The sequence below is a fragment of the Hesperophylax consimilis genome, chromosome 2, assembly GCF_061612785.1.
Source record: "Hesperophylax consimilis isolate HC1 chromosome 2, BYU_Hcon_1.0, whole genome shotgun sequence".
Taxonomy (NCBI): domain Eukaryota; kingdom Metazoa; phylum Arthropoda; class Insecta; order Trichoptera; family Limnephilidae; genus Hesperophylax; species Hesperophylax consimilis.
Genome location: NC_142837.1, coordinates 38,554,823 through 38,626,911, shown reverse-complemented (window position 1 = coordinate 38,626,911; position 72,089 = coordinate 38,554,823). Strand labels below are relative to the sequence as shown.

Genomic DNA, 72,089 nt, shown 5'->3' with positions numbered 1-72,089 from the left:
GAGCGCAGGACAATACAATGTATTGTGTCACGGAGATTTCTGGAATAACAATCTATTATTTAAATTTGAGGTAAGACTTATCGACAGACCACTTTCAATATAGTTGTGAACGATGAATACTTGAAGCTAGTGGATAAGTTTGTGTATTTGGAAAGTATGCTTCAATTTTAAAATCTTTAAAATGAACAGTTTTATGATAGAATCTTGATCGAACAGTATTATACAAATTATATTTTGGTTTATTTCTATTGTCTAGTATTGTCTGGTAGCGGATTTGATTAATATAATTTTATCGGATTTCTAGCTTGATATACAACAATTAACTTTGATTCCAACACCAATGTTAATTTCTTAAAAGATGATTAGATAATGATATTATTAGAAGTACGTTACGTGAGTGATAGGTACTTATGGTTTGAAAAGAAGCAAGAAAGTTTATGTTTCATCTGGTAAAATAAGTTAACAATTAGGTCATGTAATATTTGAAACATACGTTTATGTTGTTAATTTGTTTGGCCTATTGAATAAAAGTGAAATAGGAAAATGAATTAATCAAACTCAATTGACAAAAGTTGCTATAATAATTTAAATTTACGGTGCGGTGTTCTGGCTCATATGATTTTGGACAGTTTCATATGTATAAATTTGCAATAGGTATTCTCAATATTTCGTTTCTAAATCTTGTAAAAAATCTTGTAAAAAAATATTTTTTTACCATTATTAAAACTGAAATGTTTAATTAGAGTAAATATAAATGTATTTTCAATGTAAAGCCACTAAATATTACTCAAAAATTGATCCTTAAAGTTAGGTACAAAAAAATTCCGTTATCGATCTAACCTACTTTATAAGGAATGTAACGTTATGAAATGTCCATACAAATTGAAAATATCTCCCGAGTAAAAATAAATGCCGCCGGCGGTAATTGAACCATCACTTTCTGAATTCAGGTCAGGTGCTCTGGACCACTGAGCAACGTCGGCTTATTTCCAACACGCCAAATAATTCAATATCTACTAGTACTTCAATCAACAATTACTAAAATATAATATTTTCACCTGTAAAAAACCAACTTTAATTTGTAGGAAAGACTTTGTTAGTGCTAAATTTCCCACTAGATGGCGTCAAGACATATGATATCTACATTTTTTGGTGAAATATTTTGATTTCTCAAATATTATTATTTTTTTAATGAAAAACTAATGTTTATAAAGCAAGGTTTTTTTATGCATAGCACAATGGATATTGCTTATAATAATTTGTTATCTTTTGTGCTATGCATAAAAAACATTGTCTTATAAAAATTAGTTTATCATTAAACAAATATAAAGCTGTATATAAATCAAATAGTCACTCGATTTTTAAATAAATATCAAATTTGCAGAAAGAATACAACAAACCCCTGCAACTAGAATTGGCTCTACATTGAACTTTGTAGCGGTACATACTAAAACATCTTTTGGTTAAAGAAACTATTTATATAAGGCACCACTTATGTTTACTTTCTTCCATACCATATTTATTTATTTATTTAAGGAGAAAACACTAACTAATTTTGTAAAACAATAACTTGAGAATTCGCCAACATCCCAACTAGACTGGTAGATAACAATTTTAAATATTTTTTTACATGTAAATGAGGAAAAGTATAAAAGAAAATTATTTTGTATACAGATAATGCTCAGTGTCAAATAAAAGTGTACAAATATTTTTTATACAAGTTTAGAGATAAATCATAAAAAAGTACTTAAAGATTATAGTGAATGAAGTAAGTACACATTTTCTTTTTTTTTATATGAAAACAGACTTCAATTTCCTACTAAAAGTACTATATGTATCAAAAAATATGTCGGATTCCTTCAGGTTTTGGTTTTTACTATACAATTCGCACATTCTTCTGATTAGATCCCTGACACCAGCAATTGTGCGCGTCCGGCTAATATGGAATAAGTCTTTAAGCCTCGTCGTTCTGGATGGTATTTTAAAGTTTATTAGATTGAGTAAGTCAGGACAGTCGATAAAGTTGTTACAGATTTTGTACAAGGTCATTAGGTCAAGTTAAGTTCGCCAGTTAGTAAGAGTGGAGACGTTACATTTCGATTAAGTCTACCAATTCCTTAGTTAAATTTACAAAGTTTATTGTTGTTTGTATTGACTGATACAAATATATTGTCTTAATATTTTTTCATCCCCGTCCTTTTTTAAATAATAAGATTTTATTTAAGTCCCATTTGCTAAAAACTGAATGTCACCCCATCTGTCTTTATTATCCACTTGTTTCTTCTCGGAAATAATGATTAATAATTAGGTATAGTTCAAATATTTTTACAATATACTGTCAAATTACCTATCTGGTAACCCATCTAATACATATTTTTCTTTCTTTCATGGATTCTTTCTTAATCCTCCAACTTGCTAAAGCTTATAACAATACCCTTTTATGCACCTAACTAACTAGTACTGGGGCTCATTTGCCTTATTACTATTACCATTTGATGGTTGTATTTACTTGACTGATTTTACGTTACATTAATGTGTATATCGTGTTTGTATGTAGTATTACTTTATGTAAATTGTAATAATTGTTAACTTTGATACAGGCTTAGACCTAGTGAGGTTGATTTTTTTGAGAAACAACATGATTTGTGTAGAGTGAGATGCAATAAATAAATTTATATAATCACTACAACTAACAATTCAAAACGTTTTTATAAAATCTAAATCTTTAGAGATTCTACAATAATCACAAATCTCGCTATATTATGCGATTCTAGAATACATGTACGATCATTGAAGAGATAAACAGATAATTGTGAACTTTTGGTTGTGTAAGGACAAATTTCTATAACGTTAGGAAAAATTTATAATCTTTTTTTAAATATCGAAATTATTTCTTCAAAGATAATCAATTTTACTGACCCAATAGTAGAAAAGGTCTTATATTATTGGCGATATAGTTTTATTTCAAATCGGTATTGATTTCACTTCTAGGGAATACCCGTTCATTGCGTCCGACAAATATATGAATAATAGCATAACTAAAAACAAAAAAGATAAATATCAAATGCTAATACTAAGATTAAGATAAGCGAATACAAAAAAAAAATCTACGTTTTATAAATTTTAAATTAAATATCCCTGTCGAAGACTTAAAATACAATTTCTTATTAAATACTCTAAAAATACATACATTAGAAGATAGACGTAAAATAAACGATTTAACGTTCTTATTCAAAATACTTCAAAATTCTACAGCAGCACACATAAGCGTAACTACATTGCCCACTCTCCGATACAACGACTTCACACCATGGGAAATCATTACTTGGGTGATGTTGACATATTCAATACCAACTTGGCAAGTTTTGTGGATCATTTAAAACATTTATTTCAACAATACTCCTAAAAACATCATGTAAACCAACAAATAGCTGTAATTTTCTGTTTTTGTTTCTTGTGTTTATTTGTTGTTATGTAACTTGTTACATTACCTAGCTTTTATCAAATGTAATTTTATTCTTATTTTTTATGTTTGAAAGTATTTGTCAAATTAAAATTATACTACCAACCATGTAAAAGCCCTCTGGGCGTTAAATAAATGAATAAATAAATAAATAAATAAATAAATAAATAAATAAATAAATAAATAAATAAATAAATAAATAATTGTGTCCTCGACTGTGGCTAAAACGAGCATAAGTATTTATTTAGTATGCTCAACGGCATTTGAGATACTTGTATGTATACTATTATCTTTTTTTTTGCGCATTTGCACAGTGCGATCTTGTCGATATAGCTGACATGCACAATCTTATTTTCGATTATAGTTTGCATAATTTTCGTTTGTTATAATACAAACACAAATAACGATAATAATAATAAAACAAAACGAATACACACATTATTTCTGTAACATACATACATCATTATTATCTGTTGATGAAATAAGAGACCTTGGTATAACCTTTGACACTAAATTAACATTCATTAAACATATTAATAATATAACCAGTAAAGCAATGCAAATGTTAGGATTTGTCTTACGGATTTCAAAGGATTTTAAAAATTTAAAAACTGTCAAATTACTTTACACTTCACTTGTTAGAAGCCAACTAGAATTTAACACCACCATTTGGAGTCCTTACTACAGTGTACATGAGAATTCCCTTGAGCGAGTCCAACATAAATTTTTATGTTATATTAATTTTAAATTGGGAATATTCATCGAAAACATTAATTACCCCTCTCTGTTACAATTATTGGGACTCGGTACATTAAAAAAGAAGAATTTGTTTTGACCTATTTTATTTATTTAAAATCGTTATCAACCTGTTGAACTCCCCTGAACTTCTTTCGTTAAAATGTTTCCATGTACCTAGTCGATCAGTTCGTTTCAAATACCCTATCATTGCAACAATACGGGATCTAACGCTGAACTCATTTCCATAATGAATCGCCTACATGTACTTGGAAATAAATATGTTTTGGATGAACCTTTCAACATTGCTAGTTAACCTCATACAAACACTGCTTAATTAAAACTGTATGTCAGCGCTTCTCAGATTGACTATAATCAAATACAGTTTTAAAGTATTAATTTATCCGGGATTTATAATATGTTGTATTGTATTTATAATAACCTACTCATTGTACTTTTTTATGTTGAAACTACTATTTCTATTGTTCTCTTTTATGTATTTTCTATTTATATTTTTTTTATCTATGTATATTCTGTATTCATATGTAAAACAATTGTTATTATTTTGTAAAAGCCTCTATAATCGGCGTTAATAAATAAATCATTGATGTTGTAGCTATTTATTTTATTTTAATAACTAACTTTTATTTTAATACCTAAAATATGGACACTGGAAAAAATCCCAGAGGAATGGCAAATAAACATAATATGCCCAATTCACAAGAAAGGTGACAAATTAAAATGCGAAAATCATAGAGGCATATCACTTCTATGCACAGCATATAAAATCTACACCATGATACTGAAACAAAGAATTGATAAATATGCAGAAAACCTACTGGGAGAGTATCAGGCAGGCTTCCGCACCGGTAGATCCACAACAAACCAACTGTTCACCGTCAGACAGATCTTGGCAAAGTGCTGGGAATTCGACATAGACATACACCAACTATTCATTGATTTCAAGCAAGCATATGATAGCATAGATCGGGAGTGTCTATATGACATACTACTACAATTCCAGATTCCACCTAAATTGGTTAGGCTCATAAAAGCCACAATGTCAGACTCAAGATTTCAGGTCAAAATAGACGGAAAATTGTCGGGAGAATTTACAGTATCACAGGGACTTAAACAGGGGGACAGTCTGGCTTCCACTCTCTTCAACATTGTGCTCGAACATGTAATACGAAAAACACTAATAGACACTGGCTCCAATATTTGTTTCAAGAGCAGTCAAGTTGTCGGATATGCGGATGACATCAACATTGTCTGAAGATCAATTTCAGCCATTAAATAGGTCTTCAACCCTTTAGAAACAGCGGCGCGGGAAGTGGGACTGCGAGTTGATGTTGACAAAACAAAAATGATGGTACAGAGCAGGAACCCCTCACACAGAAGAAGAAGTAGTGCACTATTAAAAGACAACTACTCATACAAAGTGGTCGATCAATTCACCTACCTGGGCTCCAGCCTGACAGAGAACAATGAGGATCCAGCAGAAATCAGAAGGAGAATCACAGCAGCCAACAAAACATACTTCTCTTTGCCGCCAGTGTTTAAGTCACGTAGTGTCCACAGAAAAACCAAAATAACCATATATAAGACCATTGTAAGAACTGTATTGGCATATGGATGTGAGGCGCTGACACTGACGGTAAAAATGGCTGAAATGCTGGATACTTTTGAAAGAAAGGTGCTGAGAAGAATATGTGGACCCGTGAAAGAGGGCGAACAGTGGCGCATCCGGCACAATATAGAATTGTACGATATATATAAGGCCCCTAGCATCTCTGCACACATGAGACTCCTCAGGCTGAGATGGGCTGGCCATGTACAGAGAATGCCGGATACACTCGTCCCAAAAAGAATTCTGACTGGTCACCCAGGTGGAAAGAGAAAAGTGGGAAGACCCAGACTGAGGTGGGAAGATGAGGTAAGAGGGGATGCAGCACTGCTTCTCCAGGTGACAACTGGAAGTCAGCCGCTGAGGACAGGAGGAGTTGGAGGCGACTGTTGCAGGAGGCCAAAGCTCGATATGGGCTGTAGCGCCATCGAAGAAGTTGTAGCTATTTAGGGATAGGCTTTGATATTTTTTCCCCATTAATTCCAGACAGGAGGCACGGGGGAAAATAATTTCCCTGAGAGCTTATGTCATCTTTGGGAATGTGCTGTTGCTGTGTGGAGGGTCTTTTTGAGGAAAGAAAGGAGTGAACATTTGTTTTGAATATAACCATGTTGTAGGAGAAAAGAAACACGTAGGCTAATAGGAAGACACCCATGTTGTAGGAGGGAGAAAATAATTGCCGAGGTCGGCAAATCGTTCCAAGACGAGCTGTTGAACTCACGAACGAGTCATGTATAAATATTTATTTATATAATAATAACCGTGTATAAATGTTTGGCATGTTTCCCGACGATGCACCGTTGCCAAAGGGATCAATGACGCAAGTTCCTCAGGGCATCTTCCATTAAAAACAATTGAGAGATTAAACTGTTCTACCCAAATTAATAATCATGATTATTGTTTCCAGGGTGACGAACCTGTAGACGTGAGGCTATTAGATTGGCAGGTCGGCCGCCACTGTTCCCCAATAACAGACATAGCCTACCTGATCTTCGCCGGTACCGACTACGAAACCAGGAAGGACAACTTCAAATACTTGATGGACTACTACCACCAATGCCTAGGCCAGAAACTCAGCTACATGAACTGTGATGTGAAGGACGCCTACCCTAAAGAAATATTTGAAGAGCACCTGAAGAAACTGTTACCCTACGGGCTATTGATGTCCTTCCTGCTTCTTCCGGTGGTAATCGGAGAGGCTGAGGATGTTGCAGATATGGATGCTTTACTGCAGAAGGAGACGATCGAACTAGAAGACATCCAATTCGTCAACAAAGAATCAGCCAATCGTTTAACCATCCGCATGACGGGGGTCTGCCAAACATTCATTGATATGGGACTGATTTGATTGAAGCAGCCATTCTCGTATTTTTTAAACTGGTAATTCTCATAGTTTCTTATCACCGAAGAGATTATCAGGTAGAAATGTGTAGGGGCGTTTTTGTATGCTCATTTTTCAAAATTTGTTTCTGATGAAATTGTTCACACATCGTCAGTTAAGACAATATAACCAAACATAGACAATATAATTTTGCCTCGGAGCCATCTCGGAGCCATTCGTCAGCCCAAAATATTATTGTAAACATAAAGTTCATTTTTGTTTGAAATGTCAAAACTTATTTTTTTATTTCATACAATACAGATAACACAGAAACAAGAGATACAAATATAAATGCATATGGACAAGACATAGAATTTCATACAATTTCATGTAGTAAAAAAACAGATGTAACAGATGATATGACCTGGTAAGACATTACGCTCTGAAATAGATATATTTATCACATTTAACCAAAGTTCGTTTGGAAATCAGTTTAATCGCGTCAAGAGATTTTTTTTTACTTATAATTGCATTATATCGCGATTGTCCAGAATTATGGTAATAAATATCCAAAGATTATCAATGTATTCGCAAACTATGTATCCGCAGACTTCCACAAAGCTTCTGGCGCAAAAGTATTGAGGGGTCGAATGAAGTTTCGTCAATTCCGCTTCAATATATATTGTCAATGATGTAAGTATTTTGGGATCTTTTTGAGGAGGTATGAAATGAAAGATGTCGTGAAGGTCACAGGGTGTATTTGAGTCAGGTTGCCGTATATGAGATGACTTGAGGACCGATGGTGAAGACTCCGGATGCAGGCGGTGAAATGCTAGTCAAACGCGGGTCAGTGAGTCGACGCCGCTGCTGGGACTGGACTCGTTGACTGTCAGGAACTGGTGAAGAGCGTGGGTCTTCCAGGTGCTCCAGTGCTGAACAGGGAAGCTGAAAGGTGCGGTGGACCTGATCGGCAGTTGTGCGGGTTGGTCCATAGACCGGCGAGGATGCCGCGTGGAAGTAGCGCTGGTCAGATGTGCTGGAACCAGTGCGCTGTGATCCGGTGTAGCGCTGGCCAGGAAAAATGGGGGCAGGGCGCTGTAATCCCGTTGAATATTGTTGGATGAACCGTGCAGAGCCGGGTGTATGTATCGGAGGTCCGAGGTGTGGAGGCGCGCAAATCACTCGCTAGATTTTGGATTCTTGGCTGACTGACTGACTGACTGCTCGCTGCGTCAGGCTTATTTATATAGCCCAGCCGATAATAAAATATAATCGGGGATAATAAAATATAATAATAAATAATCGGGGAAAACGACCACCACAAACAGATAAGAGCTCTGTCACGGCTTCAACCTAGGATCCTCGCCAGTGAGGATAGAACGCTAAAAATAACTAAGGCTGAAATTGATGTTATAATTAAGGGTTTGGGTCTGAAGAAGGCACCAGGGCACGATCGTCTTAATGGTATAATAGCGAAGAACGTCTGGATCCATGCCAAGGAAGAGTTGTTCCAGGTTATGGAAACATGTCTGCGTAGAGGAGTTTTCCCTACGGAATGGAAGAGAGGTGTGCTCAAGATTATCCCAAAGGGAAACGACAAACTCAGGACGGACGTGAAGGCCTACCGTCCAATCACCCTTTTGCCTGTTTTCAGAAAAATTTTGGAAACACTAATAAATAACAGGTTGCAGCAATATCTTTCACCAGCATGTGAGCGACAATTTGGCTTCGTCTCTGGGAAATCTACCGAGCACGCCATTATGTATGCGCTTAAATGGGTGAATCATTGGAATCTTCTTAGATATAACTGGTGCCTTCGATCACGCGTGGTGGCCGATGTTGATCACCAAAATTAAAAATAGAGGCTGCCCACCATACCTTTTTAAAATCAACTGCGATTACTTAAATGATCGCACAATAGAGATCGTTTATGGTGATCAGAAAATAGTGCGTAAGGTTGATAAGGGATGCCCACAAGGCTCCATATTGGGATCTAAATATTGGAATATAAATTTTGATGACTCCTCCAGGTTACCCTTTCCTGAAGGATGTACATCGGTCGACTACGCTGATGATAAGTTGTATTTGGTCTCGGGGGACAGCAGAAGGGAAGTGGAAAGAAAGGCTGAAGAAGGTTTGCGAGCAATCCTCAGTTGGGGTGAGAGGAACAAGTTGAACTTTGCCCCCCAAAAGACCGTGGGACTCTTGATGAAAGGCACCCTCAGTAGAGGAAGAAATCCTTTCATCAGAATGGGAGCCTCCACTATTCAATTTGGAGACTCTGTCAAATATCTTGGTGTAACACTAGATCGATCGTCTTCCTTTTTAACTCATTTTAAAGAGGTCTCCAGCAAGGCCCAGGCCCTCTTCTTGAAACTGAGAAGAATCTCTACAGCTGAGTGGGGGTTGCGATCCCCAGCGCTGCGACTACTTTATAGGGGTACATACTTAATGGTAAAATGGTAATCAGTATTAATCATACGCTCGTAACGGCAGCCCGCACGGTACTGTCTTCGCGCTCTCGTTACACCGCAACGTAATACTTTCATGACGGTAGAAGAGTTGTTGAATACGCTAAAAAATGAAGTTCAAAAAATACAAACCGTTAAAGACTCAAAAACCAAAACTAATATCGAAAAAATTATTGTTGATCTTGACAATGAAGTGAAATCTGAAATATTAAAAATGCAACAACAAATAATTCAACTACAAGACAAACTTATCGAAAAAAACGACCAACTGGTGGGAAACTTTGAAAAAATAATGAAAAGCGCATCAACACCATCCTATGCACAGGTATTATCAACAACCAAAGTCACTCCTCGAGAAGAAGAGAGATTCTCAATCATCATTTCGTCGACCAAAAATAATGCTAAAGCAGAAGAAATTGAAAAGATAATAAAAAAAGAAATAAATTTAAGCAACATAAAGATAGGAATAAATGGTTTGAGAAAAACAAAAGAAGAAAAAATAATAATATCATGCCCAAAAAAGGAATATGCAAATACCTTAACCGCCGAAATAAAAAAACTGAATACCGATTTGGTGGTAAATGAAATTCAAAAGAAAAGACCAAAAATAATAATAAAAGGATTAAAATCCAATCTTACTGAAGACGAAATAGTTTGCGGAATAATTACCCAGAACGAAGGAATTGAAGATGTTTACAAGGAAAGTGAAGACAACAAAATCACACTTATAACGGAGATAAAAAACACAAACATAAACGAAAAGCAGCGCCAGTTCACTAGCTACATCATGGAAACTAGTGGCAAAATGCGAAAAAGTCTCCTTGCACTCGGTAAACTAAATATACAGTTTCAACGAGTAAAAATTGAAGATTGCGATCCACTGACTCAATGTTTTCATTGCTGTATGTTCATGCATACGGCTAAAAGACGCCTACACCGAATCAGCCCTCCAATTTGCCCACACTGCATGGGCGATCACATCCTTTCAAAATGTCCGGGAAGAGAAAAAACAGTACCAGCATGTGTAAACTGCACCAGACAAAATTCTAAATATGGAGACAAAAACACCACGGACCACGCAGCCAACAGTATTAGGTGCAACTATAGAAACAAAATGCTGAAAATTGCGAGGGATCGCATCGATTACGACTAATGATGCATATTATTAATTACAAGTGTAACGAAAACCTAAATAATATGCACAATATTTCAAAAAAATATTACGAAAAGCCCGCCCGCAAAGTGTTAACACGCAGTGATAATGTACAAGCCAACACATATAATATTATAATTGCAAATGTGAAGTGTATTCCCAGCGCCAACATTATTGTTAATTTTATTACTACCTCAAAATGAACGACTTTATAATAAACGCAATAGATAATTCATATAAAATAGACGAAAGGATTTTTGACACGGTAAATAATACAAACGATTTTATAGATATAAAACCTACAGCCAGCCTAATAATAATACACATGAACGTTAGATCTTTGGAAAAAAATTTCGAAGAATTTCTAATAACTATTAAACAATTAAATAGACTTGACTGTATAATATTATCAGAAACGCATTCATCGAGTGAAATTAATTATAATATACCGGGTTACTCGTACTATGCAACAAAATATAAAATTAACAGAAATAGCGGCGTCGCCATATTTGTATCAAATATTTACGCTGTCACCAGTGTAAATGAAATAATGGTGAATAATGTCAATTTATTAAACTTGGAGATAAATTTTATGAATTATTCATTTAATATCATTGCTATTTATCGGACACACTCTTCTGCTATAACCACACACATAGAAGAATTAAAAAAAATATTACAACATCATAGAAACAAAAAAACAATACTCATCGGAGATATTAACTTAAATATCGCTAATGACTACTCCTCTAACGATAAAGATAACTATTTAAATATGTTAGCAGAATTAAATTACATTTCATGTATAAATTCATACACCAGAAACATTATCGGACAACGACCATCTTGTATCGATCACATATTCACAAACACCAAAGATATACAAAATATATCATCTGCGGTAATTAAAACATCTGTAACGGATCATTTTGCATGTATATTTAAATATGACTACAAACATCAAAACCTCTCATTACCAACCACAACGGCCGTTAATAATACTGATAAATACAACTATAGTATTAATATAAATTCTCTCACTAAAATATTAAGTAACGAAAAAGAATGGCAAGAAATATATCAATGTAATGATGTAGAAGAATGCTGCAAAATATTTGATAAAAAACTGAGTTTTCACATAAATGCTTGTAGAAATATTAAATCTAACAAAACATCTTCAAAACTAAAGCCAATCAAACCATGGATAACTCACGGATTAATCATCTCAATTAGACACAAAGAAACACTCTACAAACAATATACAAAACAACCGGAAAATACAACATTACAAAAACATTTCAAAGCTTATAAAAAAAAACTTACATATCTAATAAAAAACACAAAGGATGACTACTACAAACAAAAACTTGAATTATCTAGAAATGACAGTAAAAGGATTTGGTCCATCATAAATGAAATTGTCGATAAAAAACATTTAAAAAATAAAACAATCAACAATGTAAATCATAATGATTCAAAAATCTGCTGTAAAGATAAACCTCTAGAAGCCGCAAATGTATTTAACAATTTTTTTGCTAATGTAGGAAAAAACCTCGCTAAAAAAATCCAACAAGGCCTTACCCCAAATGACCCAAATACTACAGTAAATAATGAGCATAAATTTGAATTATTTCAACCAACAACACCAGAAGAAATTGAACAAATTATTACAGGTATGAAAGGAGGTTCTGCCCCTGGTTTTGATGGGGTCACAATACAAACACTGAAATGTATAAAATCACAAGTGTCAAAACCATTAACTCATATAATCAATACAAGTTTTCAAAGCGGAGTTTTTCCATCCATGTACAAACAATCTGTAATTATACCAATATTTAAAACCGGCAATCCGGAAGAACCAACCAATTACCGCCCTATTTCTTTACTATCAAACATTGCAAAAATATTTGAAAAAATTGCCAAAAAAATAATAACTCAGTTCATAAAGATTAATAATATAATTCATGAAAATCAGTTTGGATTCATGGAAAACAAAAGCACAAAAGACGCCATTGCTAAATTATCTAGTACCATACAAGACGCTTTAGACAAATCATTAAAATGTGTTGGTATTTTTGTTGATCTCCAAAAAGCCTTCGACAGCATATCTCATGTCAAACTAATACAAAAATTAAAGATCGTAGGTTTTAATGACACAGCATTAAGTTGGCTAAAAAGTTATCTTCACCAAAGAACACAAGTTGTAAAAATTAATCACGCATCTAGTCTACCACTCACAAGTGATTTTGGGATACCACAAGGTACTGTTTTGGGTCCTTTACTTTTTATCATGTACGTAAACGATATTTTCAAACAAAACCTCAGTGGAACAGTTATATCTTACGCAGATGATACAATTATCATAATTAAGGGTAATGACTGGAAAATTGTAAATGAAAATGCAAATAATGACATCCAAATCCTAAAAAACTGGTTCGATACAAATCTACTTACAATTAACGCAAAAAAAACAGTTTATATACCATTCACAATAAATAAATTCAAAACTAACCCCAACATTCATATAATAATACACAACAAAAAATGTAACAAAGATGTTTGTAATAAATCATGTACCATACTAAACCAAAAAACTGAAATAAAATACCTCGGTGTAATTGTAGACCAACATATGAAATGGAACAGACACATATGTGAACTTGTTAAACGCATTAGAAAATGTATCTATATATTCATTAGATTAAGAAATGTTCTCAAGATAAACAACCTGAAAAAAGTCTATTACGCACTAGTCCAATCATTACTTCAGTATGGAATCATTGGGTGGGGAGGTGCATATGAAAAATTTTTAAGCTCTGTTAAAGTGGTACAAAAACTAATTATCAAAGTAATTTTGAAAAAAAAACCAACTTTCTCTTCAGCATCATTGTTCAAAATTTTCGAAGTACCAAAAATTGAAGACCTCTATAAAAAAGATGCAATATTACAAATATATAAAGAAACTGTAGTAAAAAAACTTAAATTTAACTCATCCTTAAGGCATAATTTTAACATCCAAATTCCTCTATTTTCAACACAACAAATGCACAATAACTACATTTACAAAGGCATAAGATATTTTAATAGTCTTCCCGAAGAAGTGAAAAAAATACCAGATTTTATTTTATTCAAAAAGAAGGTCAAATTTATCTTTAAAAAAATTAATATCACCTATCAAATGTTATAACTTCAATTCATGTTACAACCAAAATTATCGTCACAATCCTCTTTTAAGTTTATATTTATTGTACTGTAATAATGTTAATTACTGATATAAACATGAAATAATTGTCAAATAACTCCTACGCCAAGCTCAACAACATATGTTTTACACTATTACTACCTAATTTTATGTACAATGTAACAATGTTATAAGTTAAACAATAAAAAATAAAAAAATAAAAAAATACGTGGCGCAAGTCTCGTATGCTGCCTCTGTGTGGGAGCACCGTTTGGGGAATTCGCTTATACTCTCGGCTCTCAAGAGGGGTCAGCGAACCCCCTTGCTGGCGCTCTCCGGTGCTTATAGAACCGTTGCTTCAGACGCTTTGCCCGTGTTGGCCGGTATTTTTCCAATCGATCTAGAAATTAGGGAGGTTCTAACGAAGAAAAAGTTGACCAGGGGACTCCCCGCTACCCATCTCGGCGTAACTCTTACGCCAGGCGGTGTCGGGACTCTTCCTGGACTGCTTAGACAAATGAGTGATTTGTCACTCAACGAGTGGCAATCTCGCTGGGATAGGTCGAATATGGGAAGATGGATTTTCTCCTTCTTCCCATCAGTTAAAATCAGAATGGAAGGAGCCCACATTAAATTGGATCATCACATGACCCAAATTTTGTCAGGACATGGTGAGTTCAGGGGGAGACTACATAGACTCTCCCTGTCCCCACAACCAAACTGCGCGTGTGGTAGTTCTGATCAAACCGCTGAGCACATTTTGTGGCACTGTGAGATTATTATGGATGCAAGAGATGAATTATTGGCCGGTTTGGAAGTAACAACGAGACCGGTTTGGAACTCCGATCTCGTCTCGAACAAAGTGAATTTCGAGTGTCTGAGGAAGTATACAAAGATCTGGGTTGAGAGATGGTCTGATCTTAGAGTCGAGTACTAGACTAAAATCGATAGCTTTAACGCCAAGTGTTGCTCCTGGACACAATGGACTACGAGACAATTGTTTTCGTGTACATATTTATTACTGTTTTTTTTTCTTTCTGTTTATTTACTGTATTAATTAGCACTCTACAAATTTTCTGTTCCTGATTATACTTAATTTTTATTATTTGCATCTAATGTTTACTTTCTATCTCTTATTGCAGGTTATTTTGGATATTTCGTTACAGGCTGATTCTGCTTATAATTTTTTTAAGATTTTCTTTTATTTTTATACACTGCTTTGTATCTTGTTCTTTCTTTTCTTCTATAGAGTGACCTGCTTGCTGTTAGTAGCACTGAACTTATATTTTTCTTGTGTCAGTCCGGCGTACCCCAACTCTGGGGTGACAGAAGACTTCTTCCGTGCATATCAAACTTCAAGATCAAATCACGATGAGGGATCTGTGTCATCGTCTGCTCGCAGCGCCTCCCCTGAGGTCAGGAACTGGACTGAGGATGGGCCGAACGTGGATTGGCGACCTTCCGCCCTGCCTCCAGGTATTCCGATGCTTTCTCCTCATGGTCTTCGGGATATTCCCAACCCCAACTCACACTTCTCGTCGAGGCACAACCGGTTTCCTGGCTTAGGGGCGCGGAACCTGATTCTCGTGAAGCCAATCCAACGCCCAGCTTTCTCTCCCTAGGTCTGCCTGTTAGTGGGTATCGACACCCCCTTCACCACAGAAAGAGGCGCATACTTTACCATTTTTCTTTTTTGTTCTTTTTGCAGGTGGCTGTGTATTATTTTAATTCTTCTCTACCTATTGTTGACATTTTGTAAATGTGTTTTTATTATATTAACCAAGTAGAATAGAACTTACTAAAATTATTAATACACTGCACTTGCATACTGCGAATAACATCGTATGCATGGACATTTTGGAGGTTTTGTTTTGAAATTTTAAATGTAGACTCGTTTTTTCAAAAAAATTTGCGTCCTTGCGAGAGCTCTGAAGGGGTACCATCAGTACCTAAAACAGGGCGGGGAAGTGGTGGGCCTCCTCCAAAAGCCCAGCCGATAGCATCAATAGCTGTGCGAGATCGCGGATAAAATGGAGACAACTCGCTCAGTCTGGGTGCTACTGGAATACGATATTGTCCTTGCCTGCTACGTGGCGAATGTCCGTGGTAAACTGGCTAATAAAGTCTAGATGTCGGAACTGCTTTGAGGAGCATTTGTCAGCCTTCTGATGAAAGGCAAAAGTGATTGGCTTGTGGTCCGTGAATATTGTGAACTTCCTTTTTCCCACGAGGAAATCGTTGAGTGGTGCTTGTGTCTCTGCGGCTCTGGGGAGGAACCTCCTTTAAAAGTTGAGAGCTCCCAGAAAGCGCGCGAGATCCTTCACAGTTTCAGGCCGACTGTAGTTTCTGATGGCATCGACTTTCTCTGGCAGGGGTGTAGTGCCCTCACCAGACACCCCAGATACTCTAAGAATTTGACCTCAGGCAAACCGAAATGGCATTTGCTAGCGTTGATAACCACCCCATACTCTTGCAGGCGTTGGAACAAGGCTCTGAGGTGGTTCATGTGTTCCTCTTCTGATGATGAGGAAATGAGGATGTCGTCGATGTAGGCGTAACAAAAGTCCAATCCTCTGGTGATCTCATCGATGAAGCGTTGGAACGTCTGAGCTGCGTTACGGAGGCTGAAGGACATGACCGGAAACTCAAAGAATCATAACGGCGTGGATATGGCTGTCTTCGGAATGTTGCCAGGAGCTAAGGAATCTGGTTGTAAGCCCGTACCAGGTCTATGGTGGAGAGTATTATATATACACATTACTTGTTTTGTAATCACTCTATTGTATCAATCTATTGTAAAAGCCATTTTATGGCGTTTAAATAAATATCTTGGTATACCTCAGTGACTGGGTGAAGTCTTGAATGTGGCGTACTGGGTACCGGTCAGGGATGGTCCTGGCGTTCAACCCGCGGTAATCACCGCATGGTCGCCATTGGATGCCCAACAGCTTTCAGAAGGTCGGGCAATTCCTAATCGGACCATGGTCTTAAACTCCTTCTTGGCCCGTTTGAGCTTGACAGGGGCGAGGCGGCGGGGACGTTCTGAAACTGGAGGACCTGGAGTAGTTTTAATGTGATGAAGGTTAGTATGGCGAACTTTCTTCATGGCGCCGTCAGGGCGCGTAAGGTCCGGATATTGTTGAAACAGTTCGTGGTAGGGGGATGTCCCTGTGACAGTCTTAATGGAAGCGGTCATGTTGTTGCTACTCCTGCCTGTAGTTGTTAGGTTCGTCACCTGATCCAGCAATCGCCTGTTATGGACATCTACCAGGAGCTCGAATCTTGTCAAGAAGTCCGCTCCTATGATGGGCCTGGAGAGGTCAGCAATGACGAAACTCCGAGTAAAATCACGACGTAGGCCTAGGTTCAGTTTGAGCGTCAGGCTGCCATACGTCGCGACGGTGCTTCCATTTCCGGCCGCCAGTTCGTAAGACTGCTTGGTTGGACTGCCTTGGACTAAGCGTTGTGGAAAAACACAAAGGTCCGCGCCGGTGTCCACAAGAAACTGGGTACGTGTTACCCGGTCAGTTACGAAAAGGCGACATCCTTGCACCAGGCTGCTGGTGCTGGTCACCATCAGTGTGAGCGGGGCGTTTCCCTGCTCAAATTTGCTGGGTTTGGTGCAGGAGTGCGCCTTGGTACCGAACGTAAGGTGTTACCAGCGTTTGTCTTCCGTTTGCCGACCCCTGGAACGACTACGCGAGCGATGGTTTCGCCGACAAGGACTGGTACTCCTGGGAGCACTTAGTTGATAACTCCCGTCGTAGGGTGGTTAGTTCTTCTTGGAGCTGCAGCACCATTTTCTCCATTATGTTAAGAAAACAACCTTCGTAACTCATTGTTGATGTCGTATCGCCGGACGGGAGAGACATTTCAAATAACCGTAGTACACGATAACACGTTAATAAATTAAAAACTCACGTCGTAGGTCACCATTATGGTTATCTTGTGTACTAAATGAAAGTCTCGGTTGATTTCAATCGGCACGTTTATTTTAAAATGAACAAATCACATTTTTTTATTATTATTACACTTATTTACGACACAATTAATTTAAAATAGATTTAAGTTTATTTTTATTGTTCTATATTATAATAAGATTCACTAATTGATTTTTTAAACTTAATTTAAAGAAACTTCCAATCATCTCGGTAGACATTCCTTGATTGATCACATTTAGCCTAAGGATTTGAACAGTGGGGTGCTTCGTTTTCATATGCCTAGAAAGGTTTCCCCAGTCGAACTAGAACTTACAATAATTAACTGTGAACAGTAAAGTAAGAGCATTTGGGTTTATTATTTGTGGTCATTTTAAATTAAAGCTATAATAAAGTACGTCTTTATGTTTTCCGGGTGCAAGCGTGATTTAACGATTACCGTACGATTGAAGTTTGACGTTTCGTACCAAAAACCTAACAAACAAAAGATTTCTCGATTTCATTTTTTCATTCTTACAAAAGGGTATTCCAATAATATTGGGAACCCTTTTTGAATTTGATCATAAATATACGATATAAAGATCGATTTTCCTAGGCAAAAATTTTGTCTTTGAAATATACCAAATACACCAAATACCATTTTTTGCGATTTCTCAAAGTTGTGAAAATACATGCGACCATAGACAATATAATTGCACTCAGCCTACTTAATTTGTTCAATAGCCCAAAGTAGCAAAAATGTCGGAATGTTTCCTCACAATAACAAGGTCCTATCTGACAAAGCGCTGTCCTGAGAAATGAGCTTTAAAGCATTTATCTTTACAGCTCATTTTTCCGGAGGGAATTTTGTCAGACGCAACCTGTTACACTGAGATGAAAAATCGTAAAAACCTAAAAATATTTTAAACACAACTTTTATAAAAAAAAATCAAATCTCATGGTTTCATGTTTAAATACTTTTAATTTCACCAAAACATCAAAATAACACATTGTATAATAAACGATCCAATTTGATTTCGGTCGCAATGTACAATTACAATAAATTTCACTAGCGAAAGTTGAACATACTTAGGATGCTATAGAACACAGGTCGATTTCAATAACTGTACTATTGTATAATATCGACGACTACACGTATTTATTCTTTTATCGCGAAGTACTTTAGATACAAAGATACAATCAATATTAACCCTCCTGTGAACTAATGAGATCGTATCTTTCAGACAAAACAGTGTCTTCTATAGTTTGTCAGTAAGAATTTGGATTTAGCACGTGGCGCACCGCTGTTACGAGGTCGGATTTTTACCCAGTGGGGGGGAGAAAGGCTCGTTCGCGAACCGGTTCAATCGAGCCGGTTCACTGAAGCGGATCTTTCAAGTGAACGGGACCTAGTGAACCGGCTCCCTCAACTGAGCCGCTTTGCCCATCTCCAAACAACATAAATAAACCAATCACGCAAACAATCTGAATCTGTCAGAAGGACGCTACAATGGCGTCACGGCGTTTCGGGGGGAAATGGAGCGTAGCCTCTCTTTCTGTTACTCGGTTCTTATGCTGGAGAGAGTGAGAGACCAAATCACGACGGCTTTTCATTGGATAGTTTTATGAAGACATCATCAAAAAACAAAAAAAAATATCTGAGTTATACCCCCGTGCGCAGCCCTGAGTTGATTGATTTTCCTCAGGCTTGCTTTATGAAGTTAATGTAAAAAAAATAGATTCCCAAATTCAAGTCGCTGTTTGTGGGTGATTTTTAAATACACGTATTTGAATTTAGATTTTGTTTCTTTATTAAGTTAATGAATTAATGATGTGGAAATTAACACCTTTCCCGATCGAGCTATAACTCGGCAGATTGAGTCGTTGTCGATGACAATCCATTCTATCAACTTTGCTGGCGCTCAAGCACACAAATGCTTGCACACACGCATTTTTCTGAAATTGGATGAAATCATCCATATATATTATAAAAGTAAGTGTACAATGTCCATGCATATTCACATTTCACGTAAAATTACTGATGTTTTATAAAAATCGGTTATATTATTATTTCATTTACAAACAAGTTCTACAGGGTAATTATTATTAGGCGTGACAGCTGTTTCGCCTTCCGAAGGCATTATCAAACTGTAGTGACGCCACTTACAGACGATTTATTTATAATACTTATATATAGTTATTATTTTCAAATTTCAATAAGTACCTTGAGGTTAGGTTTAATCCGCAACCCTGATGTGGATGTTGTAGACCATAGATATATTACTCACGTAGATTGGTTGGTGATGAAACGCAGGTTCAGTCGTACAGAAATTTATATTACTTCTATATAGTTTTTATTTTCAAATTTCAATAAGTACCTTTAGGTTAGTTTACCTCGAGTACATTGAAATTTCAATTTTATTTTACGAAATGAATAAATGCAAATCTTGAAAGCGAAAATCGCGCAGCGGTACGGCTCATAACCGGGTTTCCAAAATATTCGCACATTTCAGAACACCTTCGTAACCTTCACTGGCTCAAGTGCCCTGAAAGAATCCAGTACAAATTGTGCTGGATGTTGTTTAAATCCATCAATGAAATGGCCCCACCCTACATCTCTGAACTATGCGTCCCGGAAAACACTGGTCTGAGGAAGTCAACTCTTAGATCAGCAACATCATCAGCTGTAGACAGACTGATAGAACCTAAGCGCAAGCCAAATACTAAGTTTGGTGATCGCGCTTTCGGAGTATCTGGGCCGAAGGATTGGAATAAACTGGAACTAAGACCCATAACAAGTCCAACAGAATTTAGGTAAACTAAAAACTTACCTTTTTAAGCTGAGAGAAAGTCTAGTTATATCCAATTTTCTAATTATGTTGTGATGAATCAAATTTCATCACAAATAAATTTGAGATATAAACTGAGAGCGTCCCGCAGTGTGCGCCCAAAGACAAGTGTTGACAGACGGGGGTTTTAAAGAAAGAAGGAGAAGTGCGGGGTAGGGCGACAGGTCCTACGAGCTCAGGAACGAGGGCAGTCAAGATCGAGGCGGGAGAGAGAGGAGACCGAGACAGGAGTGGTGGTGAAGTACGCGCTCCCCGCCCAGCGGTGTGATGCTGGGCGGCGGATGAAGAAGTTACTGTCGAGTTAGAGAAAGTGATTTTCAAGTATTATCCTCCGCCCGGCGACGTAATGTTGGGCGGGAGGCGAAGAAAGTGCGGTGATTAGACGCGGCCGGGAGGGCCTGAGCTGCAGAACTGCAGAAGCTGCCACCTAGGACTTCGGCCTTACTAAGGCCATCGAACAAAATCAACTCAGTGACAACAGTGTAGCTACAGTGAACAATGACAATGCGAATAGTGAAGAAGTGATCCGAACCATATGACAACTAGTTAAGTTATAGATGTAAGTAGATCTAAGTATAATTTAGATTAAGTATTAACACTTGACAAACCCTATTAAAATCGAGACTTATAATTATTAGATGTTCTTAATTAAATTCACCTCCCTAGTCCCCACCCAAGCGACACGAATTGGCGAGAAGGTAGAACATACGAATTGGTAAGTATAAGAACAGCAATATATTTAAGTATTATTCTGAGCTAGCTGTGGACAATGTGTAAACTTCAATTGTCACAATGTCCTAAATCCTGTATCTAAATTTCGCTAATAAACAATTAGATAATTTTAATTATGTGTTAATCTCAAGTGGCCTACCAGGTAAGTATTGTACTGTATATTATCTCCATAAATAGTTAGTAATAACATAGATCACTGTAGATATGTATTATAAATTTGTACAGCGCCCTTCGGGTGATTTTGCACAAAAACGGCGCTATACAAGTCATCCAATTATTATTATTAAAGGAAACGATAGAAAAAAGTTTCAATTTATCTAAAGCATAGTTTTTGGTATCATAATGTAAGCCAATTCGTTAAAAAGATTAATCGAAATGGTGATTTAGCATTAAATGTTCAATTACAATATGAATATAAGTACTAAATATTATTACTAATTATAAATATACATAATATTGTTACTACTTATAAGATATTTAGATTATTATTACTGACAACACTAATTGGCATGCTAATAAATAACAACTATTGATTGATAGTGATGATTGGTATAAAGTATTTCTACTTATGAGCCATAAACATGGCTGAGCCATAGACAGTGTATGTCTTAATACATTTACATGTTTTATGTTACTTGGAAACATGTTGAACATGTTGGGCACGTTATTGGGTTCGTTGTCCGTATTTATTGCTATATTTTGGAAAAAGCGTGCTTCATTCTTTGTAAATGTCGTTCCTATATCGTTATGTCAGGGATGACAAAAGCAGCGTTTAACTATTTGATTTATAATATAATATTTGTATTTTGCAGATCAATATTAATTGTTGATGACAGTGATTTTTCGAATAATTTGAAAGGAAAATATTTTTTATACAGGGTGTTTGGAGGTAACATATTATATTATAGTACGCTAACTTCTGATGGTGATTTTACATGAGAGAAGAAGTAAAAAATCACACTAAAAATGATGTAATGGGAACATCAATTGGTTCTAACGTATTAAAAATATCATAGATTTTAAATTTGTAGGTATGTTCTGGTTAAGGAGGGTGTTTTGTAAATACAGTTTTATTTATAAATAATAAACTAGAAATCTATTTACATTTGACGCCCATTAGGTCTTTTACAAACATTTAATATGTACAAATTATAATAATGTTATGAAAAAAATTATATATAAAGATGCAAAAGTCGGTCATTTTGAATACATGTAGGATAACGAAAGATTTTTCAAATATTTATGTTGAGGGATCAGTAGGATTTATAGGCCCTGTTAGGAGAACCCTCTGATATGAAAATATCTGGAGTCGGTCAATTATTTTCCCATTTGATCTCTGGTGAGTTGACGTGTTGTTCTTGTATTGTTTTGTATTTATTTTGCTTATATAATGCACTTGCATAATGTTGATTGACTAGATGATCATTTGTGGAAATGTGTGTGGAAGGGTTTAGTTTTTCCTATGGGGAAGATTTTACCCGGACATAAAATCGGAAGTTTATTATTGAGATATGTTGTTATTCTTCTGAGCCTTCTTGTAATTATATTCCTTCCAGTTGAACTCATCTACGATATCTGCGAAATTATTGTAAACTGCATGCAATAGAGTATCTAAATGACTCTGTCCTAATATTTTTGTTCCAATTAAAAAGAATTTTCAATCGAGTAGGTACTTCAATTTCGTATTTTGAAAGTTATTTATCTCAGTGAATCAGGGCTATCTATAATTTAATTCTTTTTTTATAAATAAAAGTAAAGACGGAAACAAGTCATCAAATTAGTTTTAATAAATTTAATTATTTCATCAAGTGGTTGTAATTTATACATTCCACTTGAGACACTGAAACATAAAAAATAAAATCATATTAGATTTAAAAATCTTTCACAGTTCTTGCAAAGCTCTCCAAAACATCAGCACAAGGTAAAGGAAAAATCAAACAAAACAGGAAACCCTGATCATCAACGATGAAAAACAAATAACCCAAAGAAATGTGATATACTATACTATACTATACCGATTTGAAAAAAGACTGTCGTCGCCATTTCGGCATAAAATGTGTTTTTTCTACCGTTATTTCACCAAAAGCAAACAAAAATTTAGTTAACAAACTAACTTTCTATATCATGATCTATTTGGTGATAAGAAACTAAAGAGTATTAACAGTTTAAAAGCTGTTTCAAAAATACGAGAATTATTGCTTTAATCAAATCAGTCCCATGTCAATGAATGTTTGGCAGACCCCCGTTATGCGGATGTTGAAACGTCTGGCTGATTCCTTGTTGACCAATTGAATGTCTTCCAGTTCGATACACTCTTTCTGCAGAAGAGCATCCAAACCTGTAAAATCCTCAACCTCTCCGAGTACCGCCTGAAGAAGCATAAAGGATATAAATAGCCCGTAGGTTAACAGTTTCTTCAGGTGCTCTTCAAATATTTCTTTGGGGTAGGCGTCCTTCACATCACAGTCCATGTAGCTGAGTTTCTGGCCTAGGCATTGGTGGTAGTAGTCCATCAAGTAGTTGAAGTGGTCCTTCCTGGTTTCGTAGTCGGTGCTGGTAAAGATCAGGTAGGCTATGTCTGTTATCGGGGAACATTGGCGGCTCATCTGCCAGTCTAATAGCCTCACGTCGACAGGCTCGTCACCCTGAAAACAAAAGTAATATTTATTAATTGGGGTAAGACAGTTGAATCTCTTGTTCCGACTGACTGTTTTTAATGGAAGTTGAGGAATTAGCGTCAGTGATACCTTCGGCACCGGTGCATAGCTGGGAAAGACGCCAAACGTTTATACACGGATGACATTTATCTTAGTTGAGAACAAGTTGTTTCTACGACTCAATTAATACCGGCCTATTTGAGAATTACATGTGTATGGACGGATAGGGGGACTGTGTTTCTTAGGTTTTATTTTTATTTTCAAGGTTGTTTTTGTTGTTATTTATTTATTTAATAATAATGTATACTGTTCAATTAGCATACACACGAAATTTTACAGGTACACCAAAGAAAAAAGGAATGTTCATATTATTTATTTATTTATTTTTATTTCACGCCTATTAAGGCTTTTGCATACATATATATAAAAAATATTTACGAAATTATACATGAAAATAGTGCAGGAAACGACTATTAAAACAATTGCAGAAAAATAAATATAAAGTCAAAATATCACTCAACTTGATCTACACAGAATGCAGGCACAACATATAAAAAATCCAAAATATTTTTTTCTATTTCAGTTGACAAAATTATTATATGTTAGTCAAATAAAATTGAATACCTTTATTAAAATATTCCACTACTCGATGAAAAAAAAAACTTTAATAGGGTATGCTTATATATTGAAATTGATGTACTAAATATATCAACAACATCTGAGTATTTGTTTCCTAGCTGTTGAATCCGTCGCATAGGAGTATGATATTGGGACGTTGACATAGAATTGCTACAATAATATGGTAGGTACTGTCTTGAAACCGACCTGCTTGGAGTATGAAAGGAGATTACATATTATCTATTAAAGTAAGATGTTAAATTTTGAAAAGTAATATTATTTTCATACCATAATAAAGTGTTACCGTTGGACGATGCGCAGATTTGTTGCATTTTCAAAGGTGAAGTTGTATTATACAACAAATATTTCAAATCATATAATAATTCAGTATAAACAATCAATAAATTATCTATCGTATGTATGTATAAGAATTTTGTTTTTATTTCAAATAAAATTACTAATAAATAAATCCGAGGACGCGTTTTGTGACGAAAATCCCTCAATTTGACTATTTATTTATGACCTTACAAATTGGTATAGTTGAGATTTTTTTACAAAAATAATTTACTATGATATTATGGAAACATTAAAAATAATTTATGACCAAGAAATTTATTCTTAAAGTATATAATAGTAATTAATTTCGATTCGCGTTTATTGTTTGTTCGTTGTTTCTGATTACCTCGACGCAAGCCGAAATTTTATCACTCCCCGCTGCGACAGGGTGGCGAGCGGACGTCTATTCCACGCCAGTCTACTTGACAACATTTTAACGAAATTCTTCGTTTAAAAATGAGGAGAAAAATACTATCGGACAAAAGTTTTATAAGAAAACAAAAATTTCGTCATCAAAAACGTACATGGGAGAAATATTTGCAGAAAAAAAAGGGTTAGTCATATTTAATTATCCTTGTACATTGTACGTACTTTATATGCTACAGGGTCGTTCAAACGAATCAGTCAGAATACGCATATATTTTTTATAACATTTAGCGATAATTTTGTGTTGTTTAATTTTCAGGGAAAATAATCACCTACCGACGAATGATTGTGATTCTGAAGCAAATATTGTCTCTAAAATTCCGTCGGTATGTGTAATTTACATTAATACTATTATTATTTTATTATGTAAATAGGTAATACCTACAATATATTGTGAATCATGGATATTATGGTGACCGAAACCGTCAATATCGGGGTATTTATAAACTAGCAATTATTCCCGGCGTTACGCGAGTTACACGCACAAAACCATACCCTTGTATACATGGTGTCGGGAAACGCGTAGTATATTACTGTGACCGATTCAACTCTAATTACCGCGGTAATTATAAACAAGCATTTACTACCCGGTGTTGCGCGATTTACGCGCATGCAACATTACCACGTGTACACGGTGTCGGGAAACTCGTGGTGAAATTACGGCGACTGAAACCGTGAATATCGCGGTAATTATAAAATATCAATAATTCCCGGCATTGCGCGAGTTACACGCACAAAACCATACCCTTGTATACCAGCGCCCTTGAGGTGATTTCAGCGCCCTTGAGGTGATTTTGCACAAAAACGGCGCTATACAAGTCATCCAATTATTATTATTATTATTATTATGGTGTCGGGAAATGCATGGTATATTACAGTGACCGATTCAACTGTAATTACCGCGATAATCATAAACCATAATTTACTACCCGGCGTTGCGCGAGCAACACGTATGCAACAGTACCTTGTACACACGGTGTCGGGTAACTCGTGGTAAAATGTTTCCAGTCATTGATTCAACGTTGGGATAAGTATATCTCTAGTCAAGCACAGTACTTCGAAGGAGATTAATTCCATTTCCATGTAAACTTATTTGTAATAAAATTTTCTTAGTTACACATTAAGCTGTACAATTTCTGTTTCGAAATCTTCCTCATATAAATATATTTAACTGGCTAAAAAAGAGCAGGAAATGTCGCATTTTAGTCTATGCGTATATGATTCCCGTCAAAATAACGGTTTTGATTCGTGATGTGCGATTCAAATCATGTTTTTGTTAATAATTTCTATTCTATTGTCCAATTCCCTATTACATTGGTATAATTCAACATATTTAGTATTTTTAGTGTTACTTTTTGTCAGTTTCATAATGTCATATTGTGAATTGAGCTTCTTGTTTTAGAAGAAAAAAAACGAGGTTATTTTGATATACTTACTTTAAGTATTAGAAATAAAACTTACTGGTAATACCTATCTTACAAACGGATAAATATGTAAGACGAGAGATTTTTTACAATCAAACTTAATGTTAATCACTTTTCTAAAACCTATGTAAAATAAAATTTTAAAAAAAACAAGTGAATAAAAATATTTGAAAAATTTAAAAAAAATGTTTATTCAAATACCTACTTATTTTGTACCTACTATGTCAACGCACTGCATTTGTATTTATTTATGTTTACGCACTCCGACGTATAATTTACAAATATGTATGTAACTACTTATTAGGAAGAAAGCTACAACCGAAAATTCAAACACAATAATTGTTATTTCTTCGGAATCATGCTGTAGGTTTCGACCGCCGCGCGGAGTTACGGCTGGCAGTGGAATGAATATGGTATTTCTGTCTCGTTCTAAAAAACGTCCGATCGCGAGACTGTCTTTTGACGAAATTCGAATTCTCGGTCGCTGGTTAATACGCCTTAACTAATGTGAAATATGTCCAACATTGGCGTTAATAACTTCTTGAACTCATTTAGAAATGGAATCAACGAGTTTTTTCAATTGTTGCCTTACAAATTTGCTCAGACAATTTCAGGAATTTCAAGGACAAGAATTGCAATCCAAGTAGGTGATATTGCTATAATTGAAAAAATAAAGATTCGTCTTTGATTTGTGGTAAGGTGCGTTACCTTATTAGAAAACTGCCAACCTTACAACTTACAACTACTACATATATAGCTACTATCAGAGATGTGCAAAATGGGTACCCAAAACCATTTGAAATGCAAAATGGAAATGGGTCAAAACTTTTCCATTTGAAAATGCAAAATGCAAAATGGTTTTTAGAAAAGCATTTCAAATGCAAAATGCAAAATACCTATTTTCAAAATGCATTGAAAATGCAAAATGGTTTCTCAGGTCAAACAATTAAAAAAATTGTAGAATTTTTAAACAATTTTGTCATTTAATAATGGACATCAATGTAGAACAAACATATTACATGATGGTAAATTCAAAAACACCACGACTACAGATTATGAAACCTTAAAAAATTTGCGCGGGAATAATGTTGCCAACGTAAAAACATAGAAACTGCTATCTAACATTTTAAATTACAGCGTCATGGCCCCATGTTCAGTATTTGAATCAGTATTTTTTGTAATGGTATCACTCAATTGCCAGGGCTCCTACCAGGGAGCAACTTGACAAATGTAAATTATCTGTCATAACGAGGTTGAGGAACGACTGATATTTGAGGCTTATGAAAAAAAGATGAGTGGAGTTAGTAGGAAGAATGTTGTAAAAAAGCATTTAAAATGGAAAATGCATTGAGAAAAGCATTTAAAATGCAAAATGCAAAATGGTTTTTAGAAAAGCATTTAAAATGCAAAATGGAAAATACCCATTTTGCATTTTGCATTTCCATTTGAAATGGATTTATTTGAAATAAAGCACATCTCTGGCTACTACATATATAGCTATACTTACAACTACTTCTTAAACTATTACGACTACTTCGTAAGTTCAACAGCTGATCTATCTTCCAAAAGATTTTTATATCGTGACACGTGTCACCACAATCTACATATCTATTGATACTATTGTAGTGCCCTTCGTGGCATCCGGACGCGTCCTTGCATCCTCCAACCGCTTTGTGTTTTTTTGTTGTTTATTCAAGGGAAATGAGGCAATATCCCTTTGAAATTATTATTAAAATCAGTCAATCAACATTTTAAATTAACTTAACAACTAGTAATCAGAACTTTATAGTAATGCGATTAGAGTGCAGTGTTAAAAATGAATAATCGAAAATTCTGCAAAAAAATATTCTAAATTTGCTGAAGTTGAACTTGGGACGAAGATCAGTAACTGTAGGTACGCCAGGTGTTTAAAAAAGGAATTCTTGAAAACTCTGAAGGCCCTCACAAGTGTCTCGCTAATCCCAGGATAATTTATTATCCCGACCGTTGCCTTTTATTGCAAGCACAATGCACCACTAACACAATCACCACGAACAAGATTACACGGAGATGAATGATGGACTTGCCGAACGACACAGTGGTTCTGCCAAGGTCTGTTATCTACTATGATACTATGAGAGTGCTTTATTAGCAGCAGACACATACCTGGACGAACCTCGTGCTGGCACTGTTGGTGGACGCGGTGGACTCTTTCGCTGCAGCAGCTGGCCCAGTTTATTCACCACCTAGAATTTTTGCTGCAGAGTCTCCATCTTCCATCTTCGTGTCAGCTGTTCCTGTACTTCATTTTATTTAACTTAATTTTTTTGTAATATTTATATTTTTTGTAATACCTGCATCAACTGTAAAGCGCCACTGAGGTGATATCTCACAAAAACGGCGCTATACAAATCGTCCTATAAATAAATCTGCCCTGATGATGAATAGTAGAATGCTGTCCAAAACTTTGGCTAAAGAAAGAGAAAGCGCAACACAGCATACTGCCCCAAAAAACTTTTGGACCTGAGAATCTAAAATTACATCAATTTATTTCATGATAATAATTCTAGTCACTTACGCACTGACGGATCAGCTTTCAGAGTTCCCAACCAATATCGGCGTCACGTTTATTTCAATTTTTTACAAGTGGTGAAATATCTTTCCGAAAATTGGTAGGTATCCCTCATTTTGACTGGTGAACGCAATAACTAACCTATTAACTCTGCAACAATCATACCTACATAAAAACACACAACAAATGTTTTACACCTTGCGCAGAAGAAATTAGTATGTTTACGCACCAAAATTTCGTTAAAAATTATAGGATAAAATTAAGTTGTACTGTATTTGAACTAGAAAGTTGGTTACTAATTGTATTGTTGTCTTGTTTTGAGTTATTGTTTTGATTAAAAGTGTAAAAATGAGTGAATAGATAGCAGAAGTGAATTAAAAAAAACTTTAGCAACTTTTTTGTAAGTTAGTTCTAAACAATTGTTATCAATTATTTTCAAAAATTTTGAACATTAAAATAAATTAAAAAATAATAATCCCACCGTTCGGCATAAATTGAAGAGAAATTACTGCAATAAAAGGGGCTCTCCCTTGCGCTTTAGTTGGTCAGCTGGTCAGTACACAACAGTCATTATTTATGACAACAGTTTATTTAACAAACTTATGTGTTTAAAAAACAATGATGCGTTTTTGGTGAATTGGTGAAATTTAGACGTTTTTTAACATTTATAACAACATTTTTTTGTGTTTTAAAACAGTGCATAACTTTTGTATTACAATGGAATATACTAATGCAGAATACTACGATATTTTAATGTGTCCCGGACATGCCAACGGCAATTCTACCAGGGCATCAATCGAATATATGGAGAGATTTCCACATCGAAGGCATCCAAGACGAAGAGTTATCGACGGATTAGCGAGACGTGTCCATCGTACTGGAAATGTTCTTTCAAATATGGCCGATACGGGTCGTCCAGCATTACGCAATCATCTAATGGAAGAAAACATTTTTAATTTTTTTTAGAACAGCCAGGACGTAGCCTTTGATCTGTTGGGAGGGAATTAAATATTCGACACCATGTGGTCTGGGATACCCTCAAGGATGAATGTCAACACCCGTTCCATTACCGATGTGTTCAAGCGCTATTACCCATGGATTACATTAATAGACAATCATTTTGTCAATGGCTTATTCACATGAATGTTCAAAACGGAGCATTCATCGAAAATATGTACATGTGGACAGATGAGAGCACATTCAGTAGAGATGGAATGTTCAATTCTCGCAATGAGCATCAGTAGGGACACGTCAACCCTTATGCGAAGCGACCCAGACACTTTCAACATCGGTGGTCTCTCAATTTTTGGGCGGGGATCATTAGCAACAAGGTTTTGGGGCCATGTTTTCTACCAGCAAGGGTGTCTTCACAACTTTACTTGCATTTCTTGCAGAATGGCCTGCAGGAACTTTTTGAAGACATTCCTCTAATAACAATAAGAAATATGTGGTTTCAGCAAGACGGTACTCCGCCTCACTTTGGGCTACAAGTTCGAAGATTCCTCGATGAAGAATTCCAGGGCAGCTGGATAGGACGTGCTGGACCTACCGCATGGCCAGCAAGGTCACCTGATCTGACTCCAATTGACATTTATTTGTAGAGCTTTATAAAGGCGAAAGTCTACAGAACAGATTATCCCGATGTTGATATTCTAAGACTTCGTATTATTGATGCCTTCGACGAGTTAAAAATTACCCCAGACATGATACAAAGAGTGCAAGAGTCCATCATCAGATGGACCCAACTGTGCTTGGAAGTGAACGGTGAACATTTTGAACAATTTTTTTGACGTGTTTGTGTTTTGAATTGGAGCTCATCTCTACATATTGTGAGTACCTACCTATGCTAATAATAATTCCTATCCGTTTATTAGCATTATTCCTATCCCCATGTAGTGTAGATTCTCCAGTTTCCCGCTTGTACTACGAGTTTCCTGACACCATGTATAATACTTTAATGATTTTACAAACAAATAAATATTTAATAAATTAGAGATTTCTTAAAACTAAATACAGGGTGGGACAAAAGTAATCACCCGATGTTATTATGCTGTAATTTTTTTTTGATTTATTTTTTATAAAAATCAAATCGTTTCTCTCATAATTTTTTATTTTCTTTTTATTTAAGAAATAAACAGTGTTACATTTGAGGAAAAACAGTAACTATTCATATGTTCTAGAATTTAGACCAGGGGTGCTCAAACGGTCGATCGCGAGTGCTTTTCCCATTTCCCATTTTTCATGCCTTTTTTATTATTTATTTGTAGCTTATAGCGGACTGAGTTACTGAACGAAGTGTTCTGGAACAGCTGGCAAATTTCGTATTATAACTGTGAGCTGAGAAAGTTCCACGTGCTGCGGAGCGCGGGTATGCACTGTCTCTGGACCTTTCCACTGAGTGCCGATATGTATACTGCGCCGTGGGAGCAGAATATTCTATAATACTCGAAGCTATAATTCTATAATACTCGAAGCTTATTCCACGAAAGTCTACAGTTTAACTTACACATCGATGAAACTACAATCGATGCAATGAGAATGCTCGGTTTAATTTTGAGAATGGGGGCAAAGTTTAAAAATGTGTTAACTTTAAAACATCTGTATTGCTCATTAGTACGAAATAAATTAGAATATAATTCAACAGTATGGTCACCATTCTACAAAGTCCATTCTCAAGCCTTAGAAAAGGTACAAAATAAACTTCTTGGGTACATCAATTTTTAAATGAATATTTCCATCGAATTTATAAATTATAATAACTTACGTACCGAAACCAGACTTCTCAAACTATCGGATAGAAGAGTTCTAACTGATATATTATTTTTATTCAAAATTATCAAATCTTTCATTGACAGCCCTGAATTATTGGAATTAATTTGTATGAATGTACCTGCCAGACAAACTCGAAGCAAAGACACTTTTAAATGTAACAATAACCTCAATACTAACTACTCTATCTATTCATATTCACCAATTCCAAGAATTTATCACCTTGCAAACAAATACTGTGAAATTATTGATATATTTGGTGTTAATAACTTTGTGAGTTTCAAAAGGCAATTAATTTCAGAACTTTTTGCTAGATATTAACTTGTATTATTTATTAGCTTTAAAAAATAAGTCTTGTCTCTATACCTTCCAACGTTTAACTCACATACTTCTTAGTTTATTTGTTATTTATTTTTTTGTGACGCATATTAATTACTGTATGCATATACGGTCATACTTGATTGTATATTTATGATTTACTTTACCATTTCAAGTACCTACTATTATTTAAATTCAATATTAATTACGGTGTTGGTATTTTGCCATCACTTATTAGTTTTTTATCTATAGTTACAACAGACATTATTTTTCTTCTTTTTTTTAAATTTTTTTTTTAATACATATCAATATATTACATAAATTTATTTTCTAATTACCTTATAAATTAATTATATTTAGCTATTTTATCCATGTACATGTTACACTTACATTCACATACTGTCAACTTACTATGTAAAAGCCCGATAGGGCGTTAATAAATAATAAATAAAAGAATTATTGCCCGAAATAATAACTTTTCTAGACAAAAGAGGTGATGACACTCAGATGCTGAAAAACGGAAAATGGCTGACTGATTTATCTTTTTTGACAGATATTACAATGCATTTTAACACCATTAAATTGGAGCTTCAAGATAAAGGAAAAACTATTATTGAGATGACAGCGCCCTTGAGGTGATTTCTCACGAAAACGGCGCTATATAAATTAGCCAAATATTATTATTATTATTAGCGCGATAAACGCATTCAAAAGTAAATTGCAACTTATGATAGATCAACTGAAAAAAAAGAATCTGAAACATTTTCCGTTTTTGAAAGCAAGGATTCCTCAGTTGAATTTTGTTATTTATGAGGGAGAATTATCAAATATTAAAAACGTTTTTATGAGCGTCATTGATCCCTTCGGCACCGGAGCGTAGTCGGGATACACGCCAAACGCGCGCCCAACATTTGTACACAGTTGACACTTGTCACATGAGAACGGGTCGCTTCTACGATTCGTTCTTAAGTTCAACAGCTCGGCTGTGGAACGAACTGCCGGCCTCTGTGTTTCCTCCCTCCTACAACATGGGACTCTTCAAGACCCATGTTCACTCCTTCCTCTCCACAAAAAGACCCTCCACACAGCATCCCCAAAGATGACATAGGCCCTGAGGGAAATTATTTTCTTCAGGGCCTCCTGTGTGGAGTAAATATTTAAAAAAAAAAAAAAAAAAAAAAATGATTTCAGTAAATTGGCAAATATCGCATCTTTTATGAGTTACCCTTTTTCGTGTAAAAACATTGAGGAATCTGCTACTGAAATAGCAAGTCAGTTTAACATGGACTCATCTTCTGTTGAAAATGAGGTATTGCAGATAATATCAGATATACATCTCAAAGCCACAGCATCTGATACAAAATTCTGGTATTTTATATCTGAAGATAAATATCCGAATCTAAGGCAAATCGCCCTTCAGTTGACGGCAATGTTTGGGTAAACTTACTTGTGCGAGTCTGCATTTTCTGAAATTAAGATAATTAAGTCAAAATATCGCAATCGACTAACTGACGAACATATGTCATCGTGCTTGCGATTAGCACTCGGTAATTACGTACCATCGTATGAAAAGTATGCTGAAGACATGCAGTGCCACGCTTCAACATCCAAAGTCATTATTTAGTTCAGTTTAGAAACTAGAACTCGTTTGTTTTTTGTAAGAACCAATAAACTTGCAATTTTGAATAAATATAAGTTTTTTCATTGACTTTTTAGTGCAGACCTCCACCTACCTTGACTAAAAAAATGCATATTGCGAAATAATTTCTGTCGTTCCTCCAAATTCTATATGGATTCGTGGCCATGCAATTATGCAACGTCCCTATACACGGTGTCCGGAAACTCGTAGTACAAGCGGGAAACTGGAGAATCTACACCACATGGGGAACCCAAAAAAACATAAAGTTTTTTGATTTGAGCATTTTCAAAAAAAAAAAAAAACCAAAAAAAAATATTTTTCGGCTATTTTAGGGTTAAAGTTTTTTCTGGTGTTTAGGGTTGAATAACAGATGTTTTAACCCTGCAGAGCAGAAATATTTTATGATTACACCGGGTTAAATGAAGGGTGATTTCAAAATAATGCTTCAAATCCGAGTTTCTTCATTTGTTTTACTTTCAAATAGTTTTAATTAGTTGGGTACTTTGATCTTCAGTAATAATTTATAAGAATTTGATTAAAAAAAAAAAAATCAACTTCAAACTCGATTTACTCGATAACGAAAGCTCAAATAAAAAAAATATATACTACAAAATCGACTCCAAATGTGATGTAGATTCACCAGTTTCCCGCTTGTACTACGAGTTTCCGGACACCCCGTATATACACTTATACCTGCGCCACGATACACCCTACCTACATAGACGACAATCCTGCATCACACATACTTGCAGCCTCTCAGAGTCGATCGATCGGAATCTAATAATATTGAGGTAGATCGCCAGCAGTTCAAGTTTGAACACCCCTGATCTAGACCAATAAAGTTCAATTAAGTTTAGTTATTGATTTAGTATTTGGAACTACATAGTATATTTATAAATGACAAATTCATATAAAAATAAATAAACATATTGTAAAATTTTGTAGTAGTTTGGACGAATTCCTACGAAACTAACTAACCATGACGCCGTTTCCCCATAGGAGTAAGCAGAGAAGATGAACAGTCACATAACTCCGTCTTTACTTATTTGGATAACTTTGTTTTAGCGACTACCGCGTCCGCAACTCCTTTATGGAGTTTTCTGCATTCACTCTTCTTCCAATGTCCTTATCAGCCTTCCCATATCTCGTAAACATATTTCCCAAACACACAGACTTATCCACTAGCTTCAAGTATTCATCTCATATCACATCACATCTATACCATACCTAAGTGGTTTTGACGATATTTCACCAGATATTGGTATAAATTATAATTCTTACCTCAAATTTAAATAATATATTATTATTCCATAAATCTCCGTGACACAACACATTATATTGTCCTGCACTCTCTGGATCGACGTACATGTCAACTACATCCGTCAAATTAGCTGAGAATTTATCAACTCGTTCCCTTATAGCTTGGTCTGAAATCCCACCGAGAGCTAATTTACGGCTTAATTCCATAAATGGCTTCCAACCCTCGAAGCCTTTTATGCCGCCAGAGTTATTGGCAAACTCCAGAAACCTTTCTGGGTGTTCTCTTTTGAAGACGAATGACAGGGCGTGGAAACTAGCCATGCTTTTCAGAACTAATTTTAAGTGCTTGAGTCCAAGAGCTTCCCTTCTGTTTGCCATCCTGAAGCCTTCTTCACACATATCCTGAAGGACCAAGTACTCCTTGGATTGCTCTGAACTTGCTTTAAAACATCTAACTCGCTCAAATCTCTCAGATTTTGGAATATTGTATTTTTCTTCCAAAGCGCATAGTTCAGGAAGCATTGTGTTATAAACGAAAACCTCTTTTAAATAAATTGGCTCAATTGGCATATTTTCTCTCAGCAATTCTGACTGTGGAGGAATCTTCATTATAAGGCTTAGTTTGGTCGTTTCTCCATTGTCTTTCTTTCCGGTGACTTTAATCCTACAGATAACACCCAGGTAGTTTTCTCCTTTACCAGAAGCAGATGTAACACTAAATTTAAAGTCTTTGATATTTTCTTTTTGGATCACATCGTTGATAACACTTTCAAAATACTCGCAAGGGAACTTGATTAACACTTCCTCATTGCTCATGGTGAGGCTGATTTGCGCACAATTTAAGCACTTGTAGAATTGACACCCAAACGTGTTACCTTGCGGAAAGCAGATTAAATAGTGACGTAAAAAGACTGCACTTCATTACTTGCGTCCTTGTTACATATACAATATCATACTCGTACATAGGATCACTAAATGTATACAATATGGGTTCATAAAATTGTAATAAACTTGATTTGTTTTCTCATAAATTGCGTCATCTTGATTGTAATAATTTACAGGCGCGCTTAATACAACGACAGGCGTATGTGTTTTTATGTCATACGGCACTAGATAGCCGACTGCTTGGAACTGGTAGGACCATGACATTTCAAATTTGGAACACAATCACGTTCCTTCAGATTTTTAACTGAAGGAATGGGAAGAGGGAGATATGAAAGTACCTGACTACTCAGAATAGACCTCTAAACAGCTGTTGTGTTCGCACAAACAGTCTCCAACTCGTCTTGGAAGGAGTTTTATAAATAATAGATTCTTTTATGTTAATCAGGGATTTATTTAATAGTCTGTGTGACTCTTTAGTCGACCTAACTAGAAGCTAGCAAAATGGTATCTGTGCCAGTGAGATTGTCCGAGAGCCCTCGCACTGTCCATGGCGACAACCGGCCACTGGCTCCATTTTGCGGACCTCCCCGCAAGTTCCATGCACCGCCATCTGTGCGTGCATCTACAAAATCTCTTAACATCATCTTAAGACCTGTCTAAGATATTTTATTTTAATACATACTTTCCAAAAACAAAGAGTTTACAATTTGCAACAGGTGACTCTAAATATTTCACACAATACATCAACACACAAAAAAAATTATACTATCACTGTTGTCGTATTTAAAAGTAGCCGTATTTTTCCTGGAGGTAATTTCAAGGACGTCTAGGACGAAGCCTTCCATCCCAAGAAATTGGCTGAAGTTGTGGTGGACTTCTGATTTCCTCTGGAGACCTGAAATCAGGAGAACATCGGTTAAAACCCCTCAACAAGATTGACGTCTCCAGTTCGTCTGCACGGCATTTCGACATATCAGACGCGGTAGGGTCTGCTGTTGTTTCACCTCTCCAATGCACAGAACACTTCCTCAGCTGATCTATGTGTCTTTTCCAAGAAATCTGACTTCCTAAAATTTTAATCATATATAATTTTTTTAGCCCAGGAACCTTTATTCGGTTGTCTGAAATCTCTCGCCAACCATTCCTAACCTACCCGAAAATTCCTGCAAATTACCCCACCAAAATTCCTAACCTGGTTAGATTGGCTTTTTTCAATATTCTTATTTGCTAACGCTCTACTGAGGATGTTCTGACTTCCTCGGTCTTTTTAGGAATTAGTCTACTAAAAGTTGATTTTAACCTTCTTCCAAGCATGAGGACGGACGGTTCGACCCCCGTCGTAGAATGTGGGATGTTCCGATAATCACTTAAAAATTCATATAATCTATTTTTATAATTTGATTGAAGTACATTATTAACGACAATCTTCTTCAGATTTTTTTTTACCGAGCTCTCGGCCTGCCCATTGCTTTGATGGTGCTGAACTGGGGTAGTTAAAAAATCGATATTATTATTCTTTAAAAAATCTGTGAACTCCTGACTTGTCAAAGCCATTTTAAGTAAGGTGTCGATTTAGAAGGCACGCGATTCTAAGGGTTGTCTTCCACTTCTTCTGTTTGAACAATATCACCAGAAGGAGAACGGTACGTTTCTACGACTCGTTCTCGAGCTCAACAGCTCGGCTATGGAACAATTTGCCGGCCTCTGTGTTTCCTCCCTTGAATGTGAATGGTAGCAGAAGTCGGGGACGCCCAAGGAAGACATGGTACGATCAAGTGAATCAGATACTCGAGTCGGGCCATGTCAAGAGTCAGAATAATAGAAGAGTATGTATGAGACGATGTATGAATGTGAATGAGGCAAGGAGTGTGTGCCAAGACCGAGTTGTTTGGCGGTCCGTCCTCTCTGCCTACCCCTGCGGGGAAACGGCGTGATGGTTAGTTAGTTAGTTAGTTACAACATGGATCCTTTCAAGGCCCATATTCACTTCTTCCTCTCCGCAAAAATACCATTCAAATCCACACAGCATCCCCAGAGATGATATACGCATTTGAAAAATAGAAAATCTATCCGTTAAAAACAAAGTTTTTTTACTATTCTCTATTTTAAAATGTCTTTTACGAAGAAAATATTAACAATTTTATTTTGGCTAAGGATTGATCCTGCCTGAGACGGGAGTCAAACGCGCTACCGACCTAGCCAGATTCTGAGCGGATAGGAACGACATAGGTATATTTGTATATTTACTGCTATAATGCGTACCGATCTCAGAGAAATGCGTATTTATTCGCGTGTGTTTGCGTGATAGAATGTACTGTCATCGACAACGTGTCTACCTGACGAGTTTCAGCTCGATCCTTGTCGTGAAGTGGGTTAATTTCCGCTTCCAAGATTTGCATTTATTAACTATCGAAAATAAAAGTTGAATTCAAATGTATGTATTTTAAAACGTAAGATAAATTGATGTTTCCGAGGGCACTCGACACGTCCATGAGATTAATCAATCTGTTTATCTTTTCAATTGCTGAAAATGCAAAATATTCCATTATGGAAGTGTTCTCATACAATTTTTCTAAATTACTATGTTATCACTTCCTGAAATGATAAAGCAAGACGAAGTCATTACCGGCGCAAATAATTATTTATTAATTGAAGTTATAAAGTTGTTCCTTTGTAACCATTCAAATAATGATAATGCAGATTTAAATAAAGCAAACATATTTATCTCTAAATAGTATTAAATAAAGTCTTAGTTCTTCTAAACTACGGAACGGATATTGACAGAGTTTTCAGAATCATTTAGAAAATTTCTTCCGGAAGGTTTACATGTATAATAAATGCATATTATATTTATAAAAAATAAAGAAAGGTCGGTGTCTCGATCTTATGAGATTCATCAAAATAATGTATACCATAAAAAGGTCTACAGACAAGTCCACTGTGGTAAACCCAGCAACCAGTGGCGGTTCTTCCCTTAGGTCAATTGGTGTTTGACCCCCCAAAATTATAAGACAACAATAATAAATATAATAATCAATTATGTGCATCAAAACATTTAAAATGTAACGCGAAACAGCGGCGGCGGCGAGTGACTAGCAGTGACATCTGTTGTCTCTAATAGAAGCTTTCGTTCACAAGTCCACACGATTCGCTGGGTCAATTTAAAGAATGTCCAATTTGGCATCTTCTGTCCCTACGCGCGCCATAGAATAAACGAGATGGCACTATATTTTTCGTCGAAGTAAAAATTAGCTTCCGAAGAAAGTTTAGGGACGCTTAGGTCATGACCGTGAGGGAGACAACACGGTGAATATTATATGTTTTACAGAGATGGTGACATAAACAAATGTCGTTTTTTTCATTTTACACGCTTGTAGTGTGTGGAACAATGGTTGTTTTTCAATTGCATAGTTCGGGAAAGGATTAGAATAATTATTTATGTTGTTATCGATTTAGAATGAAACAAAACAAAAAACGTCAAAAATCATTGTCAAATAGAATCAAACACTGATTTTATTTATTTTAATGTTGTGGACAACTACATTAAAACTTAATATCTTAAAAATAATTTGCCGTAAGTACATGGATTGTGTATTTATTTCCAATTTATTATATTAAAATAATATTTATTTAGAGTCCGCGACTCTAAAACTCTATAACAAATTGATATAGTTAATAATATATGGGCATTTTTCACAATATCAAATAAAGATTAGTCACACATTTTTTTCAAATGACCTACCACGACTGAATCCCTAGAGCCGCCTCTGCCAGCAACGCCGGGTACATGTCAGCTACTCTTAAACTTAATTTATAAAAAATCAGTCTGCTTTTGTTTGTGCTCGCAAAACTCGAAAAATAGTCGACTGACATCGCTGAATATATGGTAAGCTGTTATATGGTAAGACTGTATCTACCTACTGCGTAGGTATACCCAACATTATTGTAACCAGCCAGTTCTAAATAAACAGCCTTGCAAGCAACTGCGTGTTTACTTTACCTCCGTACATTACACACTGCAGTTGACAAACTGCTGAAAAGTGTATGGTGTAAATTTATAATTTTTGTGAGATACATCAAAACAATGTACTACGAAATTATATATCTTAAAAAAGCCTACAGAAGAGTCTATATCCTAAGGGTATCCCCAAACATAAATAAACCACTCACACCCCCAGCGACACCGAGTCTCGTTAGCTTGTTAAATTATAAGCACAAAATCATCAAGCTGACCGAGAAAGGGATGAGGAAAGTGAGAGATTGGCTTAAAAATAATCAGTTAGGAGGAACACATGTGTTTTTCCATTACAGTAAAGGACAATCGGACTAAAAATTTTCAATACACAATTGCACACCAGGCTCTTATCCTGTTCCTGCCAAAAATAGAAAGAGTAGGAATCAATACAACACTTAAGAGGAAGCTACAAGCCAAAAATGTGTATATTCTTGGCATACTTTATATTGTGGGTAATAGGCATTAAATTTGCTTGACAAACGGCGTCTAGAAACGTTCGATTTCCAGCAAAAAACTGGTTTTTATTTATTTTGTAAATAATTTTATAAGAAAGCAAAAAAAATATATCAAGTGAAACTGTCACGGATATCCTTAGCATTAAGCTTTGCTTTAAGGATACACATTGGCCTGTGCTGGAGAAGCTATATAGAAAAAATGCGATTGGGGTACGTACATTTCTTTTTTTTCAAAATTGATAATCTGTCCTTGGTATTGAATTAATTAAAACTGTATACTATGCTTTTTGTGAATCCATTATTTCATATTGTACATTGTATCTGGGGAGGTGCAGCATCCTCAATCCTATTGTCTCTCTCGGAGCACAACGAGTGGTTATAAAATGATGACGATCTATTTATCTATTTAATTATTTTAATATTACATTTAGAGCGTGAGCACACAGAGAGCGGTCAGGAGTTCCGAGTTCCGAGTTCCGCGTTCGGCGTTCATTAGAATGTACTGATACTATAACAACAACGCACACAGCGGGCAGTCAGACCGCGGCGGTCAAAACGGAACGCCGCGTTCTAAGAGTTCTTTTGCCGCCGAGGCAGAGAACGCCAGAACGCCGCGATGTTTGAGGTTACAAACACAGAAAAGTTAATTGAATTGGTTAGGGAAAGGAGTTTGTTATACGATTTAAGTGATGTAAATTATAAAAAACGCGAAAAAAAAGTCGAAGCTTGGTTTGAAATTGCTACTAGTAAATTTAAATTTTAAGTAAATTTTATTATTAGTAAATTCGCCTTGTTCTTCTCGCGTTGTGTTGATTGGGTGCACCCAATACTTTCTTTTCTTTTTAGAAGCTGTTAATCTCCACAAGAGCAATATATATATATTTTCACGGATGATGAACTTTCTAGTGACATGTTGCATATGCAAAGACCCAAACGAAACTAGAACGCGAGAATTTGAACGCCGCTTGTGTGCGTTGGAACTCTTGAGCGGTCAACGGTCACTAGAACGCAGAACTCTGACCGCTCTCTGTGTGCTCACGCCCTAGTGTGAAACGCCTGTGTTGATATGGCAATTTACAGAGTTGTTGTTAGCAAGGTTTTTGTTTACACAATAAATAAAATAAAATCAGTTTTTTGAAATATACAATTCAAGTTTGAATGTAGAAGATCAAGACAAAGCGAGAACACAGCTGAACACAAACATCAAACCAGAAGTAAGGGAAGAAATGACCTTTCCGTTCCAACAAGCAACAGAGCGGATTATCAAAAACTATTCTCATATCTCGGTCCTAAAATACTTAACAAAATCCCCTCACAGTCAGCTGTGTGAATTGTCATCCTTCGGTCCAAAAATAACAAATGCTTTATTAGATCTAGGCAGGACTGATTCCGAAATATTACTAAAAAATGTAATCTGATAATTATTTATCACGAACGCCTAGTTGTATCTTCGCTTTTATATACTTATTTTCTCTATTCTTAAATCTCTAGGATAATTTTAAACCTATTAATTTGACTGTCCTAAATATAGGCTAACTTCCACCTGTCAGGGAAAACTCCTTCATTCAGACATTTATTAAATATTATGGTAAGCTGCACACACAGTGAAGTGACTGGCGCCCTTGTTTATATCTAGCGACTTTAACCCTAGTTTTAGGGTTTTTAAATATTTTTACCAACAAGTTTCAACGACATGGCGAAGTTTCTTGGAATTTCGGAATGCTCCCAAGGTATCTAAAATGTGCTACATATTACTTATTTTTGAATTTGTCGTTAAAAAAAATACTATTTTAGAAACTAAATAAAATTATATTTAAAATATTTGCATTTGAAAAAAAAACATCGATATTTCTAAAAAATATTTTTTTAACATCAAACATGAAAATGTTAACAAAAATATATAACATCTTTCGTTAGAAGTAATACAACTCTACAATTTGGTTACCTGTCTTTAATTATCACATTAATACCATTGAAAGAGTCCAACGCAAATTTTTGAGGTGTATTAATTTTAGGCTGGGAATTCCTTTAGAAATAATAGATTATGATTTCTTATTACATTCATTGAAATTGCTTAAGTTAAGTGATAGAAGAAAAAAAAATGATCTTATATTTTTATACAAAATTATAAATTATCAGTTGGATAGCCCTGACATATTAATGTTGATTCAATTTCATGTACCTACCTACCATTAGATCAAGGTCCTCTAGTATGTATTATTGTGACAATTATACCACAGTCTCAGGATAACATAAACAAACTTGTTATTAACATCGCAAAATGCAATAAATTAACATTTACAGGTAATAAAAATAAAATATCCTTTGTATACACACTACACGGCACACACATCAATGAAGTAAAATATATCAGGGACCTTGGGGTAACACTGGCTGTTAAATAAAACTTTATCCAACACACTGATGACATCATTAACAAAGCCAATAGAATGCTGGGATTTATAATTCGCATAGCAAAACCCTTCCACAACATAAACACTATATCCCTTTACACCTCATATATTCGCCCGCACCTGGAACACTGTACACCGATCTGGACTCCTTTATACTAAGCCCATATCGAAAGAATAGAAAGAATTCAAACAAAAAATTTTAAACACATAAATTATAAACTAAATTTACACTTCTCAAATTATACCGAATCCATTAAATTTCATAATTTTAACTCCCTCCAAACACGACGTCTAATTTTTGATCAAATCTTATTGTTTAAAATCCTAAATAATGGTCTGGACTCACCAGAACTTACCAATTTAATAAATCTTCATATTCCGTCTAGATCAACCCGACAATCTGATTTATTTTATCTACCCTCGTGTAGAACAAACATTCGAAAAAATCCCTAATTCCTCGTATATGTGCACAATATAATACAAAATTTTACAGCATTGACATTTTTGGTAATAACCTAAAGAAATATCGATATGAAGTAATGCGTACGATCGATTATTAATATGAGAGTATGGAATGTATCGGGAGCATCTCCTATCCTCTTCCTATTTTCCTCTTCCTCTCCCCTTCCTTTTTTCCTCTTCCTCTCCCCTTCCTTTAACACCAAATTAATTTTCAGATATTAAAACTTCATTTCCAATGAACTTTAACATAAGAAACTTCCGTGGCTTGACTTCAGTTAACTTGTATATTTATATCTATCATTGTATATTATATAAAAGCTGTTTGTTTCTTACAAAATAAACTAACAAATAAATATAACTCAGTTATGAATAGATTGCATACACTTGGGAAATTTTATGCTAAAATCGCAGATACATTTAATATTCCCCTTGTAAAGTATAAAGCTGCACTAATAATACATTTTAACGCCACTTATTTTAATGAGGTCACTACATAACAGGTTATTGTCATTGCTTCTTTCTTCACTGTTATTTTATTTGTTATGTTTTAACTAAATTTAATTCTTAATTTTTCTCATCAAAATTTAATACTGCACTATGTATATGTAAAAAAATTAAATTAAATGTTGTATGTAAATGGCACTTGTGCCGTAAATTCTAAATAAATAAATAAAAAAATAACAAATAAATAAAAAAATAAAACTTACCAGTACATTTTGACTCGGAACGTCCATAATTTTGAAATAACTCGATATTTATCAAACATATTTTACTTTTTTTGTAGGTAATATGTAATAAAACTGTTACTTCACTTTTTATACCGTTCATACAATAAAAATAAAAGTTCATACTCGACAGGAAAAAGCTGTGGAAGGTGTTGTCCAAGTTTGGAGTGAATGCGAATCTGACTCAGGCAATTGCGTCTCTATATGAGGGAAGCGTTGCATGTGTTAGGGTGAACGGTGGTTTTACGGGGTGGTTTGATATCACAAAAGGTGTTAAACAAGGCTGCGTAATGTCACCGTGGTTATTCAATCTATACATGGATAATTATATGCAAGAATTGAAAGAGGTGGGATTGGGCGCGAATTTGAGTAATCTGAAAGTATGTTGCCTGTTGTATGCTGATGATGCGGTGCTGATTGGTAATAGTATGGATGATCTGCAGTCTCTCGTGTCTAGGATGAACGAAGTATGCGTGAAGAACGAGTTAATGATGAATGTAAGTAAGTCTAAAGTAATGGTGTTTGAAAGAGAAAGTACGAAAACAGTGTGCAATATAGCTGTGAATGAGGAATACTTGGAGCAGGTGGATGAATTTGTGTATTTAGGAAGCATGTTTACGAGACATGGGAAGGCTGACAGAGATATTGAAAGAAGAGTAAATGCAGGTAACTCCATTAATGGAGGACTGAACGCAGTTGGCGCTAACAAAAAATTGTCCAAAGAAGCGAAGTTAGCAGTCCACAATGGAGTGCTGATCAGTGGCGGCCAGCTAATATGTGCTCCCGAGCGCCGAACAACCAACAAGATTTCCGACATGGCTAATCACAATACGAAACTCGGTTCGTTTATAATATCTCATTCAAAAGGTACCTACTTATTAGGCGCGCTTAACTTGCAGACCGACTTTGACTTGTGCCTATGTTCGTAGCAGTTCGTTTTCGATTGCGATCCAAAATTTAACTGCTTTGTCGCATATTCTGTGGAACAGTTGAAAGCGTGGGTACATACCAGTTCATACTATTCTTTGCAAATAATACCATATCATGGACGGCGTTCGGGGTTTTACCACCACATCAGAAGGAACGGTTTATTCAGTAGAAAGTTAAACTAAAACGCGTATGTTTTATATTATTGTCGATATCGTGGTTTCAATTTACCATCTGCTATTTTTCAGCGAATGTTCCGCTTCTTCGATACAAGCATACATGATAAAACTTGTCATTAAGAGATGAGTGATGGTCAGATTACTCATTATCAGTTTAGTCAGTACTCGCCGTTGCCGGGTACGGGCATTATCTGTTGAATTTAAAACTTTTCTTACTCTGCGAAAGTTTTGATATTTAATTGCAGGTTATATCGATCTTGTATATCAATTATTAATAAGGCATATCAATTGCAGGTTATACTAATTTATGATTACTTTTGTGTTTGTTCAAAGTATAAAATAAGAATGAGTTTGAATGTGGAATACATTAAAAACAATAGGTTGTAATGGACCTGTTTGGGGTAAAGGAACGTAAAGAATTTTTTTTTTTCATAAATTAAAATACGTTCAGAGAATAGGGAGGAACGAACAGACTATGGACATCTTTGGGACATACTAGAAGCTTTATTATAGAAACCTACGTCGGTAATAGGTGTTAACCACGTAATAATTGAAAAGAGGCGTGATGGAGCTCAACGAATCAGATCATTCCCAAAATCAATTAAATAATTTTTCGCCAATCACGGAGACTAAGGGCGGTCTAAAGACACGAAACACTCTAGGTTGATTTACTGTTGAGCTAACCTTGGGATCCGGTCTCACGATGCGTGTAAGGGCACTTGGAGAACGACGATAAATTTGCATTCTAAGGTAGAAACGAAGCGATACCCAACCATCGATAACGAAACAGGGGGGTGACGGTCTGGTGAAAGAAGAGGGTGTTTTAGAATGTTTTGGACCATAAGACATATTACGAGGTGATCCTCATAGAGAGAATTGTTTACGTTCGCTGAGGTTCTGAGTGCTATTTCAAGTGTTGACAATGGACACGAATTTTAACTTAAGATAGGACGTTTGGCCGAAATTGCCTAATTATATTAACACGGGGGAGATGCAAGTTGGGTAATTAAGAAAAGACATAAAAGTTAATGGGTCACGAAGTCTTTGATTAACGATCAAAATTTTACGACCTTTTTTGCGCGTAAACAAAGTTACGAGGATAATATATTGAAATTCCTAGATGAAGCGAGAAAAGAGTATATGGGTTGGGCTAAGACTAGACGCAAAAAACTGTAAAAACAGGAATGTACTGGGCGTAGATCGCTGAAAAGAAAGGACCGGAAATCGAAAAAAAACCCGAAAAGTAGTTTAGCTCATGATGGAAGGGGTTTCAACGACTCGGGTAGTGGACAGCGTTGGGTTACGAAAGATTACCAGAAGATATGCGGCGGATATCACGAAAAGAGTCAAAACAGGTAGGTGAAATTACAAAAAACGTGTCGAATCAAATTTTGGAACGAATGCCTACGTATGTCATCACCGAGAGGAAGGTATATGTGTCCTGGGGTCACCCACGGATCGTGTAGACACCAATCAAATGCTAGAAGGCAGCACACAAGGAAGGATACTGTATTGCGCAAGCGCTGGACATAATAGGTGAAAAGCTTCCGTTAGTTGGGATAATTTATTGATTATATTATCCAAATCAATAGCGAATTTCTCGGAAAGATTTCAAAAACAACGATATAGAAATGAGCTACACCTAGTCTAAAGGCCGGAAATCAACCAATATTACGGGCACAACACGTGTACGTGAAAAAATAATCTAATAATTTTACGCAATAATCTACATCGCCGTATATCATTTACGAGAGGGCGCTCGGAAGTCAGGCCACCGAGTACGCGCCTGTACCCGCCTCGGCAGGGGGGTAGGTGTCTACCTCAACTCGGCAGGCGGGGGCCAAAAACCCTGAAACGGGGTTATGCAATTCTAAACTTAACGGGAAGTGAAACCTTGAATTCATAAAGGCGAAAGTCGCACAAATTTTAAGTCGATTTATTCGAAAAAACATTATTAAATAGCGTTGTTTGGAGGGAATCGGGGCTTTTTTCGCTTTAACTTGGTTGGAGTCGGGGCTTCGAGAACTTAACGTCGCGACAGTTTGGTGTGCTATCTTTAAACTAAACTGATAGAGTTTTAAATATAGTGAAGTTGTGGTTTTAATATTAATTGAAATAATTGAAGTGTTTTAAAATTTAATTAGATTCAACCAAAAAAAAAGGGTAAACTCATAATTAGACGATACTAAATTCACGGGTTGGAGTCTCTTGGTTCAGACTAATATAAAACGATGAAACTCGACTGCGGTAATGTTTAATAATAACGCGTGTGCCATTAGAGGAGGAAAAAATAGAGAACCATAATAATTATCAAATGACCTGACGAAAACGGCCAAGACAAAGTTCTAAATTTATTGTGAAATTGAAGAGACAGTGTTTTCCTTGCGAGCACGGGAAGGATTTTAACGGTTTACACGATATAAGAATTTAGTGAAAAAATCGAAGTGAACGTGGCAAATAATATATGAAAGGTTCTAGGGAGGGGGAGGGAGTTTGGGTAGATCTCGGCAAATGCTTACTTAGATGCTCTAAAATAGTCGTTAGGGGGAGATATCTAGATTAGGTACAGTGGAGGCCAACAGATACCGATGCATGTCAACTATCAATTTACGGTTAGGGAGGAAGAGATCATTCTATTGAAAGAAATGATCCGCTTAAACATTCCGAATTCTAGTATCCGGTAAATTGTGTGCTATCTACGGGGCGGCGTATGAAAATAGAAATTTTAGCTAGAAAAATTAGATACAATATGGTTATAGTTCCTACTGGCGAGTAGACGGGTGACATAGAGAATCGATTTCGAATTTAATACGAACCTTAAACGGTTTAGGGGCTTCTACTCATACCTACAGTTCCTGGACGCGGATTAATGTACATGTCGTCGATATCCCGACTGGACTGGTAATATTACGATTTTGGGTGAGTGATCTTGCATGAATATATATTTCCAGAACGTTAAAATTGCGACGAAGATGGGGCTGCAACTGATAAAATAGTATCACATTTAGAACTGTTTGCTTGCTTCTAACAGCTGTGTTTAGCACGAGGCCAATGACCTACTTATTTGTAAGCAGTTAGTGGCGACACACGACCCAAAAGGAAGAAAAGGGACCCCATAAATCACTCGACGTCCGTGCCTGACGACAAAAGTCGTACATTCTACCGAGTTGGCAGCCGCGCAGAGGCACCTCAAATCAACATGGAAGCGACTAGCTGCAACCAACTCATGCAAAACAAATAAAAAAATCAAATTAATAATATTTGTATAACCTTATATGTTCACTAACAAATTCCCGAATACCTTTGGCCTCGGCTTAGAACTCACCGTTGGAGTATGTTGTTCGTAAGCTGTCTTGAGAAAGCACACAACTTCCTCAGCTCAGAAGTTTTTCTACTTTCCTCATCACGCGATTTCGGGGCGTCAACGTTGTATGGAGAATCACGAAGAGTTCGGGAGGTCATCCCTTTTCGCGGAGCCGGGTCGGATGAGAGGACACGAGAAGGCAGTATGAAAATTAATGTCAAGTTGGAATGTTTGGGCCTTGGTTCGCTGCGAAGGCGTTTAATTGAACGGGCTCCAAGTCTTTCAAAATCGCGTGGAGGGGACGTCGGCGTGATGAACGAGGGTTCAAAATCGGAGGACGAACACATACTCAAGCGGGGTTTACCCGGAGGTTGATGCAACTCGACTGGAAAACCCTCGAGATCCTTTGCAGCAACCTTCGTGAGGTGGATAGTAGGCCTGGCGGCTAGTGGACGTTGAAAGCCTCACCAGAACAAACCTATTTGAAACATGCACGCGTTTAGCATCATGACAAGGGACGCAATGAAAAATTCCCCTTTTACAGTCAGTAAAGTAGTCCGTTGGAGGAAGCGGGGCGGGGTGATTTGGGATATTCCAACAGGTGCATTATCTCTCCCTCTGACGTGAGCGGTCCGGAGGTGTCAAGGCGACTATAAGAAGAAGTTAGACCAGACCTCGGGGAAAGCCAGACACGTATTGGTTCTTGGGGTTTTGCATTTGGAAGAATAGCGACCATTTCATTTGGGGCAGTGAGGTGCCGACCCAGTTTGCAAAAAAAAAAACCTTTTTTTTCTCGTCATTTAATCCGTTCCCATCTCCTTTTCTCTCGTTTCCACTTCCATCCGCAACACCCAAAGTTTACTAACCACAGCTAAATCCATTTATCTAGTTTCAGTACATCGTTACAGAGGTCGACGAGAGAGTCCCAGTACTTATGCGGAAACAACACACTATTCAACGAAGGGTTTAATAGCCCGTACACAAGAGGGGGGGGGGGTACGGTTCTATGTCACAATCTAGAATTTATAAACATTAGGTAAGGGCGGGGAAACAAGGAAATTGTAAAGATATGATATAAGCTGTTAGGTCGATTAGTAATAGGGTCCAGTATTCGAAAGTTAGGTGAGACACGTACTCGTTCCTTGTAGAACTCGCTGAGGGTCGATGGACGTTTTCCCCACGCTTTGGCTAAAAAGAACCGGGAGTTACCACAGAAAGGAGACATTAAATACCTACCACCCCATAGCGGGGGGGGGCTTCGAATTAACAAATCACACAACGTGAAGTTAAGGGATTTATTGTAGATCAACCCCAAAGCGAAGGCCTTATTTTACTGTGTCCAATATCGCAGGGGCGGGGGATGTTCAGAGTTAGCTAGGCTCAGCACGATATCATTTTGCAAAAGCGAACTGAACGCTGGGGATAAAGAGGTATAAAAACCTCATTCAAGCGAGTTAGGACAATTAGGAGGTCGAGTCAACACAAGGTCGAGTTTTGAAAACAAAGTGATAATAAAAAATACCGTTCCACCTAAAACCTGAACTGATAATAAAACAAGAGTGAAAATCTGGATCGAAGAAGTTTACTCGATCATTTAACAAAGCATTGTATAACAAAACTTCGTAGCTCTGTGCATGTGATCAATTCAATAGTTTATTTTGTTTTCCGTGATTAATTTACGATGTTGATTCAGTTTGGACAATCAGCGGTGTTACTGATGTAACTCACCTTTCTGAAAAAATCAAAAAACATAATTCTTGTCATTTACATTTACAAAAAGTTTTGAGCTTAAAGGTTTTATGAAAAGAATGCAATCGGATTCAGGCTACCGTGCCTAAGTTAAACACCATAATGAGCTATTTAACAAAAATCGATACAGGTCAAATTTCCCAGAACATGATTTAAATGTGACGCTTATGACTTATGACTTCCTAAATAAAGATCAATAAAAGATAAACTCTGTGCAATTTACGCCCGCGACGATTTTTCAAAAGCTAACGGCGCTTTATCAATTTTACAACTTTTTTATAGTATCTACTTGTTTATTAGAAGACTTTCCCGAGACTGTGAAATTACTAAAACTTTTGTGCACCATTCATGACCTTTGGAATGACCCCAGTTGAAAGCTAAAGATGTTTCTCATCGTTAAAAAGAATAAAATCTTTTTTAAACACGTTGAGCCAGGACAGACTGAACGCACTATCAGTGTTGCATTGATAGAGGTCTTCGCTAAACAAAAGGAGCAGAGAATAGAACTTCTTTATAAATAGGTATCTACCTTTATTTAATTCATTTTATGACTTAATGTTTTAATCCAGTGAACCCCCACATATTTTGACCACCGGCTGCCACTGGTGCTGATACCTACCCTGATGTATGGAAGTGAGGCATGGAACTGGCAAAGAAAGGATGAAAGTAGATTGAATGCTGTTGAAATGAGATCCCTGAGGCGTATGTGTGGTAAAACCATGTATGATCGTTTGAGGAATGGGGATAAGATTAAGAAAGGGACGCTTAGATGGTTTGGGCATGTAGAGCGAATGAGCGAAGAAAGGAGTGTAAGGAGAATATACGATGCAAATGTGAATGGTAACAGAAGTCGGGGACGCCCGAGGAAGACATGGCACGACCAAGTGAATCAGATACTTGAGTCGGGACATGTCAAGAGTCAGAACAATAGAAGAGTATGTATGAGACGATGTATGAATGTGAATGAGGCAAGGAGTGTGTGCCAAGACCGAGTTGTTTGGCGGTCCGTCCTCTCTGCCTACCCCTGCGGGGAAACGGCGTGATGGTTAGTTAGATAGTTAGTTTACAATAAAAAAATAAATATTTTTTAACTTTCAACTTTCAATGAAAAAATGTCAAAATTCGTAACCATGCACTTATCAATTTAAAAAAATATATCCATGTAATAATGTATAAATATTTGATACAATCTGTAAAGAATAATTATTTATCTTTCCAATGACGAACATATCACATTACGCATTATAGAAAAAAATAATAAATACTTTTATAATGTGTTGAGGCCCCGGTCAGATCTGTCCTTCAGATGCTAAAATGGAATAAGATATTTCTGGCTAGTAATGTACTTCCGAGGCCTGAAGGGTTAAAGTTGATTTCACTTATTTTTCCATTAGTTAATTTGTGTGAATGTCCAGAGTCGTGAACTGATTCAAGTTTGTCGATGTCGACTGTGTCATTGATGGAAAAGGGTTCAAATGTTGACTTAAAGAATTCAGAGAACATGTTAAAAATTTCTATGGGATTATTAGATCGACTGCTTCTTCGGCTGATCAATTTGCAGTTTCAGATTTCCAATCAATACAGTGTGTCCGGGGTCAAAGTTCAGTAACTTCGGGAGGTGATTCTACATGATGGTAGGAGCAAAAAAGATAAATAACTTTTTCCGAAATTCCAACTTTTTTTTTCCGTACAAAAAGACATAGGTACCTACCTACTAAAATTCCTTCGTGGAGGTACACACTTACCCGATAAATGAATCTTGAACCCCAGATAACACCGAGAACACCACGCAGCCAGCTCTTCACCTTATCTAGCTGCGTTAAACACCAATGACACTATCAGAATCAACGACGGACCCGGACAAGCCCAGCGATGAGAGATATAAAAAGGAACTCAACACCCCAGACAGGGCTAATCTTCAACCTTTAGTCACCAAGACTAATTGTAGCTATTGTTGTTAGATTCTCCATTTGAATTTATATTTACTTGTAATTAATTATCTGCTTCAAAATAAAAACTTTTACTTCGTCAACTCATCATTTTAATAAGTTTATAAAAGTAAATACCCAAGAAAGTTAACTAGCGCGAGACTGGTTACGTTGTTGACTGGTGACAAATCACAGTTGATCTGTTACCAGCTGTAAAGCGCGGTAAGTGGGGCAGTGGGTGTGGGTGGCAGTTCTAGGATCGGCCGGTCGCGGTCGATTTCAAATGATCCAAATGCAATCATAATGCAGTACGCACACGCCGGCGAATTTTTCGTTTGTAGCCGAAAAGTACATCTAAAAGTTGAAATTTCAAAAAAAGTTATTTATCTTTTTTATTAAAATAGAAAATAAAACATTTTATAACTTATTTCCACTTGTTTATAAAAAAATAATAATAAAATAAATATAAAAAATATCTTTTTTACTTCTACTATCATGTAGAATTACCTCCCGAAATTACTGCACTTTTACCCGGACACCCTGTATAATTAATGTCACTATTAATCTTAGTATAATCAATTGTTGGTTTTAATTAATGAGAATATATCGAATTCCAGGGCTAGGTGGTGTCAATCTACTGATAAGAGAGTAATATTTCTTTCGCGACTGCCATAGACATATGAATATTAGTAGACCTGCCCTAAGTGATTAAAAGCGTATTATTCCCCACTCCCCATACCGGTTCCATTGGAGCCGTTAATAAAAATAAATCAAATAAAACACTTTGTTTATTAACCACGACTTTTTTATTATTACATCTACCGGTTTCGCTACGGTCGAGCTTCATCAGGATGTGAAATATAACTAAAAACTAAGACAGAGGTCATGCATATTTATAAGAAAGCAGAGGGAGACAGAATATAACACATTATAAAAGTGGGAGGAGTCAAATATTACATAGGCATAGTGAATTAAAGATATATAATAACAAAGTACAAAAAAGCAATTTTACATGAATTATACATATAATAATACATTTTAACGACATAAGAAAAAACATAAACATATTATTAAGGCAAATATATAAACGCCAAACATATTTGGGTTTCTACCCCTTCCAACAAAATATAAAATGTGCACATTTTTTGGTCTTATCTGAACGAGACAAGTAATTGCAGTAGCCGCGTACTATGTACCTGCAATACGTAGGAAGCGCCCGACCAGGCCTCCCCGTTTGCCAATGCTTCCGTATACCTACTAATACCTTTTTAACTGGTGGACGATTACTATCAATCTTATTTTGACAACAGCTGCAGAGCTATGACAGCCGGATGGACTCAAACTGTGGGGATATTAGTGATTAATATAATAATTACGTTTAATAATAACTGTATATTTTTTTATTGATTTTCTTTGTATGCATTATTAATACATATAACTATTTGTTAATAATACGTTACATTGAAATGTCACTTACATATATTATTTTTAAAAAAAATACTTTTATCAAATTTATGTTGCTAATATATTTTTTAAATTCAATTTAAAAATAATTTTTGAAGAACAATCAAATTACCAAACAAATATCCAGTATTAGAAATTATCAAGGAACAATTCTTAAGTTCGTTTTTCTAAAAATAGTGCATGAGTATATAATTCTACATGCATGTTAGTTGTAGCAACTATTAGAACATATTAGCTTTACATGTATTTAAAAAAAAATGTACTTATACCTGCTTTTATTATAATGTAAAAAAATTGGAAAAACAAAAAATACTTATATTGTGAATTTATGTAGCATATTCATAAACCTAAAATTTCTCAAATGATATAACATTCTCAATATCAATAGATTTGAAATCAGGAACAATTGTTGATGACACATCGTCTGTAATTATGCCATTTTGTAACTCCATTGATGATTATAGGCGTAACTTCTACAACATCACACGGATCTGGTATTTTTTCTGAATATGTTAATTTACGCGTTGTTGGAGGTTGAGAGTGTTTTTTTTAGTTTGTCATTGATTGCATCGACCATAAAAGGAGGATTCCTAATTGGCATATTCCTGTTATTTCTTGGATCAATAATCACAAAATATCACACAAAACTCCCTCACCGTTTGAGAACCAATAATACTCGTAACCAAAATAATGCCGACAAGAAAAAACCTTCTAAAAAACTGTCACAGACAGACTTCCGTTCCGTGCCACGTTCCGCGGACTTCTGTACAGATCCTAGAGTGTTTGCGTCTTATATCACCACGAATAGAGGCGAAAATTGCTTGACCAGCGGAGTCTGGATATATTTGACGTAAGCGCCAAAGTGAGTTTTATTTATTTCTTGAATATTTTTATATGAATGAAAAAAAGTTAGTCAATAATAATTATAAAAAATAATCTTAGCCATAAAACGGTATTTTTTTAAAGGTGTTTCTTATATGAGTTCTTAGTTACCTCAAGAAAAAACAAAATTATCAGTGGTTTACGTTTATATTTTTTGTAACGCAACCAATAATTTTATTTTAATTCCGATCAATAATAAAGAAAGAAAAAGCTTCAATTTATGCATAGTATATTTTTTGGTATTCATAATGTATACCGATTTATAGCAAAGATTAATCTAAATAGTGATTTAGCATTTACCTTCCTCTTAAGGAGAGGAATGGATTGTGGGAAACAAGTTAAATATAGGATTATAGAATGTGTTTTTTTGATTAGATAAGTTAATTTGTGTATTTAATAAATGGTCTGACAAGTTACTGTTTATAGATTTCCTGATTTCTAGTGATTCTAAATTGTCTAACCTAATGCCTATACTATTTTTATGTAAGAGGCTAGTACCTGTTATTTTATCAAATCTATGGTCTGCTGATATTAAATGGTTGGCGAGTTCCGAAAAACCTTTACCATTTAAACACCGTACATGTTCCTTCACTCTGGTGTTTACATTGCGAGATGTTTTACCTATGTAAAAGGCGGGACAATCACTACAGTTGAGTTTATAAATACCCGAATGGCTTAGTATGTCATCATTGTCCTTAGTATTAATCAAAAAATTTCCTAGGGTATTGTTTGTATAAAAGGCAGGTTTAATATCGAAAGGAAGGTTCCTAACGCTTTGATTTGAAAAATTATTTACAAATAAAATCCTACGCCATTGGTAAATAGGGGTGTTGATATTAATTGACGGAATACTGCTATATAGAAATTTGTTTGTGGAAATATGTTTTTGTTTTTTATTGAGAATTTTATCAATTAAGGCCGAATCATAGCCATTATTTGATGCTATTTGTTTTATTATTGATAACTCATTTGTGAAATTATTGGTAGATAAAGGGACGGAAATTAACCTATGGATCATTGAATGGAACGCTGCATGTTTATGGGAGATGGGATGATTGGAAGTATTGTCGATAGTTATGTCTGTGTAGGTCGGTTTTCGGTATATGTTAAATTCAATTCTATTATTTATCAGAGTGAACGTGAGGTCTAGAAAATTTAGAGAAGCATTGACACCTACTTCTAGGGTAAACTGAATTTGGGTATGGAAAGAATTTAAAAGCTGAAGGAAGATATTTAACTGTCGATCCGTACCTGACCAAATACAAAATATGTCATCAACATATCTTTTCCATATTAGCACATTTTTTAGGAGAGGAGATTTACAAGAAAAAAATTTATTTTCTAAATTATCCATAAATATGTCAGCGATCAAGGGTGAAGTTGGAGAACCCATCGCCAATCCGGTAGTCTGATTATAGATGATGTTATTAAATTAAAAATAATTTTGGTTTAAGCAGACATTAAACAAACGAGAGAGGTCATTACTAAAGTCACATGGCAATTTAGAATTATTCAGTAATTTACTAATTAAAGATTTACACTCTGTTGTCGGGATATTAGGGAAAGTTAACTACATCAAATGAAATGAGTTTACTGTTACTAGGAATAATTAGGTCTTTTAAGTCGTTAATTAGTTCTAATGAATTTTTAATAGTATGTTTTGGGGAAAACACTTTGGAATTATTGGTAGGTATGCTGTCCTTGTTCTATCGGTATTACAATGGAAGATGCTCTGAGGAACTAGCGTCATTGATCCCTTCGGCACCGGTGCGTAGTCGGGATACACGCCAAACGCGCGCCCAACATTTGTACACGGTTGACATTTGTCACATGAGAACGGGTAGCTTCTACGATTCGTTCTTAAGTTCAACAGCTCGGCTGTGGAACGAACTGCCGGCCTCTGTGTTTCCTCCCTCCTACAACATGGGACTCTTCAAGACCCATGTTCACTCCTTCCTCTCCACAAAAAGACCCTCCACACAGCATCCTCAAAGATGACATAGGCCCTGAGGGAAATTATTTTCTTCAGGGCCTCCTGTGTGGAGTTAATATAAAAAAGCCTAGTTTTCCATCCATTCAATCCAAAGTTAGTAATTTCAAATTAAAAAAATATACTTTCACCTTCCCCGATAAATTTGATAGCACTTAAATAGATTTAATTTAATTTATTTTTTATTGGAAAAACTTTTCTTTGATAACTTTGAAGGTTATATCATTGGTGGTATAACCTTCAAACTTTTCTTTGAAAACTTTGAAAGTTATACCACCAATGTTATAAGATAATACTAATCAATCTAAACGATACACGAAACGGAATAAGGCACAGAAAAATAAATAACGTATATTAATTAGCTATCAATGCTCGAGTGGTTAAAAACGTTATCCCAGTAAGACAGAGATCCTGGGTTCGATTCCCAGTTGAGGCCGTTATCTTTTTATTTTATTATGAAAGTTTATTTTCATTTTTGTGCGTTCAAAGTCATTTATTAAAATAATGTAATTTATTGTTTGGCATATTATTATAAAACTACAATAGCCAATTTCCGATCAAAAATAATAATACCTGATCATTTTTTCATAATTTATTGTGAAAACAGTATTTATTGACAAGCATTAATATAAATCAGGCAATATAATTGTGTACTGTTCAATACATCATTATACGATTGTCTTCTGGGATATAAGTTATTATTTATAAACTGTAAATTAGCGTATTCAATTGGTTTTTGTTTCTCAATAAAAACGCCATTATGTCTATAATTTTACAAATTCAAATAACATCAATCAAGTAAATTAATGTTTTCAGTAGGTACTCGATGTGGAATAATCGCTGTATTTTTTTATGTGAGTACTGCACAAGGATCCCAAACGCTCCCAACCGCCTGGAGCTAATGGGACTATGACATCCCCAGTTGGGGTATGTTGTGAGGTTGAAGGCAGTGGAAAGGTTAAGGAGATGGGAAGTGAAATATGGGGGAATCCGACTATTCAAATCTTGCGACCAAACACGGCCAAAGCCATTTCAAGCAATCTTTTTTTAGAATTGTTTGTTACATAGGTCTTGCAAGAAATCTTTAATCTTTGTACTATTTTATTTGTTTACAGTAAACGTAATATCAATAAGTTTGTTTCTTATATTTAACTTTAAAGTTTTACTTGATATGTATTGTAGTATAATATTAAAATTAAGTTAATTAAATTAGTTCTATTAAAATTAAATATTATGTCAAACAACTATATTCTACGTTATATAGTTATGCATATTTCACAATACTATACATTCATAAGTTCAAAGTTATGCATATTTCACAATACTATACATTCATAAGTACAAAGTTATGCATATTTCACAATATTTTACATTTATAGATTTAAATCATGTATATTTCACAATATTATACATTCATAGATACATAGTTATGCATATTTCACAATATTACATTCATAGATACATAGTTATGCATATTTCACAATATTATATATTCATAGATACATAGTTATGCATATTTCACAATATTGTGTATTCATAGATACATAGTTATCTATTTTTTTTGTGTTCTAGAAAGACGCGATTTAGGTTTACATTTTCAAAATAGATCTCTATTTGTGTATGTTTTCAGGTAATGCGTTAAACATTTCAGAATTTTTTTGCCTCTTTTTCTATCTCCGTATACATTTTGTGATAATTTATTCATTTTTGCTTTTCTATTCCAGTAGGGTAGTTGTGGTACACAGTATTTTTTGTTTATGTTTTTAATTCTGTGTTCCAGAAGTCATTTAGCATAAATTGAAAATCTGGGGCACGTAACATAAAGAAAAATACACATTTTTTTATAATCGCCTTCATAAAATGTTTTTTTTTTGCTTGATATCAATATTAGGAAAGAGATTTAGTTTGTACGTTATTTTTTAACTTTTTACAGCTTATCCCATAATAATTGATTGCGCTAATGAGTTATATGGTACGTTACAGAACGTTATTATAATGGAATTATTAACTTATTTTTTTAGGTGATATCTATCTTAATATATTACATATATTTTCAATGTGGTTCGTCCAGTTAAAGTTGACATCTATTGTACGACCAAGTATGTATATTGGTACAATTGTTCTATTTTTCGCATGTGTGACTTTTATGAAATAACGAAGAATCGGATGCCATATTGCTGGGGTATGTATGAACAACATGAGCTATGCAGACGACATGGTCATACTAGCTCCATCGATAAGAGCGATGAGAAAACTTCTGGCAATATGCGAATCTTACGTTGATAGTCACGGGCTGATGTACAATGCTAAAAAGTCATCCCTGCTGATATTTAAAGTAAATACTGGTCCCACTGTCATTCCACCCATACGTCTCGGCTGGGCCAACCTGAAAATATGCAGCGAAATCAAATATTTGGGGCATGTCATCACCGATGACCTAAATAATAAAAAATACATAGAACGTTAAAGAAGAGTACTGAGTGTGCGAGCTAACATTCTTGCCAGAAGATTCAACAAATGCAGTCCTCCGGTGAAGAAGCAACTTTTCCAAACATATTGTATGAGCTTCTACACTAGGGAGCTATGGACGACATACACACAAGGCGTCATGAACACACTCCGAGCACAGTACAACCACGCATACAGAGCCCTATTTGGCCTCCCCTGGCGATGCAGCGCCTCACAGATGTTCACCGAAGGAAGGGTGCATGGGTTTGCTGCTTTGATGCGCTACAGAATAGCCAGGACGAGTCAGCGCTACCAGAGATCGGACAACACTCTTGTCCAGGCCGTTGCCCAGTGGCAGGGAGCGCCTCTACACCAGAGATGGAGAATTTCACTCAAGCCACCATAAAGTCCTGATGTGCTCATCAATGTATTCATTTTTGAAGTGAAACTTCTTTACGCGCGTCATGCATTTTCGAGGACCGGAGTAAAACCGACTCATGACCGTCACGAAAAACCGTGATCATTTGGTGGTGGGGGTACGGGACCCCCACCACCGCTCACCGTTCACTTTCGCTCTCTCACCGTAGTCGCTTACTGAGGTGAGGGAGCCACTGACGAACGTTCTCTCTCTCTCTTCTCTCTTTTCCTCTATCTCTAGCCAACGACGCCACGCCAGGCATCAGCTGCTTGCTTCGTGTGCTGCGCGGTGAGTGTAATACGAATTCAATACGTAATTGATTGTGGTTTATTCGATTTGGAACAGAGTTTTAGTGTCAAAAATGAGTAGTGATGAGATAGAAGTGAGAAAAACATTCGTGGCCCAAGAGGTTTCCCCTGAAAATCACCAAAGAAGAAGAGAGTCTGATTCACACAGTGATGACATTAACGTAAGGTAAACATAACCAAGAAAAGTGGATAAATATCTCACAAAATAGTATTGTTGTTGTAATAGCATGATAGGATTGTTTAGCATTCCGTGATTGCTAATGTATATATCTCGCACTTTAGTTACCATCACAGAATTATCACGACATTGGGAAATAATATCCGTGAAAGTGACAATGAAAATGTCACATGATTGGTAAATCGTAATCGAAATTTTTAATTGTAATATTGTTGTGTATGTAATATTTAATAATTGTAAATAGTATTGCAAAACTGTAAATAAATTGAAAATTTTTGGAATTGTACTTATATCGAAATTCATTCATGTATAAGAAAATATTAAAAAGAGAAAATCTATGCTTCGTCGTTGAATTATTTGACCTATAATCTTCAAACTAACGTAAGACAGAAAAAAAGATAGAATGAAATGAAAAGAGAGAGAGAAGAATACTAAAAGTTTCACTTCCGTCGTGCGTAGGCTTGTCACACACTGTATTTTTTTATTTATTCTTTTTTTTTTTTTTTTTTATTTATTCATTTTCTTTTTATGTATTAACTTAAATGTAAACTTTTATGGCAGGCAGAGCTTTGCACACACCGCTCTGTCCAGCTGAAATAATCATTATTATTATTATTATATGGAAGAAATACGTCCTAAATTAAATAATGTTTATGTTTTGACGTACAATTCGCTGCTAAATACTAAAAGCCTGTGAGTGTCTAGGCTCTGAAGATTTATTTATTTATTTTATTTATAACTACATGTTACATGATTAATACATTTATTTAGAATTAAAGCACCACACTGCCTGTTTCATGGTGCCCAATGGAGGAATGGTCAGTTTGAATTTAAGTGTAGTGTAAACATATTTTGGTAGAATTATAAAAAAAATGAAAATTGGTAAAAATATGTTTTCAATTACTCACAAAAATTGCCAAAGTTTTTTATAAAATAAACACAAATATATAAAGTAGTACACATATATACATACATACATACACATGCACACGCAAATATAAATACATACATACGTGCATATATGCATATACATATGCATACGTACACACAACATACATATACCTACATGCATGTATCTTCTTCCTCAAACATGTAAACAATACAACAATAACTACAACAAATTTACTACTGTTTCAAAACTATATATTGGAGTCTTTTTCTAAAAATAAACAAGTTGACTGTATATATACTGATTTTTCGAAAGCCTTTGATAAAGTGTCTCACAAAGTACTGATCCAAAAACTTCATGCTATAGGAATCAGAGCAAATATGTTAAGCTGGTTAAGTAGCTACATATCTGGTAGAACTTTACTTGTTAAAATAAAATCTTTTTTATCTAAACCATTTTTGGCCACTAGTGGCGTACCGCAAGGTAGTCATCTTGGCCGAATTTTATTTATTGTTTTTATAAATGACATAGTCAACTGCTTTGAAAATGTCAATGTACTGCTATTCGCCGACGATATTAAATTATATAAAGAAATAACCTCATTAAACGACTGTCAAGTTCTTCAATCTAATATAGACATGCTAAATAAGTGGTGTTCACAAAACAATTTATATTTAAATGTAGAAAAATGCAAAATTTTGACCTTTTCCAGAAAAAAAACATCACAATTTTTTGGCTATTCAATAAATAAAACAAATTTAGAAAGAGTAAAGGAAATGCGAGATCTTGGCATAATAATGGATGAGAAACTAGACTTTACGGCCCACATTCAACAAACTGTGAATAAGGGTATGAAAACATTAGGTTTTATATTAAGAACAATTAAAAACTTTAAATCTTTACAAATCATAAAACTATTGTACATATCCCTTGTTAGAAGCCTGATAGAACATAACTCCATAGTTTGGTCACCCTTCTACAATGTACATATTCATAATGTTGAAAGAATTCAAAGAAAATTTCTACGCTTCGTCAATTTTAAACTTAACATCCCTTTAGAACACATAAATTACCAGTCATTATTGAATCATTTAAATATTCCGACATTAGAAAACAGAAGAAAAATAAACGACCTAACCTTTTTATTAAAATTATTGAACTCTAAATTCGATTGTTGTGAACTCCTGCATTTAATAAATCTACACATACCTACACGAACAACTAGGCAAATATCAACATTTTACATACATACATCTCATTCCAACTATAGTTTTCACTCTCCAATACAACGTTTACACAGTCTTGGTAACAAATACTTAAATAATATAAATGTATTTGACAATAATTTGAACTTGGCCAACTTTAAACGGAGTATGTGCGAACTATTTTTACATACTTTGTAAACTATTGTTATCAACTAATTTTATACCTTCTTATTAACATTATCGTTGATTTGGAGGATTTTGGCAAATTTTATATTTTTTGTCGCACTTATTTGCACTCTATCATACCTAATTTTTTAAACTCTTATATTTTATGTAACCTATATTTTGCTAAATCTGACATTTTTATATGTAATCTATATGTATTTTTTTTATATAAAATGTATAACTAAAAAAATAAAGATGTACATTATTATATGTAAAAGCCCTATGGGCGTTTAAATTAAATAAAATAAATAAATAAAAATAAATATATACAGCTCTATCTGAGTACGAGAAGCAGGTTACCGACACTATCCCACTCATTCATCAAGAAATCCCCAAGCGCCTTCCTGAAACTGTCGTATTTTCAATTGACTTTATTTATATTGATAAATTGTTGAAGATTTTAGGAGCAGGAAAATTAAATTGTGACTGAGCCATTGAGGTTCTTGTTGCTGGAATAGTGTATTTGGATTGGTTGGAATATTTTTTGTTATAGGTTGATTCAAAAATATTTTTTTTCGTATGTTTGAATTTGTAGTAGGAGGATAAGTGTTTGATGTATACGGATTTTATATTGAGTAATTTGACGTTCTTCAATAAGTCCTTCGTGGGATGAATGTAGTGTACTTTGTAGATTGTCCGCATAATCAATTTTTGAGCTTTAATTAATGTATCTAATATAGTTTTAGAGCATCCTCCCCAGACTACTATACCGTAAGATATAATTGATTGACATAGGGAAAAGTATACCGTCTTTAGTGTGTTTTTATTTAGAATATTTCGTAATGATCTGAAGATATACGCCAATTTCCGTATACGGTTTGTAACATTGATTACGTGTTCTTCCCAGCGGAGTTTATTGTCAATTATTACACCCAAATATTTCGTCTAATCTTCTCGTTCCAGTGAAGATAAATGTATTTTTAGAATATGATTGGTTGAAGGTTGACCTTGAATGTTAAGACTGTAGGTTAGATATTTCGTTTTGGTTATGTTTGTAGTTATCTTAGTGTACAAATAAAAGTCTCGTTCAACTCAGATACAGCGTTTATTGTTTAATTAAAATCGTTTTTACAATCACAATATTTACGCGTTTACTATGCACAATACTATGGAATGCGGGCGATATCTAGGTCAAGGTTCCTAGTGCGGTAGTACTTGGCTGACGGTCTGGAGACTGAATACTGACTACTCGCTGCGTTGGGCTTATTTATACGGTACAGACGACGGCAACAGTAGGTAGGTGAAATCGCAAATAAATCGGAGACACTCGCTCAGTCTGGGCCTTTCGGGAACTTTCGGCGGCGCCGCTATTACGCATAGGCGTTAGGCTAGAACCTTCTAGCGAGTTGGCGTAATGTGCCAGATCGATTTGCGACGTATTGTCGTAGGTAGGTCGCGTTGTTTACGATTCGTTTTCGGTAGTAATTTGCAAGTACCTAAGTAGGTCGAGCTCTTTACTATTAATGAGTTAGTCTGGATTCTTCTCTCGACGCCACATGTTTAATATTAGTAGATTATTATCCAACAATTGTTTGATAATTTGCAATGTTAGATCGGCTCTATGAAATGTTTCTTCCCATGTTTTACTTTTATTACTAGTGCCGTATCATCGGCGAAAGTAATTATGTTGCCATCAATAGATAATCTACATAAGTCATTAATATAAATGAGGAAAAGTGTGGGACCGAATACACTGCCTTGTGGTACACCAAAATTGATGCTGGTGTGATGAGATGGTTTAAGTGATGGTAACTTAACACATTCATTTCTATCTATTAGGTATGATTTGAACCAATCAAATGCCGTATTCTGTATTCCAATTTTATGGAGCTTAGCCAGAAGGATTTGATGAGAGACTGTGTCAAATGCCTTAGCTAAATCTAGAAATATTGGCAAACATTTATCACTTTTGTCGAGTGCTTTTGTTATATGTGATATAAGTTCTAGAATAGCTGAATCTGTATTTAGCCCTTCTCTGAAGCCATACTGGTTTGACGAGAGAATATTGTATTTTGTAAGATAGTCGATAAGTCTTTTTTTACTATTCTTTCAATCATTTTTGATAGTGATAACAATATAGAAATAGGTCTGTAGTTTGTTATGTCAGTTGGGGTTCCGGTCTTAAAAATTGGTTGAACTAGTGCAAGTTTGAGTTTGTTAGGGATTATACCTTTAATAAGACTGAGGTTAATGATATGTACTTATGGTTAGATTATAAAAGGTTCAACTGTTTTTAGTATATTTGAGGATGTTTTGTAATGATTGCATGAATGGAGGGCTTTAATTGTTTGATAGTTTGTGAAATCTCTGCACAGTTATTTGGGTCTAGTGTGAGAATATTATCTATTTCACTGGTAGACTGATTGATTATGTCGGCAAGAGCATTTTCATTGGTTGATTTTTTTTAATTTTTTTTTATTATTTATTGAGTTAATTTATACATTTGAATATAAACTAATATATACAAGATCATATTTCATTTTGTAATTTTACATATTTTTACAATAAATATATATTTCTTTTTAAATACATTCATTCTTCCTTCATTCTTCAGACTTTCAGGCATTTCATCATACATTTTTAGTCCTTTGTACATTAGGCAGTTCTGTGATTTTGTTTTTTTCATATGTGGCAATCTAATCCTATTTACATTTCTGGTTTCGTAATTATGAACATCTCTATTAAAAACAATTTCATCCTTAAAATATTTTGGCATTTGGTTGTTCATGATTTTATGTACAAAAATTAACACATTAAATAATAGTCTCTTTTTTATAGTAATCCAATTTAGCTGTTCTCTCATTTGATCTATGCTTGCGTATTTTCCTTTTCCTAGTATACATCTCATAGCTCTATTCTGTATAACATCTAGCTTGTTCAAGTTTCCTTCATTGGCCAAATACAACATAGTAGAGCAATATTCTAAATGTGGAGCAACTATAGTTTTATAAATCAGCTCTGTAGTGTTTCCATTTAGTTTATTTCTTAATCTTCTAAGAAAATTGACTTTTTTAGATACCTTCTTTAGCACATATTCAAAATTTGCTGCGAAAGTTAGTTTTGAATCTAGTATCACACCCAGGTACTTAATTTCATTTACTTTTTCAATTGTTTCGTCATTAATTGTCAATTTTAACTCTGTGTTATGCGTTTTGTTGCCTATTTCCATATATTTTGTTTTGTTGACATTCAGTTTTAATTTGTTTAATTTCAGCCATTTCGCTATATTTTGTAGGTCTTCATTTAATTTATTGATTGCATCTATGTACTCTTCACATGAAATATAGATTAATGTATCGTCTGCAAATAATCTAATTTTGCAATGTTTTATGGTTTTAATTATATCATTAATGTAAATAATAAATAGAATTGGACCTAATACCGACCCTTGTGGAACACCGAGGTTGTTTTCTATTGGTTCTGATTCTGAGCTTTCCACTTTTGTTACCTGTTTTCTTTCTTGGAGATATTCTTTGAAAAGATTTAGAGCTACTTCAGAAAGACCTATATCTTCTAATTTTTCCAATTTTTTTTTCCTTTCTATCGTTTCAAATGCTCTTTTAAAATCTAAGAATGCTGCAATGGTGATTTTTTTATTATCTGTTTCTTTCTTCCATGTATCAATCACAATGTTTATTGCAGCTTCACAAGAGTTATTATTACGGAATCCTGATTGTTCGTCATATAATATATGATGTTTTTCCAAATACTCAACGAGTTGTTTCTTTATTACAATTTCTAGTACCTGTTCGTATTTAGGTAACATATTTATAGGTCTAAATTCTTCACATTTTCTGGTATTAAGAACTTTCGGAATCGGGATCACAATAGATGTTTTCCATGTGTTTGGAAATTTTCCACTTCTTAACGATTCATTTATTATGTTCACTAGGTCCTATCACTGGCATTGCATCCCTTAAAACTGTAAAACTTATTCCATCTGGACTCTCTTTTGATTTGGTTCTGTTTAGAATCTGTAAAAGATATGTTTCATCAATCTCTTAAACACAAGTTTTTCTCGGTTTAGGGGAACATTTCTCACGCGGTTGTCTTCCTTCAGTATTGGTATATTCTGCTGTAATTCCGTTATGCTGTTTACAAAATATTTGTTGAAGCAGTTCTGTATGCTACCCTGTATCTGATGTGGAAATCAATGTCATGTTTCATCCCTTTATCTTCAGTTTACATTAATCCTTTTATGGCTTTCCACATTTTTTTAGTGTCTCCTTTTTCACAGATAATTTTATTTTTGAAGTAATCGTTCTTACAAACTTTCAGTTGTTTTGAGTATTTATTTCTTGCATTTTTGAATGCTTTCCAGTCTTGTGAGTTTCTTGAGATTTTTGCAATTTTTTACAGTCTATCTCTTTCATATTGTATTGATTGTAGTTTTATGTTATACTATTTATTTGTTCCTCTTATTATAGTAGTTTGGATTGGTATTAACTGGTCGATTACTTCTTGAAGGTTATTTATTAATGATTTAGACTTTTCATTAAATTCCATTTGATGAAGTTCATTCATATCACCCAGAAGTTCAATTAACTTTTCATTGTTATATTTTTTATAATTTCTGTATTTTATTACTTTGCTGGTTTTCGTATTAGTTCTTTTTGTGTTATCTGTAATGTGTATAAGGTTATGGTCGGTTATTTTTGGCTTATCTAGAACTTTTACATTCAAATCTAATCTGTTGGATATGACAAGGTCAATTAACGTCCTGGATTTATCCGTTATTCGATGCCTTATTTAAAATTTGTGATGCTATTTTTTTGCTGAAATTACAAAAGTATTCGTTTATGTGATTAGTTACAATGTCTGGATGGTCGTTTAGAGAGATGTCCTGGCCGTTGATGTTTAATTTATTGAGTGGTTGTTCAGGGTTATCGGTATTAGATATTTCTTTGACAATATGCCAGATTTTTTTATGATTACTGGCTTTGTACAGTTTTTCTTTGTAGTAGTTTTCTTTCGTGGTTTTAACGAGATTATTACATACATTTCAGTATTTTATATAAAATATTTTGGCTTGAGTGTCCGGATTATTGAGTAGGTTTTTGTGGAGCTTGTCCCGTTTTTTAATACAAAAAATTAGGCCATCTGTGATCCATGGTTTCAGTTTTTTATTTTTTGAATTATTCAAACGGGATTCTTCGGTGACATCCTCAATATGTTGCAAGAGGATATTAGAAAAGGTATTAAAAGCAACGTCTACATCGTTGGAATTTAGAGTGGAGTGCCAAATTTCTAATTTAATTCTAGAATATAGTTTCTCGAAATTAACTTTTTTTCATTTTTATATTATTACGTGACGTTCCGGTAGTGGGTTTATTGTGCATAAGGCCAATTGCTACTGAGAAGTGATCTGTTATGGTTGATTGATACACAATCCCTTGGGCATTTTTTTTTGTTCTTAAAAATATGTGATCAATACATGAATTTGTCGTATCAGATACTCTAGTAGGAGCATTAATATGAGAAACAAGCCCGTGTTGAGTCATAAGATTTTATAATCGAGTGTTTGTGTTGCCATAGGCTTAACTAAATCTATGTTAATATCACCATTTATCATTAACCATTAGCTCTTCATTTGATGTACAGTTAAGTAAGGCCATGTCTAAGAATTTAGGGAATGATGAAATATTTTGGTGTTTAGTTGACCTATATGTATAGTGCCAGAATTCTGGTTTGGTTGGTTTTTATTTGAAGGCAGTTGGCATGTCAAATGGATAATTCGGAGATAGTCGGGTCTAGCTCGGATTTAACGTAGACAATTATTCCATCTGACTGTGTCTTATTATTTTGTGTATTGAATACCGTAAATCCAGCAATGTTTTTACGAGTGTAATTTGATTTAATTCAACATTCACTTAAAATTATTACGTCAAAAATATTATTCAAACCGGCAAGTGTTACAAGTAGATTATTATAGTTCCTAACAATACTAAAAATGTTAATATTTTTAATCTTTAATAGGGTTTTAGAATGTCTATGCATTTCAAGGGATCATTGGTTTCAGGAGTAATTACGTTTCCAAGGTTTTCTATTTGTAGATTAATATCAATCATTTCTCTTGACTGAAATTTATATAAATTATTTGTTCACTCTTTGGATTACAATACTTCAAAAAATAAAAAATCGGATAATTAAGTGCAGGATAATGGTACTACAGGCATTTCTAAAGAGTAGAGGTAGGTGTGGTATATAGATCAGAACAGGGTAAGTGAATATGTATGAAGTATATGATTGCAATAAATAACTAATAAAAAAAGTAAATATTTTTAGAACATATTTTGCTTTTGTTACTATGATTCATATAAAAACATACAAGGAAAATATTATTAGCTAAATGACTGACTTTGTTTTTCTTAAAAAGTATTAAAACACTTGACTTTGTAATAGAAGAGTAGGATTTGGATATAAGCTTGAGATTATAGTTAGTAGAGCACTATTCATGCCGTTCATATTAGTTACAAATTAAGGTGGATGATCATATGTATTAGATTGCTTCGATATATTGTTTGCAGTTGAGTAGTAGACACTATTAGTACTCGAATGTTATTAACAAGTGTGGTGACACATGTGTAAAAAAGATAGAATAACTGATAATAGCATATTATTAAACAATAATTAATAACCAATGTAATAGAGTAACATAGCGGTAATGTACCTTGTATAATCTTAATCAGTCACCGTAATTGACGTTTTTCACGGTCAAGGTCAGCGACATTATTTATTATGATTATTTTGGATGTGTCGGTTTGTTTAAAAAGAATTCGCCATCCAGAATTCCATGAGTGTTTGTAGTTATTCTCTCTTTTTGAGTTAAGTGTTCGGACACACACAGGGTTTTCCAATAAGAGGTGTTATTTTGAATAGCCCGCTATTTCGGTAGATGTTACTTTTGAAGCTGTCATTTTTTAAAATTTGACAAGTAGAAACTACTCCATTGATAAAAATGGAACTATAAACGCTTCAACAACGCATTTAAATTATTTAAATTCACTTGAGTGAATCAAATGCAAATCATCTTGAGTGATGAGGCCCATTTCCACCTCGGTGGCTTCGTCAACAAGCAAAATTGTCGCATCTGGGGTTCGGAAAACCCAAGAGTTATTGTTGAAAAGCCTCTTTATCCTCAACGTCTGACTGTTTGGTGCGGTTTATGATCCGGCGGAGTCATTGGACCTTACTTTTTCGAAAATTAGGCTGAAGCAACAGTTACAGTGAATGCATTGCGCTATCGAGAGATGATTAATGATTTTTTTATGGCCGGAATTGTATGATATTGATCTGAACAAAAATTTCTTTCAACAAGACGGCGCTACGTGCCACACAAGCAACGAAACCATTGATATTTTACGATTGAATATCAAAATAACACCTCTTGTTGAAAAACCTGTAGATGCGTCTGGCGTCTTGCGATAATCCCAGGTCCATTTATTTCATTTATTTGTCGAAATTATGGTAGATTTCTTGTAACTTTTGATTTTGGATAGGAAGTCGTCGAGTGATTTAATATTGTTGAACGTCGCAATAATCGATCTTGGATTTTTTTTGGAAATTTTCGGTCCCAATCTGTAGATTTTGATAAAACAGATTGTAATGGTGAGTCGGTATAATTGTAGTTAATAATTTTAGAGATTTTTTTAAGAAATTCTACATTATTTTCAGTGTCTGACTCCGGAACACCTCGTATGTCGATATTGCAAATTTGACTTAAAAACTCAAATCTATCAATTGTTTCATCCTGTTTAGAAATATTATTTTATAGGATGTTGATTGATTGTGTGTTGATTTTATACTAAAATTATATCATCCTTGACTTTTTCATATGAAAGTTCAACAATCTTTAAGCCTTTACTTAGATCTTCTTGTTGATCTGACATAAATTGGATTGATTTTATAATTTCGTGATTTTGTGAGATGAGTGCTTCATATTTTTTTACATAGGAGTCAAATTTTTGTTCCACAAATTTCATTATGGATGTTTTGAAATCGCACTTACTGAAAATTGTGCACTATAAACTCAGTTCGCAGTTGTTTTGTTTGGTGATTTATATTAATTTAATGTGGACATAGAAATGCGTCAACACTGGACTTACAAAGGAAGGGTGGGGTGATGTTTTCAGATTACAAAATTCTTCAAGAATCTCGTCTTCAATTTTCATTGATGATGGCGTTATTCACGAGTGTCGGACCCGTCGTCCGTCAGTCCAGAGTTGGCCCAAAGCTCTGGGCTGTCGTTCAAAGAACGAATCGTTTCCCATATTTGTAATCCAATCTTCGGAGACTAGTTCACAGGTTTGAGACCCGAAAAATCCAGTTTTGGCAGTATGGCCAATACACAAAGTTAAAAGCTTCAATGTAGGAAGTGCCACATTCCGAAATCAAAGATACAGTGCATGTAAAAGGATCCACACACCTTAATACAAAATCCTTTATGTAACACATTCATAAAACTTTGATCAAAATTCATCTTGGCAGTATACATGAATATCTGCAGAGTCCACATAGTAATAATGAGTCCACAGAGTTATAATGAGTCCACGGAGTAATAACAAGTCCACAAGTAATAATGAGTCCACATAGTAATAATGAATTCACAGAGTTATATTGAGTCCACAGATTAATAATGAGTCCACAGAGTAATAATGAGTCCACAGAGTAATAATGAGTCCACAGAGTAATAATGAATCCACAGAGTAATGGTGGAACCCCCCTCTATAGGAAGAGGGAGAGAGGAGAATTTTTTTAAATACATGTTTTCACTCTAGGTCGAGTGAGGTATTGCTTGTACATGAAAATAACAGAATTATTCAAGAAGTATTTAGAAATGAGACCAGTTAAATTATTATGATTAATGATTATTATTTACATCGTACTAATTACCTTACAATTTAAATTAATAATATATGTCTTCTTATCTGTCTATATAAATAAAAATGTATTTGTCGTTTGTTAAAAAACTTAAATCTCCGAAAGTTCTTCATCGATTGCTTTGAAATGTTGACACAACTTTGCATTCGAATACGCGCTTGTTACATAGATGTCACCTGTGACAGGTAAAATATATTTTTTAAAACAGTGCCATCTGTTGGAAGTAAAAGCAAAACGCTCTATTGTCTATCTATCTGCACAGACAGACTGATCCACAGCAACGCGTGGCGGGGTATAGCTAGTTTATAAATAATGTAATAGAACACACCTTCTAACACTAGAGTTAATCCTTGTTATTTTCTTGTTTCTTTACCAAAAACCAATCATACTTCACCAAATCTCAATTTAGGAGGCGTGTGTGGGCATTGCCGCCCTGGGAAGCATTAATTGGATGACCCTCTGAGTGGTTCGCTGCGTTTTGCAACTTAGCAGAGGTGCCTTGGTTCATGGGATCAGGATTGTCTAGTCTATGTCACCTACTGTGTGACAGGCCAGATTTGGAGAGACTGATTGGGGGAGATCTTTTTACCACTCCCTCTCCTCTCTCGACACACCGCCTTGCACAGCAGTGGGAGGGATGAATTCAAACGTCTATGACTCCTGGACAAACAGACCCCCAGTTCCTACCCACCCCTCGTACCTTTTTTTTATT

General features: G+C 35.0%; 3 protein-coding genes across 3 annotated transcripts in view; 1 reads left to right on the top strand and 2 right to left on the bottom strand.

Annotated features, from left to right (window-relative positions):
* Positions 1-7,173, top strand: part of LOC149426005 (uncharacterized) — a 7,898-nt gene extending 725 nt beyond the window's left edge. The window contains exon 2 of the mRNA XM_089644047.1: positions 6,733-7,173. Coding sequence (XP_089500173.1) covers positions 6,733-7,173 — 441 coding nt within the window. The remainder of the gene's footprint in view (positions 1-6,732) is intronic.
* Positions 7,174-16,853: 9,680 nt separating this feature from the next.
* On the bottom strand, positions 16,854-17,887 carry LOC149426004 (uncharacterized). Its single transcript, XM_089644039.1, has 2 exons — positions 17,873-17,887; positions 16,854-17,585 (listed from the first exon to the last, which is right to left on the bottom strand). Exons 1-2 carry the CDS (start codon positions 17,885-17,887, stop codon positions 16,854-16,856), a joined length of 747 nt encoding a protein of 248 aa, XP_089500165.1.
* A 5,766-nt stretch (positions 17,888-23,653) lies between these two features.
* LOC149426003 (uncharacterized) lies at positions 23,654-36,263 on the bottom strand. The gene is made up of 2 exons (XM_089644028.1): positions 35,565-36,263; positions 23,654-24,094 (listed from the first exon to the last, which is right to left on the bottom strand). Exons 1-2 carry the CDS (start codon positions 36,261-36,263, stop codon positions 23,654-23,656), a joined length of 1,140 nt encoding a protein of 379 aa, XP_089500154.1.
* Between the last annotated feature and the right edge of the window lie 35,826 nt (positions 36,264-72,089).

Excerpts from the sequence above, each read along its gene's own strand:
- LOC149426003 (XM_089644028.1), bottom strand. The coding sequence starts at position 36,263 with ATGAGCAATGAGGAAGTGTTAATCAAGTTCCCTTGCGAGTATTTTGAA. Across the intron at positions 24,095-35,564 it reads TCTCAGCTAATTTGACGGAT|GGTGACGAGCCTGTCGACGT; the intron begins GTAGTTGACATG and ends TTTTGTTTTCAG.